Here is a 68,188-nt window from a genome sequence, read left to right on the forward strand (position 1 = left end):
ATAAGATGTTGTATCTTGAACGAAGAAATGTTGCTCCGTCGCAACATCCCCAATCCGAATTTTGACATCTGGACAAGCTCCATATAATTTGCCTCGTGTGTTATTAGCTGCTCGTATTGCCTATCCATGTTCTATATCAATTGGCCATTTTTGCTTCTTATAAAGATCTTTAGACATGAGATTTATTTCAGAACCATGGTCGACCAAAGCAACTATTGGTTCTTCTATATCTCCTACCTTCACCAATACCTCAGTAGTTGCCCTTGCCCAATGCTTTCGAGTATAATGGCTCAAAGTTTCCATTTCCTTGTCACTAGAATCTTCGAAATGTACTCGCTGATTATACCCATTCTTTTCATTTGTTGGTTGCTTGTAACCAATATCAACCTCTTCTTCATCTCTACATATTCTTGCATCAATAGCATGACTCATTCCAGTTTCGCCCATTAATTGCCTCTTTCGCTTAATGCTGTCAATGATAACATCATGAAACTCCTTCTTTGCAATTTCCAAGACTTCTTTCAATGTGAATTCTACCTTAGCATTTAATATATGTTCTTCCAACACCCCTTTCAAATTTGTTGCCGCTTCAATGTCAGAAAGTAGCTTATAAGCAATTGATTTGCCCTTATCTTTTGTCTCCGTTGTTTTTTCTTCCAATGATGATGAGGTATCCTTTACAAGAAATTCTTGTGAAGCTGCCTCCTGAGCCTTGTCTCCTCGAGTTTACCTCTTAAAAGAATTTCCTTCTCTAGTATCATCAAAATTTCCTCGTCTCTTTTCTTCCATCAAAGCTTCATGTTGGCTCTTAGCAATATATGCATGAACTGAAAGAGACTCAACAGGATCCTCCCAACCTGTTCTACCTCGTATTGTAGCTGCAATTCTCAATAATGCTTCTCGAGGTGATTTCCCTTCTTGCGTTGTAGAAATGGCAGAAGCCCAAAACTCACTAGTTTCTGTACTTCCACCAATTTCATCATCTACTCTAGCACCATAACTTGCACTTTCTCGTGCTACTGTTTCATGCTCCTTTAAGTAGACTTGAACCAATGCTCTCATTCCTCCCTTGCCAAAATTGGTTTGAAGAAGATCCTCTCTATTTTTCAATGCTATCTTTCCATCTTTCCAGCAAATAATTCCCTGCCGTATCATATTATTAAATTCATTACAATCTTTTCTAGTGTGTGAAGCATCATCACACCAAATGCATCTTTGTACATATCCTTGTTTTGAAACATTCTTCGAATTGTTTATAGAAGTATTCTCTTCAAGTCTTGCCAATTTGATTTGAAGATCTTGCATTCCTCGTATAATTTCTTCCATACCCATATCTGCTTTCTTTGACAAGGATGTCGAAGGTTGAACTGTAGGCATTGTTGGTGGTGTTGTACGTACTGGAGCTTTGGGTGCTTGTACTGTTTTTGGAATATTGCTCCTATCCTTCCTCCTTTCTTTTTTTGTAAGCAACCCCACCGCATCTTCAATGTTCTTCCACTTCGTTGTCAATCCTTCATCTTCTTCTTTGTCTTCAAGAAGGGGTTCTAATTTCTCTTGCAATTCTCCATCAGTAGCTTGAAGAAATAGATCAACTTTGTTCGGCTTTAATGTCAATTTTTCTACCTTCGATAATTGAGAGTACTGCCTCTCAAATTCCCTTAGTAGCTCTGTTGCTTGCAAATTCTTATTGGGCCGTTCAATCCATCCCAGAAACAGCTTCTTAGTAACGTGATCAGCATCTTCCAAGAAATATTCGTCTTTCAATGCATGTGAAAAATCCTCCCATGAATTCCCATAATGATCCGTAATCGATGTAATGTGGTCTCTTCTCTCTGGTATCAAAAACTCCTCGTCATCGACTTTACGGACTTCTTTAGCCATTACCTATATCAAAACAACCATGGTCTTCTGTTTCTATGGATTTCATCACAGATCTTCCAAGCTCAAGATCTTATGATTCTATATTTGTGATAGTAGATCATTTCACCAAGATGGCACATTTTGTGCCATGTACAAAATCTATCACAGGTGAAGAAATACCTAAGCTTTTCATTGATAATATCTATCGCTATCATGGATTACCTAAAGATATCATATCGGATAGGGGAATTCAATTTGTGTCGAGATTCTGGATGACCCTTTTCAAGATTTTAAAAGTGGACATAAAGCTATCTTTGGCTTTCCATCTTCAAACTGATGGACAAACAGAGCGCGTAAACCAAGTCTTGGAGCAATATTTAAGGTGTACCCTCAACTACCAACAAGATGATTGGACAACCCTTCTGCCATTGGCAGAGTTTGCTTATAATAATACGGTACATTCCTCCACGCAACAAACACCTTTCTTTGCCAATTATGGCTATCATCTACGACTTGATGCTTTTGATTTTTCAAAAGTTGATAATCCTGCAGCAGAAGATATGGCAAATCAGTTGTCAGAGTTACATGCAATAATGAAGGTGCAATTGAAGGAAGCTCAAGAACGACAAAAGATAAACGCAGATGTATATCGTAAGGAACAACCACAACTCAACGTGGGTGATAAAGTATGGCTAATTCGTCGTAATATCAAGACCACTCGTCCTTGCAATAAGTTGGACTATCGAAGGCTGGAACCATTTTTTATTTTTATACAAATCAATCCAGTTGCATATCGTTTACATCTACCGAAGACAATAAAAATCCATCCAGTATTCCACGTGTCTCTTCTTGAACCATACAAGACAATGGACATACCAAGAAGACGACAAGCTCCACCTCCTCCTATAGAAGTGAACAATAATGAAGAGTTTGAAGTAGAAGAAGTCTTAGATTCAAGGCGGCGTCGAAATAAAATAGAATATCTTATCCATTGGCACGGATATGAATGCACATGGGAGCCAATGAAGAATCTTGTAAATGCAGCAAAGGCGGTGGAGGCTTTTCATCGACGACATCCATCAAAAACAAGATGAAAACCTTCTTTATAAAAAAAACAACATCTAGACAAGATAACATTCTACTTTCAATTCTTGTTCGAAGCTTCGTTGTAGTAGTGGCGCTCAGGAGATGGAGAACCAACAACCAGTGGATTCAACTCAAGAGCCTTCATTTGCTGACCTGCCGGACGAGACATTACGATTGTCACAACCTTCAAGACGACGCAATCAAGATGAAGATCTTCAAGAACAACATGTTCTTCCTCGAATAGATGGTGAGATACAACGCGTTTGGTATCACGATTTGGAAAGGGACTCCCGATGTTTGGTGATTTTACTAGAGGTAGGAACAACTCCTGATGGTGTTCCAAATATTCTATTGGAAGGAAGTTACGAAGGCCTCAACAATGATCAAATAACTGGGTGGTCTTTCCGCCATGGTATGGGACACTACCGATGGTTGAGAGGCCCTATCAATCATCTTCAAAGAGAACAGAGATCAGAGTATGTGGCGAATATAATTCGTCGCATCATAGATTTCCTCAACATATGATGACCGCTCCTCGTGGAACTCGTCCCTAGAAGAAGGGGTAATGTCACGGCCATAATCATGTAAGCTAATAATTACATATAGAAATAGGTAGAAGTAAGTAAAAGTAGATAAAAGTAAGTTAATTCTATAATATTTAATATAGAAGCTTCTTAGAAATTTCCTAGATATTGCTTTGACTTCATAGGTATCTTTAATTGACTTTTTGGATTAGAAATGTGGTCAACAAGTTGGCCATGTGCCACACATGTTGTTAGCTTGAAGATCAAGCTAACTATGTAGCCCACAAGTAGAAAAACTTGCCTTGTAAGTCAAGGCATGTGCCCTACAAAGTCAACACATATTGGAGGTCCTATAGAATGTCGCCACATAGCCCCTAGTTAGAGAGTATATATAGAGACAAGAGTGAAGGCTTCTTCACTCTTGTCAACTCCTTTGTTGCTTCTAGTCTAGTTTCAAGGGTCTCTAGTTTTCTTGTCTTTTGGCAATAGCCATTCCAGTTTCTCTTTCAATATATATATTTGTTTATATATATTTTGTTACCTCTCTTGAGTGAATGCTCACTTGTTTGAATTGTTTTTTTATCGAGTTCTTGTCCTTGACAGATACCATATACATGGTGACTGGACTAGAAGCACTTTTTAAATAATGATGCCATTCTTAAAAAGAATCTACAATTGCAAAAAGCTTTTTATTATGGATGTCATAGTTAATCTTGGTTGTTGAAAATTTCTTGAAATGAAAAGCTATTGGATGAAGTTTATCATGTATTTCTATTTGTGATAATATGACACTAAAAAAAAAGTCCAATACATCTGTTTCTATAAATAATGTCTTAGAGAAGTCAATGCAATACAAAATTGGTGCAAAAATAAAGTCTATCTTTAAAGCTTCAAATATTGCTTTTTCTTCTTGATTCCACTAAAGTTTGTCTTTACAAGTCAAACGTATGTAAATACATTCATATATAGAAACCTTGCTTGACTTACTTTTCTTTGAACTTTCATGAAGTTCTTTTTTCTTCTTATCAATCTAGTTTTTTTATAATTTTGAAAAAAAATTCCTACTTTCTTCCTTCTTTTATGGAATTTTGGCTAAATTTTATTTTATCTTTAATCTTAACTTTATCTTTGGTTTAGCCTTAAAAAATTCTTTTATTCTTTTTACTTTCTTTCTAATCTTTGGTTTTAATAGATTCAGAGTTATATTTGTAGATGTAAGAAGAAGTTTGACTTTGAAATTGTATTTAGGTTTTTATTAAGAATAAATGAAAGTTTGAATAGCATTAGTGAGTTGCCATTAATAAAGCTGACTTTGAGGATTAGATTTGGTATTTGTTTAACTTTAAACTATTAGTTTTTAACTTAGATTTTGAAGGCTCTGGTTGTGACTTCTTTCGCTAGCTCGGAAGTAAGGAAGAAGATTCTTTTTTATAAGTTGAAAAGAGGTATTCAAAGGGAGGAGCTTCTTGGCATGAATTTAGATAGAAAAAACATAGGAATTGGAGCTTGGATGAAAGTGATATGCTTATTTAAACTTAGGCTATTAATTTGATATCTAATATCACTTTTCTATGCATATTAGAAATTCTAAGATACTAGCAAGAAATTAAAGAGTTGGATCAAAAACAAGACTTCAAGTTGAACATTTTATGTCTAAAGATTGGTAGAATTGAGTCTAAAATGAGTGAGATATGGCTGATTAAAACCAGCAAATTAAAACTAGGATTTTGAAGAAATTAGAAAAATAAAGGATTTTGGTTTTAAGCTAGAACTTGAGCTTCAAGAAGAATTTGAAGCTCATTTTTTTTATATATTTTACTTATGATATTAAAAGTCTATATCTAAAATATCATATCAATTGAGACTCTAACTTGAGAGAAATGGAAAAATTTGTTCTCAAAAGTTTATAGTTTTGACTTTCAAAAGTACATATTAAGGATTTGGTGCTATCAGATGATTGGTAATAAATTTGCAACTAAAAATTTGTAAAATAATGATCAAAGATGCAAGTTTCGTACTCCTAAATTTTAAGCTTATTTGAATGGCTAGATCTTGGAATATGAATTTTCAAGTTTCCAGTTTGGTTTTGACTTTTAAAAGTACTTATTAAGGATTTGGTGATATCAAACGATTAATAATAAATTTACAACTAAGAATTTGTGTAATAATGATCAAAAATGTAAGTTTTGTACTCCTAAATTTTAAGCTTATTTGAATGGCTAAATCTTAGGATATAAATTTTCAAGCTTCAAGTTTGTTAGTTTATTACAAACATAGTTTGGTAATACTTAAAAGAGAATTTAAGAAGATTTTGTGCATATTAGATCCAACTTGAATGCAAAAAAGGACCATACATCTATAAAAAGCAAACTATTGCTACGACAATAGTCCCTATTGAAGTTGGACAAACTCGTTTTCTGATATATTATCTTCTTTGACATTCCTACTCCTCGTTTTATAATTACGTCACTTCTTTAGACAATGTTGAGTACTATGCTTAGATTCTCCATAATATAAGTACAAACCTTCTTAATGGCGATGAGACTTTTCTTATTCAATAAGAAGTTTTAAACATATCGCATCAATTTGCATATCTTTTACTTTCAAATGTATGTGTTGAGGAAGCATTGGTATTGCCATTGAATTATAATAATGTTGAGGCCCACTTATTTGACTCTCAAATAAAAATTCAAAAATTTCATTATCACACTTCATAGCAAAGTCAATTGCTTGTTTTAATGTTTGGAGATTAGGTAATTTGAGCATCAATTTCTTTACTTCATATTAGAATCCATAGAAAAATTGGCTAATAAATGCAGCATCATCGTACTTGATATTAGTTGCAAGTTGTCAAAATTGTGAAGCATATAATATTACAGATTGATTGCCTTATCACAAAATATAGATCTTATTGGTTGGTACCAGAGTTGTATCATTTTTTCCATACATGGATCAAAACTCCAAATTATCTACTATTGAATCTTGTCGTTCAAAAAAAGATGTAAATCATAATAATGTTGAACCTAAAAGAATTGTACTAATGAATCTAAGTTGTGATTCTGGAGTTAGATAGCTTTGGAATTGAAGTTCAATCATAATTTATACTTGATTGATAAATCTTCAAAACTTAGATCTTATACTATCAAATTTCTCAAGCAAGACAACTCTTAATTCTCTAGTATTGGTGTTGTAAAAATTAGTTAAAATATATTATATGTTAATAAATATAGATATATGTTAGAATGATTAATAGATTAATTTAAAGAAAGTGGATATAAAAAACTTTATTTTAAATTTTATCTATTTTGATTAAAGCATTTAAAAAAATTATAGGACCTAAATGTTTAATATGAAGCCTTGAGAAGAGATTAGAGCCTAAAGAAGAAAATCTCAAGTAGTAGGAGGCTTATTAGGAATTAGGATTTCTTTTTCAAAGTCATTTGAGCTTTGGAGGCTAAGGTTAGTAAGTTTAGGGTTTTAAGTACGGATTAGGTGCAAATTTTGTGTGATTTGGAGTATAAATAAAGGAGTTATTGGTACTCAAAGTTAAGGTATCAATTTCATACTTGCTATCACTCTTTGGAGCATAACATACGTTCACAGAGAGCAACAAAGGATCAGCAACTAGGATTGGAAAAAACACTTCTTTGACTATATTTTTCATATACTGTTTGATGAATTTAGAGTTTAGATGAAGAAGTTATAAAAAGTTAAAGTCAATGCATCCAAATCAAAGGTAGTAAGTAATTGATTTTATTCATAGTAATGGTTGGAGCCATATCTTGAGTTTCTAGGAGAATTTTTGGCTAAAACCTTTTGGAAAAGATAGATAATTGTGTTAAAAAACTAAATATATAAACTTTGTGGCATTTGGATATTTAGTTTGTGAGATATGAAGAAAATTGCACGTAAGTGTATAAAAACTAAGGATTGAAGCTACTGTTAGGATTTTGGTGGTATCTAAAGATTCGTGATGAATTTGCTTTTGAAATTTGTTGTAGAAGTTGATAAGAATATATTGGTACTTTATATAAAATTTGAATAAGTTTGGACAATCGGATTAGGAGATATGAGGTATTGAAGTTTGGAAAATTTTCCACATAAGGGTATACAAGATTTTAGAGGATTTTATCATATTTTGGGCGTTTTTGGGAACTTAAGACTTATATATTTGGTGTAATTTCTCTTAAAATTATTATACATATATACAAAAATTTTCTTCCTTATCTCAAGACTTGATTGAATAATTAGTGGCAACCAGGAGCCTAATGCTTTCTTCAAGCAAACTCTCTCTATCTTGTCACCGGAAGGATGTTCCATCATAGAAGAAGAAACATGATTAGGTGTAGATGTTGAAGTAGCTCCAATCATATCTATATTTTTACTTCTTGCTATTTTTGCTAGTGCATATGGTGGTAAACTAAGTTGATCCATCCAAAGCATTAACTCCTTCAATTGCTCTAGCATTTGTATTATTACACTCTTCATTTCAACAAAGGCTCTCTGCCATGATAATACTTAAAAAATAAATGTCTAATATTACTTAAGACAAGCAAAAGAGGAGACTTAAGAACAAAAAAGATACTAAGAATAAATTTAGTTTACTAAAGGGTAATCCACAACTTCTAATACGCTTATGTCTTATAAAGAAAAAGAGATAATCCACTATTAATCAAGAGAAGACAAAGCTCTAATATTATAATTATATTCTTGTCAATGTATCAAAGACATGAACTAAAAGAAGATGCATAAACCTAAGAAATCTATATCAAAAAAAAAGTGACAAAATAAAAATAAAAAAATATGTATATTAAAAGGAAAGTAGAATGATTATTACCAAAAGAAAAAAAAAACAAGAGACACTTAAATCTAGACTAAAAGTAAGAAAAGAATTGACAAGAGTGAAGAAAGCTTCACTCTTGTCTTTATATATACTATCTTACTAGGAGCTATGTGGTGATGTTTTATAGGTCTTCTAATATGTGTTGACTTTGCATGATACATACCTTAGTTTACAAGGTAAGTTTTCTATATGTAAGCCATATAATTAGGTTGTGTTTCAAGCTACCAATATGTCTGGCACATGGCCAACTTATAGACCACATTTTTAACCTAAAAAGTCAATTATAGACACCTATAAGTCAAAACAATATCTATGAAGCTTTTAAGAAACGTCTATAGAAGTTATTATGGAATTAAGTTACTTTTATCCACTTTTATCTAATCGTAAAGGTAATTATTGATTTACATGTGTATGTATATGACAAATGGTAAGACAACATAGATATATATGCTCCTCATTTAACAACTATAGAATATATAAGATAAAGCAAGTATCTAATTAAAAATATAAAATCAAATTCTAAATTTAAAAGTAGTTTTATCTTTATATTAGAAATTTATATTAAATTCTAAAATTATAAAATAGCTATGCAATATATTAAATGGAAAGAAGAAATAAAATAAGAATTTGAATTGATATAAAAAAATAACACTTGGTCTCTAGTTGACTTACTTGAAGGAAAGGCCCTAATATTATCTGAGTGGATCTTTAAAACCAATTAGGCTCAAGCAATAAAGCTAAAAAATTAATGGCCAAAATTATAGATTGAAAATATGCATACAAAGAAAGAATAGTCTTCTTTGAAACATTTGCACCTATAGTTACGTGGTTAATAATAACACAAATAATGGCATTAGTAGCAAGAAGAAATTAGAAAATATAACACTTGGACATTAAAACAGCCTTTATCAATAGTATACTATATGAAGAAGTCTCTATGATACTATTACTAGGATTTGAAGAGAAGTAAAGTAAGAAAAAAGTTTGTAAATTGGAACATGCATTGTACGGCCTTTATTAGGCTTCCAAAGCGTGGTATAGATAGATAGAGTCATACCTCTAAGATCAAAATATTTAAAAAAACAATAAAGACCTCAACATATATTTTATAATTCAAAATGGAAATTATACAATAGTACTATTCTATATAGATGACATCATTGTCATAAGAGATAATACATTGCACATTCAACAATCTAAGCATAAACTAATGAATATCTATAAGATGACTAACTTAATAGGTGCAAAACTTTAGTTAAGAATTGAGTTGAAACACACCTCTAAACATATATACTTTCATCAACAATGCTACATTCAAATATTGCTAAATAAGTTTGTATAATCTGTTGTAAATATTTTTTTTATATCCATAAATCTAAAAGAAAAATTACATAAGGATACTAAAATTCTTACAATGGATCACAAAAAATACCAAAGTCTAGTTAGTGGGCTACTATATGCAACTACAAGCTATTGAGACATTCAATTTGGAGTGGATAAAGTGTTGAGATATTAGAAAAGTTGTTAACTTGCTCACCTAACTATACCAAAGAAAATATTATATTATTTCAAAGGCACAAAAAATTATGGAATATTTTATTCCTATAGCAACAAAGAAAGATTAGTTACATTTGTTGATGCAAAAATTGACTCTTACGTAATATTGACTCTCAAATTCTATAAACTTGGCTCAACTCTAATTGCATGATCAAGCAAGCTTCAATTAAAAATCATGTTCTCTTCAACAAAAGTCAAATATTATGTTTTATCAGAGACAACAAAAACATCACTTATTTTTGAAGGCTACTCAAAGAACTATGCTTAGATAACAAAAATCCCATGCCATTAATGTGCAATAACATAAGTAGTATCAGATTGGTTTGTAATCTAATCATGCATCAAAGGACCAAGTATATAGAATTGGACTATCATTATGTCAAAGACAAGCATTAAGACAACATGATTGAGGTAAGACATACTCCTACACACTTACAACAAGCAAACATATTTACTAAAACATTAAGCCCAGTAGAATTTATTGAAAACATAGAGTTTGTTAGATTGAAAATAATACCAGAATAGGTTTATATTAAACAAGAAGAATAATATTTAGAGTTAGCTAATACAACTTGGCTTCTATTTTGTAGATATTGTTTTGCATCCTTGAGACTCCAAAACTTCCTAAATTCTGACCCTTTGTAACCATGGACACTTTTGCTACATTCCAACCAAGACAAGTAAATCTGTGTCGTGTAACCTTAATGTATAGCATAAAAAGAAGAGAATCAATACCAATAAAATTTGTAGTTCTTGTCAATTGCAACGCAGATGAGCTCACATTCTTGAGTGAAGAATAACCAACTGTACTCTCTCCTTTAGTGTAGAATACAGACAACCTTAGCAAATACAAAACAAGGTTGACTAGTAAACCACATACATGACAAAAGACAACAATGACGAGCCACAAAATGAAAAGAACAAAATGAAATTGAACATAGCCAACATCAGTACACTATGCAATGACAAAATGAAATGAAGAAATGAAAGAAAAACAACCCAAATACCTACCATGGATAATTCATCAACCATATATAACAATCCATTGCCTTGCTTGAAGAGAAATGCAAAAGTATCATTGTGAGAGTGAGGGATCATGAATGCAAATTGAGGGGAGATGTTGGATATACCCAACCTGCATCTTATTCTCAAAACTATTCCACTTCCAGCTCAAACTGTTGCCACCATGTCGCACCACCTCACTTCCAACTTGCGCATATTGAGCATTGATAAGAACTTGATGGCGTGCCGTTTACATCACATCCCTCCATATCGACAGCGGCAGCAGTGCCCTTGCCGCATTGAACATTAGGATTAGGTAAATGGCTTTTTACTAGTTACCATAGCTAAGGTAAAACTCGTGTATGAAGTATCACCTTATCAAACATACATGCAAGAGATTAGCCTGAGTTTTGCAACATCTTTGCTAATTTGAACTGTTTATGTAACAGGGCTGCACAATCAAATATTCCTCAACAACAGCAACAATAATTGCATCTACCTGAATACCAATTCAGCAGAATCTGCATTCTTGCAAGCAACAAGCGCATCAGGAAAAAGTTTCTGCGAGGGATCCTGACAGAGTGTGGCATTGATTGGGTGTGCCATGGATCTCACCCTACTCGTGGTGGTGGTGGTGGCTGTGGTTGTGATTCTAGAAGAAAGCCGCGGTGGAGTTGCGAGGCGTTGTCGGTCGCTGCAGGTGTGCGTGTGGGTGAGGGAGAGGTGCCGATCACTAGATATTTCTGGTCGTGCTCTCGAAGCTGATGATATTGCAGAGCCAGTGGACAGTCACTGTGTAGCACGACTGGAGCATGATACTATGGGGCAAACTGGGTGCTGCCAGAAAAGTTTTTACCGCACAGGAGGGCTGTGCAGGGAGAGAGAGATATTAACCGGAACGCATCCTTTCTTCCTCCTCCTCTTCCTCATCATCAATCAGATCAGGCTTCTGCGGGTAACTGGTGCCAGGAGGAATCTCAACGGCTAGTGAACAGTGAGCGGCACGAAAGGACCTCTTTTCCAATGGAAAGGTCAAAAGGAGAGAACCAGATTCGGATGCTAAGTGCACTTCTCGGGTAGAGACCCCCATCTGGCTTCTGTCACCCTGTAAGGGTCAATCGCGCTGCTTACCATCGGAATATGCTTCGGTCCTCATCCATTGCCCTGAATAGAAACAATAGCATTCCTGCTCCTCCTCCACCCCTCTTTCACATCCGTGCCTGTTCGATCGCAATACTTACTCGCGGCACCACATCGATGCCGTGAGTTGATGGTCGAAATTCACCGAGTCGCTGGCATTGCTAGAAGCCGTAGTGGGAGAAGGAGAGGGTGAAAAGGGCATGAGGGTCGTGACCGCGTTTGGTGAGAGTCCTTGTCGTATCGTTCTGGCTGGTTCCACGAAACCAGTAGCTTCTCTGGCACGGCAGTCGAACCGTCACTCCAATGGATCACCTGCCGAACATTGCATTGCTCCTCCGCATCGCACTGTGGAGCATCGCCCAGATGCCCAATCGTAGCGTTTCCCGCATCCAGTGCCTGATGCGGCATTACCTCCGATCATGGTTCGGGGCTCTCAGATGAAGTAGCAGGTTGAGGGCACTTCCAAAGTGGGGCGAGAATCACCGTCCGGGTTCGGAGATAGATCAGCGTTACTTCGGAGAAGCATCCTCTTGCTTGTGAATCAGTGGATGCGGGACCCCATCGAGGAATCGCAATGCCGCTGTTGCCATTGCTGTGAGTCCCGATTCTTATCAACAGATTCACAAGGACGGCGAGATCCACGGCACTTAAAAATTAGGGTGTCAGAGATGGTCCCATTCGCCTGTTCCTGATTCGATTACCGACCGCTTGTTGCGCCAGTTTTCTTCATCAAATTGCAAGCTATCTCAATCCTGCAAACACCTTAAAATCTAAATTTACTGTGTGTCTGTGTGTATATACACTATATATATGTATATATATATATATATATATATATAACATTCTCTTTTCTCAAATTCACTGACGAATGGGTACATTTGTTTAAAAAATTTCGATTTTGAAGTGTAACATTTATTTCTATCTTTTTGCTGTAACAAGTTCTACAGATTCCAGTTATAAAATTTGATGTGATTAGTAAATCTTGTAGAAATCATCTTCAAACATCAATGTATGAAGTTCAAATCATAGTTATTCATTTACTTTTCGATTCGACAGAACATGAAGGTTTGGTATTGAGAAAACGCATGTGCTAGTGTGTGTGTGTGCATAATTCAGTTGGATTAAGTTGCTGTGAGATACAGAGGATTCTAAACTCGCATGCATGTCAAATAAGTGGCATTGAAAAATCATAATAAAATTTATTGCCAGCGTTTAGGCAACAATCATGATCCTCCCATTTCGACAACGCACTGGAGCATTGAAACCGACAAGCATCGTGTTGTTTTTTGCAAGAATCCATGCCCCTTTCACACTTCATCTTCACCACGCAACAGCAACGAAGCTTTCAAGCTTGCACCTTCAGCAGCATCTGCAATCGCTCGAGCAGGGTTTGGATTTCAGCGCATGGAAGCAAGCGCATGCACGAGAATGGATTCGGGACCCAACACCCAAACTCCTACCAGTAATTTAAGCCCCAGTGATCTCCACCAAGACCTGCGCATGCTGGCCTGAGTTGATCATGAGACAGGGTAACAGCGCTGCATGGATCGGCATAGGGCAGATACGTCGAGACGAGTAACAGAAACGGAGACTCATCACAAGATTAAACACAAGAATATGCAGGCGTTTCGATGGGAACAGTGAGCAGGATCAAGTTGGAGGACCCAATGATTGATGCCTTTGGACTTTGGTGGCCACGGGCATCTACAAGGAAGCTCCTAGAGCTCTCCAGAAGCTTATCTGAGCCGCAGGCTTCGCGGCCAATTAAGCGTATAAAAGGAGCTCCCTGTGCCAGCATTTCTCGCATCTTCCCGATTAGTTCTCGTCTACTGCCATCTTTCTCCGCAACACACCTTCTGCTCAGATTGCTCGATTGTGTCAACAATCACTCCGATCGTACACCATGTCTGGATGCTCATCTTCCACCTGTTGTTGCGGTTCTAGCTGCCAGTGCGACCCTTCAAGTTGCAAGTGCAGGTCCTTGGCTGAGCCCACCTTCGGTGGCCTTCGCAAGTGTGTCTCTGCTCTCTTCTGCCCTTCGTGTTCCAGATGAAATTGTGTGAACTCTCTCGCGGAATTCTGCAATTCGATATGTTAGATTGTTCTCAGGGGTTTTCCTTTTGCTTGAAGTCTCAGATGGGTAGAATTGTGGAAAAGGGTTGGTCATCGGGACATGGTTCTAACGTGTTGCGATCCTTGACTGTGTGTGTGAATTGTCCAGCTACAACGCAGAGAACGACTGCAAATGTGGACCCGGCTGCAGCTGCGCCGACTGCGACTGCCACAAATGAAGACCTCCGTCGTCTCTCACGACGGTTTGGATCGGGAGGGGCTTAACCTTGGCGTGAGCTTCCTCATCAGTTGTGTGTAAGATTCGTCAGGAAAGACAAAAAAAAAGTATCGAAGCTTCCAAGCTATGGCTACCGCTCTATTAGGAGTAAATCGCCACTCTTTTCGGGGCAGAGAAACCATAGCAATTATCAATAATAATCATCATCATTGTGAGTAGTTGCATCCGAGCGGCAGCTGCCTGTGCTTGTTTTTCGATTTGCAATTGCTCAGTAAAGTTTGCTCTCAATTAAATTCTGAACTTTGCTGCCTCCGATCCATCCCCTGACTGATGTGAAACTGGTCCAACGTTCATCATGTGGTTCATCTGTCTCATACTTTTGTGAATCCCCGATCGTATTAGTCTGCTTCCAGCCGGCGAATTCTGCATCACATCGATCTGCTGTCCGCTCAGTCACGATTTGCTTTCCTGCGCTCAGAACGCTACTGCTAGTCTACAGTGAACACGTGATAGTGTGCTCCGGAAGCAAACGATCCGGATTGTGTGAAAATTCAACTCACATCCATCTCCGTCGTGTATCCGGGAGTCATTCTAGCACAAAATATTCTGCTTTCAATGTAGCGTTTAGGTTTCTGTGTCGTTTGATTCTTGCTGTACTACATATCAAAAGTAAGAGTGAGTTCTTTTTATAATATTTAAGAAGCTGATTATTTTTTGTACTGTTAAGATCCCAATGGTGTAATGAATATGACGATTTTGATAGAAAAACTTAGGTTGAAGCATTTTTGTAAAGTTTGAAGGCAATTAAATAGGATAGTAAAGAGATACAATTGGTGGTCGATTAACATCAAGGTTGAAGAAAGAGGATACCCAACATCCAAACAAATCAAGACCTTTTTCTTCTAATTAGTAAGTTTGATTTTATTTAAAACTTTTCGTGCATATTGCTAACTAGTATATTGTAATGTATACAAATTTAAAATCAATAATTTTATTGATAACTGTAAAGGTTTTAAAATTATAAAAAGGTTGGATTAGAATTGGTTAGGACTCAATTGGGATTTAATTAAGAATTGGTTAGATTATTTTTAGAGCTTTATCGGATTTTCTAGGATTTTAATTGAATTTTATTAAGTTTTTTTAGGATTTAGTTAGGATTTTATTAGAATTTATTAAGGATTTATTAGGTTATTTTTAGTATTTTAAAATTTTTATTTTAAATTTTCTTTTATTAATATTTCTTCATGATTTATTTATAATTTTTTTTAGATTTTTTAATAATTTATTTATAAATTATATAGGATTTTTTTAAAAAATATTAATGTTCTTTATAAATTATTTTAATTATTTTAAAAAAACCTTTAAGATTTTTTAGGATTAAATTAAGGTTTGACGATAATTATTAAGATTCAATTAAGATTTTCTTATAATTTTATTAGGATTGTTAGATTCTTTGTTTGTTGCAGAATACAAGTTATCTCCTATAGCCAAGTACTTCGAATACTCTCAAATAAGATAGCACATAGTTTGATAATGTAGCAACCAAATAAGGTCATGCTTTTGAGTAGATGATGCTCCAAGACTTTGCCTCCATGATTGTGTTGTCAATGCCTTGTTGATCCTACTTTGAAATTACTAAGATTTTTATGCCTTTTGTGGATATGTTTAAGAATGAGTTGATTAATAATAGATGTAAGATTGGTTGAAATCTTTATAAGATGAGACAATCTTGGCAATTTAAAAAATCTATGAAACTTCTTAGAATTAATAATTTTATATATGCTGAGGCAACATCTAATGATCTAAGCAAACTTCTAGGTATCTTTTTGGATTATTTCTTCATACTAACAATATAGACTAGTTCTTTATTGAAAGAATAAAATGCAAATTTGACAATTGGTGTTCTAATAGATTTAATTTGGTTGGTCAAGTTGTTATTTTTAATAATATTTTATTATCATTCTTATATATCTTCCTACTCTTATAGATAGAATTTCTATAAGCAATTTAAAATATTAAAATAATAGTAAAAAAATCTTCTTATATATTAGTATAATATTTCTAATTTGATCCAAAGTTTTTTAGTATCTATATTATTAATCCATAAAAAAATAGAGAGATTGGACTTATCAAATCAAAAGATTTTATTGAAGTATTGCTTGTCTAATGGGCTATAAAAGCCTTATAATTAGATTACAAATATATCCAAAAACTTTTGAAATATAGATTAATGCATACTAAATTGAATACTGTAAATAAGTGATGGCTAAATTGTGCTTAGGCACATTTACATAAAACATAAAGGAAATACACAACGTAAAAATTAGAAGAAAATTTTTTACATATATGGTCTTCTAAAATCTTTTATGATATTTGGGACAAACTTCTTTGGTTGGATCAAAAAAAAAAAATGTTAATAGATATGGGATCTTTAAAAAAGCAATTATGTTCTTTTTACATGGTTTTTAAAGAATAAGACATGTATTTTACAATAGTCAAATCATAATTATAATTCTTATTTTCAGTTATTCACCAAATAGTCAATTATTGAAGAAAAATTTGGATTCAAATTATTTAAATTAACAAAAATAAAACTAGATTTTATAAGTATTTAGTAAAAGTTTTTATTTTATGATAAAATTCTATCTTTCAAATAAGAAAATGTCTACATTAACAACGTAAAAAATCAAGTAGAAGGTTATTTAAAAGTCAAAGAAGAACTCTTAAGACAAAAGAAAAAAACTTAAACAATCAAAACATCAATTTCTTTTGCTAAATTAGAGAATTGAATTTTGATCCAAATACCTTCTCTCTTAGTATAGTAGAGATGAATTACCAACATAAAATGCAAAAATAGATAGGATGTTATTACAAAAAATCTGTTTTTTATACCAAATAAAACTCCACATTAGAAATGATCTTTTAATTCAATTAGCAAGACTTTTGACTTAAATCACATGCACAAAAGAAAGCAATAATAAGCTAAGCTAATCCTCACATAAACACTCATTGCTTCTTATATAATCTTCATACATCAAAAACTATTTTATATAGATTTTTGGAACCTAAACAAGTTTTAAAAAAATTGAAACTAGGCTATAATCAATTATTCATTAATTGACTCCCAATTCTAAGAAATAAGAATTTAAAAAAGATTTTTTTATTGGAAACAAGCTATTGTGCCGCCTAGATTTAAAATACTGAACCCAGTGTGATCACTAATATGATGTTCGATATAAGTTTATTGTTATTTTGTACTCACTTACTATAATCAAAGCATTGGGTATAACAATGTGAAGCACGAACACTCTCTCATGAATGAAATGAGTGATGTAATCGGAACTTCAAATTTCACATTGAACATGTAAAGAAAACGAGGCGAAACTGTCGGTAATGTGTCCGTGTGGAAGTCAACGGCATCCACATTAACATACTTCGACGCCGACCTGACAATAGAATACCTTCCATTTCATTGAAGAAAAAATTGCTAACATTCGATCAGCTTGAAACCAACGCCTTTGCACATCTTATGGCACTGTCTGTGTGAGATCGGATCGATCGCGGTGTGGATTCATGAACCATTCAGAATTTTCACTCTTATCATCGAATCAACGATGTTTCAGCATCGCAGCAATCACCGCCAGATATCTGCGATGATGCAGACATGGAAACGGTTCCGATCCGTAGGAGTTGAAGATGAATTCCCAAAACAAGCTCTTCATGAGAAGAATGAAATTTAGACTTTGAAACTTGTGCTGATTTAGAATGCTTCAATGAGCTTTCAAGCGTTTATGTTTCTCCATTGGCAAGAGCACGAAGATGGAGGACTAGAATTACCTTGAGATGGGTCAAGTGGTGGATCTTCGTCACTTGGGGTGCGTCATTTTGACGAGGTCTCTCATTATCTTCATGGACTTTGCATGGTGTTCCTCTGAAGCAGATCTGGGGTAAGCTTCTCGGCACAGCGATCAACTCATCAATAGCCTTCGTTGCTTAAGTCCGTTTTAGCCTTGGTGGATCGTCTTGCTTCGGCTGCAACAATTCTTCAATTGATTTGGGTCGTGGGGTTCTCGAGTCCGGGCTCGGTGTCCTGCGGATGATGGACCATGGCCCCACGTAAGTTATTTCGCTTTGGTTTCCGAATTGGGTTTGATTTGTGTGCTTTCATAAGAAACTTGTGTGTTTTCTAATGCTTTCTGTTGAAGGATGATTCGGACGTTTCGGTCGTTAGAGTTCATGAATGTCAGCAGATGGGGATTGTAAATATACATTGTTTAATAATAATCTGGGGGAATAGAGGGATGAATAAAGTGCTACTCAGCACCATAATGTAGGATGCAGATGCTGAGGTTCTGGCGTGTATCTTGCTCTCTATAGATTCTATTTAGCTTTCATCACACAGAGGAAGCCAATCTTTACATAGATTCTGACTTGAAGTGGTACTTCCCGTTGCCTCGAACTAGGTCTTCGAAGTTTTGGTTTGATACAGTATTATTCTTTGAGCCCGTCCTTAACGATGGGGACTTCAAGGATCACTAAATTGCTGAAAGCATTTTAGTTTGTAGCATGCCTGAAGTTTTAATCTACTGAAAGTCGAGCACGGTGATGGATTGGAATCAGCTAGCATTGACGTCCACGTCCAGTAGTAGAGGATATTATGCTTGTAAAGCCGTATCTCCAATCTCCTTGCGCAGGAAAGTAGTATACTAGATTCTGCTAGCGTCGAGGAAAATGGAACCGACAGCAGTCGAAATTCTAATGTGTTACAGCTATTGCAAGCAAAGGAGCGTAGCAGTGGTACGAACAAAGCCTCGTCCAGCGATCGAAGTTTTCGACGATGATTATTGAAAGAACAAGCTGCTCATCCTTCAATGGATGCACCGAGGAACTGAGAATAGAGGGAGATGGTTTCCACCCCAGATTCATAGCATAAAGCTCCACCTCCTCATTTCCTTTCAGATTCCTCAACTTGTGTGATGATTGTGTCACAGGTTTAGGATAGATAGTTGCGCTCACGGTGCGAATCAGTTGCGTGTGACCTGTCAAACGCTGCCGGGTGGAAAGTAAATTGATTTTGTAGTACTCGGAGGTAGCAACGGCTGTTTTGAGAATGAATTTTATCTGGAAAATCCTTTGTTCATTAAGAGCACAATGGACATGCAAGATTAGGATCTACCAGTGAAACTAGGATCATTTCAGCGTGCTTATTGTGTCTTAAGTTTCATCTAATTTTGTGTTCCATGATATCTGGCAATTTCTACTTGCAAAGTTCGAGGAGATTCCTCGAGTCTTGGTTTTTAGATCATGTGAAATTCCACTTTAGAATGGATCATAGGCGCCCCCAGCAGACATCGTATACATCTTAGACGATTTGTTCCTGCAGAATCCAAAGTCCAAGATGCCTTTGAGAGGGAGTCGCTACAGCCATTGTTTATGAAAAATTTCCCGGTTTCCATGTCGCGTTACAGCATGGCATCATTCGAAAACAGCGCCCATCCTCACCGAAATGGTTTGTGGACCCTTTCGCTGCAGTGTTCTATGAGATAGGTCCTCTGAGCCCATGTCACTTGGCTATGCCAAAGCAGCAGTGATGTTTTCCAACAACATTCGATAATGAGGCGCCATCATTTTGATTAGATTTCGTCTTTAGTGTTCTTTGCCTGTGAAATCTATATTCAGTAGTACAAAATGTGCAATTTGTCAGATTGTCAAGGTATTAATTATTCAACTTGAATTTATGATTTCAATCTTTTCCGGGTGGTGACCTTTCCTGTGGTTTCCTAAGTCATGTAATATCAAAAATTGATCCAATACAGTGTGCACCTTTTTTCAATTCAATCTTAGCCATCACTATTATGTATGTAAATATATACTGACACATACTGTGGTTTTAACTTTGCTTAGAATTTAAGATACTTTTAAGGGTAACGTCATATTCTGAAGGCAAACTGCAGCCTAAACGCATCAATGACAGTTTGGGTGCAGAGTAAACAGAACAACCAACACACGGTAAACCATTACTTTTGCAGGTTCGCGAACATTATGCGAATGCGTTCAGCAATCTGCTGGTGAACCATGTGCTGTAAACCATTAAGTAACGTCAGAAGTCGTTTACCAAGAACTCCACGTTTCATGGTGCCAGGTGATATTGAAAGAAAGGTACTGTGGAGGATGGGCTGGTTTTTAGTGACATATCCCAAGTAGTTTCGGTTTTATACTTAGTGCACCTGAAGCTGTATGTGGTAGTTTGATGTGTGTATATAGGTGGGAGTACAGAATCATGTGGAGTCTATCGTGGAGTCTCGATTCATGACGTTGGTTACGCACAAATATGGTAAAACAATTTCATAATACGGTGTTGGAGCTGGCATAGTTTATCTAGATTCTGAGATTTTCCAGTGAAAACCGACGTTTTTAATCTGCATCATAGTGAGTACAAGGATAGGAATAAATACCATAGTTTAAAATGCAGAATTAGTGCCTGAGTCAAAGTTAACTCGTTTGTTGTTTTTGTCCAAGACAGCTTGTGGAAGTTGACTGCAGGATCACCCCAGTTTAAACAGTAGTGGTAGCAGCATCAGGGACTGAAGGACACACTCTAAGATCGATTGTGGTATTGACACAGTTGTATCCAGTCGACAACGTTGTGGTGAGCACTTGTTATCTCACCTAAACCGAATTCCTATTCTGATGTTACTTCAAAATTAGTGTGGATTTCCAACGCCCTTCAAGTCATCTAGCCGAGTTTCATCAAGCTGATGGTTCTCTCCACTTATTGTAACCTCCTACACGTTGCGCATCTACCCAACAACTTCAATGTGTATTCGACATCTACAACCACTTTCGATTCCCCTTCATCCAAAGACCATCAACACACAGCGGATCGCTGTCTGTGTGAACTGTAAGTCCACAACCTGGAAGGCGCAAACCACGTTGAGGCGGCTGCCACATGATACACCTCAGAACAGTCATATTTTTCGAAGGATTCTATCTCCATATGACTTAAGGTTGCGAATTGAGGACAGCATTGAGCGGCTGGTCGCTATCAACAAATGCCACTTCGCACAGGAAGATGAAATCATGCGTCAACCACAGTACGATGATCTCCTCCACTTGTGTGATCCACTTGTGACCAAAACTTTGAAGTTTTCCGCAATAGTTGTGAACTGTTTACTCTTTTGGAACTGAGTAGACTGGAATGTGGACACTACCTTCACCTTACCCGACACGACGACCTGGACAAGAGTGGATGAGCTTTACCTTGGAGTTTCCATCACTAGTGAGAAACCAACGCTATCAACTAGATGATATTTTGACTTCGGTACCTGCATATTGGTGGGGGGGGGGGGGGTGAAATAACACCGAGCACCCTTTTGCCTGGCACGCAAGAACTGTAGTACGAACTTCAGATCGGATGGCGACTCGAGGAGGAATCACTTCCAATGAAACATGGAACTCCACCCTGCAATGGCAGTTTGGAGTCCCAGCATTAGACCCTGGTGGCGTTTTCGGACTAGGAATAGGACTGCTGGTGTTGGTGGCTCGTGTGTTTTGCATGGTCAGCTAACGATGGCTGCTTGTAATGCTTGTCCTTCGCAATTGAAGTATTTGCTGTGGAACATTCTCCCCAAATATACACGTTGGGAGCACCGAAAGTAATGCATGAGAACTTGATTGTTTTGCAGAAAAATAAGACTTTGTGCCAAAGGTCATGGCTGATGTGACTACAATCAGGCATCGAAACCCAATGGGGTTTTCGTAGTTGATATGAATTTGGTAGATCTAATAGCAGTAGATTCGTTCTAGGTCGAAGTACCTGAAAAACAAACAGTTGATTATTGAACCTTAATAATAATGATAGTAATACAAAAAGAAAAAAGAAAAAAGAAAAACATTTAAGTGACGTTTAGCTTCGAGGTAGGTCTTGAACTACTTGGTTCTAACTTTCAAACAGTAAAGAGAAGCGGAATCGTGCTTTAAACTCCTTTAGTCGCTCAACTAATATCCATTGTACAGTTTTACGAGGTATTTATTCTTCTCCTTGTGCTTGTCTGTTCACGGCTGAGAAAAGTACGCTTTTAGTTTTTTATTACTGACGTATACAACCATCACCATGAATTCTCAAGTACAAGAAAAACTATTTTTTAAAACTGTCATTACGCTTGTTGTAGCTTGCACCCACTGTCGAGCTTGCACTCAGACAACGGAGATAGAAAAATATGTTGATTGTCACGATCTGCACTAATAATGTGCCCAGCTTGCGGAAAAGCGCTCACATTGGTTTCGCAAGCCCCCGCAATATTGGCTCACTTCATTGTTGACTTGGGGAACGGGAAAAGCAGCCACACAGCCTCACGAAACAAGCTCCTGATAGTAGTCGCCGTTGCTGCGGGGCTTTCATGGGCACCAACCTGCTGATCTGGCCAAAGCAGCACATGGAAAATTTCTCCGTGCGCCGCGGCTTGTGGAAACACGATGCGTCGGCATAGATCAGAAGAATGGTTGAATCTACTTTCAGAGAAATCAGTGCTGTCGAAGTAACACAGGAGGAACGGTAAAATGCTGTGAATTATGAATCCAAATGCCTTTTTTTAATGGAAGATGTGCATTGCTCTTGTAGGAAACACAATTTTTGCCAGGTTATTAACCATAGTTAAATTCATTGATGCTTGGTTGTTGTGGATAGATATTTTACCTGTGATTCACTTCTCCTTCTTCTTCTTCTCCAGGCACGAGTGTGTTGTTTTGAAATTAATGAATGAAGATGTTCCTGTATCATTCGACAGTTTCGTGATCATTCGAATCATCTCTTCACATATATTTTTCGCCAATGCACAGCAAGGTTCAGAACAATGAACAAACTGCTGACTAATTTCGGTACCGCCACCACTACGTTACAAAATTTTCCACCTACTCATCTACAATCACAACCACCGAATACTAACTAAAACCATTATGAGATATTCATCATTGAATAATGAGAGTTTCTCTTGGGAGTAAGTGAAAATGTGAAGAGCCGACGATGAATGTCGATACACAGAGAGGAGTTCCGAATTAATGCGGGACCGGAAGGTGGTGTCGGGTAAGAGCGATAAAGCACAGCTCCCATTTTCAGGCCCCATGAAAACCCTGCAAGAAATGGCATTGGGTGACGACACAAGTGGAGCCTGTGCGTGGACAATCAAAACAGAGCTCAATCAGTCTTCAGAACATAGGGCTGCGGCGAAAATGTGGGTCCGGAGCCAAGCTAAAGCTCCCACATGGATGCACTTTGTGACGCATCACGGAATCCTCCGAAACGCCATCCAACCGGCCTCCATCAAAGTTAGTTACGATTGGTGATTACTTCACAGCAGGGAAACACGGCATTCAGAGTTGAACGATGGGTTTCAATAGCGGACCTGTCGCGAGCGTTGCGATGGAAGTTGCAGACCTCGCATTAGGTGGTGTGAGAGCTAAAAGCAACTAAGAAGTAGTTGCATCGAAGGTTTCTGACACGCCTCCATAAAGTGTCATCTACCTGCAGATACAGGCATGGAGCTAACAACAGTCCTTGCCTCTAGGTGAAGAAAGAGACCGGGAAAGCGCCTTGGAAACCGAAACGGTGGTAAGAGCGATGCCGATAACAGGGAGCTCAGAGTGTGGCAATAAAGTGATTGAGTTTGCAGGCGCGTGCCAGCCGCAGCCTGCCGCTGACAGAAGGTCTGTGTAACCACTGCGGGATGTTTAATGAACACTATCATTCAAACTGGGAACTTCAGTTTCGGGAGGGAGGGGGTACTGCAAGTCCACATGGTTGCGTTAAGGCACGGCAGGGATACTACACGCTGTTGCTGAGCAGAAATCGAGGACCAGATTGGAAGCTTTTTGAAAGGTCTTAACTTGCCAACGCTTCTCGCGAAACACGACCTTTCAAAATGAAAAGAGTAGGAAAAAAAATCTCAAAAGAATTCCGTCGCGAGCTGATGTAAACTACTTTGAATTGTCATTCAAGAAACCCAATCTCAATTAACTCAAAGTGGGGGTCAGTGAATGCAACGCCGGCGGGCTCCAATTCATCACGCTTTCAGTGAAAGACACAGACATAGCTTTCGGTGAATGAAGATGGTCAATATCCTCTGATGAATTGTTAAATGTATTACATCATACAAACCACAAGTCCTTGCGTTCAATGCAACCCAGCAGCGGAACTAGCTAGAGCCCTACAGTATGGGTATAGTCGGCAATAAGGTTAATCCAGTGATGAGCCGAAGTTACAAGTAATCTCTAAAAAGCAGTCAGTGTTCTGATACCGCCGCGGGTAGAGCAACCTCCATCTATATTGATCTATTCGTATAGTTAGCAATACGCTCCAATTGCTAGAAAGGAGTTGTCTGATTCAACTTCCGAATTGTAAAACGATGCCTATACTCGTAAAATTGGACCAATGGTTTTCTAGCCCTTGTCAATCAATCGATCAATCGCATAAACTCAACTCAATTCAGGTCGGGTCAGATGCATGCAATGCAAGCCAGCAGAAATGGGTGATAGCGGGGGACCGGATCTTTCTCTCCAAACTCGTCACAATTCGAGGAAAACAAATTGGTCTTCTGCAGCCTTGAGTCCCTCCAACTGCCGCTGCGACTCGCCCCCTGGAGCATTCCAAACGAACCCTAAAATCGCTACAAGCCGAACATTCTGCCAGCTCGCTGCCGCAGAGTGTGATCCGGCACAATCCCATCGTTCCCGGCCAATACAGTATACTTGTCCTTGCGCGTGAGATTGGTGCACTGAAATCCAAGAGAGTTCGCTAACACGCGCTGAATGTAGTTCGCCACCTCGTGGCTGGTCTTTCCGCCATTGCATGTCAGCTGATGCGGGAGTTGGTCCAGAAATGTTACCTCATACTTAGGGCAAGGGTTCATGAAGAAGAAGAAGGGGTCCATGCCTTTCCAGCCTCGAGCGCTCGTCCCATGAAACATGGTAATTTTGATATTCATCGTCACGGGGACAATTTGATCCGTCAGCTCAGCGAACAAGGAACTGAACCGCAACAGATAAGGCTCCCGGCAAGTGGTGCCCTCGGGGCACACCACAAGGTCACCTTCCTCCAATAGACTTGCCATGGTGTTGGCGTCCGTGTTCCTGTCCCTCGTGAGGCGCACAGTGCGGATTGGGGACAGCACTTCGGAGAGCCGACTGATGCTGTATGTTACTGCAGTGACTTTCCTTCGAACGGCAATGGACAAGAAAATAGGGTCAAGAAGAGTGCGATGAGAGCACACGAAGAGCACACCCCGCTTCTTGTTTCGGAGGGGGCACGTCGGGGGAATTCCTTTCACACGGACGGTGACGCCGAGCATTGCCTCAAGAGGAAGCGCCCACCACATTGGCAACGCAATGCCGATGAGCATCCGAACAACGGCAAGGACAAAGCCAATAGGACACCATAGCATGACGATAAGCGACATCAGCGGCGTAGGACGGCACACCAGTCTACCGTCGTGGAAGATAAGAGGTTTTAAGAAGTCTTCCTTCGACACGGCGGGCACATCCTTGTCGCTGTGTACAATGTAAGATTCCTTGCAGAGATCCATGAATAAGAAGTCGCTCTGCCTGTCTCCTAGGCCGACGTCCGGAGGGTCGGGTCCAAAGTATTTCTTCACAGCTCGCTCTTTGACAGCACCAACGAGTACACCGGGGCCCGTTACAAAACCGGTGACATATCCCCCGCTCGAGATTTGTAGTTCAGTGCCCATTACAGCTTCTACGTCAAGATACTCTTTCAGAAACGGCTCCACTATGATCCTTGGATTCGCCGTCACGACGTAGCGCTTCCCGCAGGAGGTGAAGACTCGGTAGCTGATGGAGTGCATGTCTTCCAAGTAGAATTTGGGCAGAACACCCCGCGCCACTGACTCGACGGCGGACACTTTGAGTCCCGCCAGCGAGACGAAAATGAGCATCTTAATCCCAGCTGCCTCGGAGACGAAGTTGTAGACAAGCCATACTACGGGAGAAATAAGCAGAAGAACGACAGACCGGAGTGGGCTCCCTGCTTCGAAAGCGAGCAACATAAAGTAGGGAAAAGAGCTTCTTGACCGCAGAAGCGTTCCGTCCAAATCTGAAACAATGCTCTGGTTCGCACGCCCTTCCACTCTGCAGGTCTCCACTCCTTCGAAGCTTTCACTGCAGTGAAAACTAGTCAATGGGTCGAGTTGCTGCATTTCCATGGTGGCAGCTGGCTTCCAGAACCTAGAGGCCCAGGTCTGGAATTGCTCTGCCACAAATCGAACTGCTGAAAAGTCCTCCAGCTTGTTCGACAGTCGTGGCACCAACTGATATCACCTTCAAACTGCCTTGCATGCGAACCTCTACTTTCGCCACTTCCCGCAGCTCAAGTCAAAATAGACTCTAAGTCGTACAAAATCACCCTCCACTTGTTGGTGAGGACACCCACTCGCTGACGCACCTCCAAGCAGCAATCGCCTGCGAGCAGCTTCTACAATAATGCAGTGGACGTAGCTAGAATGACCAATGTTTCCCGGTCTAGAAACTTAATATCACGCCCAACACAAAGTGAATCCTTTCTTGACGACGGAGCTGCCAATTGCGAAACCTGAACTATCGGATTGGATGGATACGGGTGTCGACGATCCCCAATCGAAGATGCCTGGCGCTAATCAATCATGCTGCTGCAGCCGCACAAAAGCCAGCTGGATCACCACGACACCGGCATGTGAAACGTTCTTCAAAACTCGGCTACTGATTCGATCTTGTCCTCGCACAGCATTCAACTGTGTCAACTCTAAGGCTGGCACCGAAGTGCTGGATGTGGTAAAACTCGTGCAGCAAACGAAGACAGAAATTGCTACACTGCCCAGCTCCGATAGAGTGAAGGCATTGAGGGGCGCTTGACCATGAATATATGGGCTCGGTTAATTGACGTGGAGGAGGGGGGCAGCTGGGCAGGGCCGCCAAGGTCGGCGAGCTGGGGCGGGTCCTTTGGCGCCCTGCGTTCTGGGTCAAGCCGGCTGTCGCCCCAATTCAGCATTGAATGAGGTGGATATTTACTTATGAGGAAGAGTTAATGCTCCACTAGTTCCTGCCATCTGCAGTGTCCCAGAGACATTTGAGAAGAGGAATTCCCATGACACGTTCAAACAAACCGGAAACTGTCATGGAGAGGGTGACCGCCTCCCCTCCTTCCTATGCAAATTCTCATACCCCTTATTCATTCATTCGTTCGTTCGTTCGTTCGTTCGTTAACTCACTGACATACATTTATTTATGATTTCATTTGCAGCAGTTCATCTCCACCTGCTCCGACACCGATTAAGGAGCCCTGCCTACAGTTTTCCCCTGGGTAATGGATGATTCTACTTCCCTGACAAGTGGACCAGTAAAATTCTGTTTTTTATTCGATAGTTCTACTAATGCTATTCATCGCTTTCCCATCTGTGGGCGAGAGCGCACTAGTTCAAAAGTCAGACCCCAACTTGAGATTCCGCTTGCTCTCAACAATCCCACTTCGACACAGTTTTAAACAGCATCCCAGACTCTTCTTTTGCCCTTCGTCTTTAAATACCCGCTATATTTGTAAGGCGAATCAAGAGTTTATGTTGCCTAAGCGGTAGATAATCCTCGAGGTTGCGGCATTAGATGCAGCCATGGAGAAAATAATTCCCGCTGCTGTATGTTTTGTCCGTATTTTTCTTCTTCTTCTTCTTCTTCTTCCTCTTGACGCGTCAAAAAGGGTTTTGCAGTAAGACTGAGCTTGATGTGAAGACTGCTAATGTCGATACGGTGCGCACCTTTCAAGTCATTCAATTATGAATTGAGCGATGGCGTGACGAATGTACGCGACACCAATCAAGTTCACTTGTACCGGGAGCTTTTTCGTCTCTAGGCTCCTCCACTCTCCCTCAGGCCTTCATTCATCACCCGAGCCGATCTGTGAACCTACTAACTCCATCACAAAAACAGGCAGTTAATGAGACTGCAAGCAAGACGAGGTGAGCATACCCTTCCCGCCGCGGCCAACGCTGCCACGCCCTTAATCTCCCACGATCCTCCGCCCCACCCCCAATGCAACAACACCGCAACGCCCTTGAAATGAGCTGCCACAGCAATCCTCCCGGAAACATCTGGAAATGTCTTCAGTGTGAAAGGGGAGGAGGCTGTCCACTGTTGAGGACCAATGGGATCACGAAGAGGCTCCACGTCATTACGCGGTAAGCCGACGTACGATGCAGTGTGAACGGGATCCTCAGATTTAGCAAAGTCGTGGCGGGGGGTCGACCTACCTCATCTTATCCCCACCCACCGAATCGGCGGGCGAACAGAAAACCACATCCTCATCCATTGTACCCACTCGAGACCCCCTCCAACGTGCAGACCCAGAACGAGAAAGGACGAGTCCGTCTGTCAGTGCGCGCGAGCGTTCGTCCGTCCATTGTTCCGTCCGTCCGTCCGTTCACCACCACCACCGATTTGTTAGGTCTGCCAATAAGTTCCACAACCAAGCTCATCGTCATCATCATATGAAGTCAAATGAAGAAGCTTGAGTTTATGGCAATTTATCATTGTGGGTGTTTCTCATAGAACAAGGGCTTGACTCCATTCCCAAGACGTGTGCCTCATTTTAAGGCCGTGAGGGAAAGTCAAAATCAGGTCCCAGCCACACACCCCACCCACCCAATTTGCTTACTCTTTAGATTTCTGCACTAAATTTATTGTAATTGTTTGTTGTTTCAAGTATTGTTGGGTTAATGGAATTGAGTTATGAGTTGGAGGATTGAAATGCTTTGTGTAGTGATTCTAAGATTTGTTGATAATCCAACGGGGTTGTAATGTGAATTGTTGGAATGAAATATACATAATGTCTATACAGTAAAATGTTGTACTTATTGATAAAATATTTATTAAATTTTTTATATAAGAGCATCTTTTATAAATCTCAAATATGAAATTTCACTTAAAATAAAATTCATATCAATTGAAAATTCTTAAAATATCAAAGTTAATACTTCTAATACATTTTTTAAAATATATTAAGAAATCATAAATCACTTTATACAAAATCAATGAAATTAATATTTTATATATATTAGTTTTATCTGAATTAAAGAAGATAAATTACTTTTTTAGGTAAATTTTACTCTAAAATATTAAAAATTACTTAAAATAGTCATTAATATGATAATTTTTTGTTATATTAATTTAAGACCAAGGTCTATATATATATATATATATATATATATATACACTACAAATTATACACAAATATTATACAAATTGTAACTACTCTATGTCAACTTGTTTTAAAAATTGTGGCCTCACTTATTAAAAAGCAACAATATCATATTCCTATTTTAATATTAAAATTTTATAACGCAAAAGAAATATGTGTATGTTTATATATGTATATATATATATATATATATATATATATATTTCATTCCAACCTATGCATTAATTCAGGCAAACAATTTTGGACATCCTCGTTTTTTGTGGGACACTCTTTTGGTAGATGTAACAATATTTTTTTGTAAACCATGTGGTGGATCGATTTAAGATTTAGGTAAATAAATTTTATATTCCTCTCTCTAGTTATATTAAATAACAACAGTCAACTCCACACCAGCAACAATTCTTCCTTTCTACTTTGTTCTCCACCTGTCTTTTCTTTCACTCTTCTCTTGATTTGCTTTGCCGCAGACTGCTTTGTTGCTTGCTTTTGTTTGTGTGTGTGTCTCGCTAGGTCTGTCTGTTTGTCTGTTTGCAAAAATAGATAGACAGAGACAGATGTGTGGAACTACATTTTGCAAGGACAGACAGAAAGTGGGCGTGAGAGTGAACTTAGGGTGTAAATCTCGGTGGGATACCACAACTCAAACTGGCGCTCACAGAAAACACTAAATTACACTAGAACAATAATAAAATAAATTAGGGCAAACATATCACTGTAAACATGCAATTATGAATAATATGATTACGATCCAACACGATTTTGTGTTCTTCCTTATTATTTTCTCTTTGTTTCAGAAGATGTGATTGTAGATATAACTGCGGTGGGGTTTTGGCGGAAACTAACAGAAGTAAGAAGCAATGGCATTCTGTGTGTCGAATCTGAATGTTGTATCTTCATATTGCTAGAAGTGGGCTGTTTCGACGCAGGATTCGGAGTAACATTGCAGTACCTGAAGCTCGCACGGCGTTGTGATGCGGCGATGTCATCCACTTCTTAGGGTTTGGAAGCCCTGCAACTGGTAGGCAAGATAAAAGCAGAGCAAATGCATCGTCAGGGATCCTCTGAAACCTACGTGATCTTTGACCAGAGTGTGCATGCAACATCTGCAGACAAGCTTTCATTGGCCCCCGCTGACGATTGCTTGCGCAGAGCTTTCATTCTCGAAATGTCAGGAAAATTTGCGGAGCTGAGTATAATGATGGTGCAAACCAGGATGAATTTATATGATCCACAGGCTCCGAGACTTGGAGCCTTGAATCCCTAACCAGGCTGCTGCTTCTGTACTCATTCAGGTACCCACTTGGACGCTGCACCACGAATCGCATGCCACACTTAACTGTGGTGGGTAAGTGTGATATTTAAGAACGTGTGTTACGCACAAGCTTTTTGGCCTCTGTTGCCAGGGGCTTGTATTCATCGGGAAACCTGAAACTCCTGACTCAATCCTGATAAATCTGGAAGGGGTTACAGCAGCTGAGGACATTGGTCAGCAATGGCTGAATGCACCGCTTCTTTTCTTCGACGATAACATGGATTAGTGCTGGAGTCAAGCATAGATTCCAGCCGCTTGGATTGGTAAGTCAGAAGATCGCTCGTGTGTTGTCACTCCGGTGAGCGAAGTTGCGATGAGCGTAAATTGGTGCCGATCATGATGCGCTGCCAAGGCCATGCGGGGGTCCGAGCACAGTTTTGCGTCATTTGCTGCAGCTGGGCTGAGAATTTCAGAAAGGGCATCTAAGCAGAGCCGATGCAGCACGAGCTCCGCGGCATCGGACCAAAGAAAGGGATATCGTCCTCCACTTCGCTTTCCTCCGGCAAACTTACAGGAGGATCTCTGTGGCTGATTCAAGACCCCCAGTCGAGACGTGCATCATTTGCTGATCTTACTGAAGGAAATCGCTACTTCTGTGTTGCATCCTGCAGATGCAATCTTCTGCAGCAAAGAAGCAAGTTCAATTCTACGGGGTTGAAGCGTCGGTGAGTATGACAGATCTCAAAGGGTTGTAGCTTTGGACGCGGCCATGTCACTCCGCCCGATCGCGTCGGTGGCCTCCACCGCCGAACCCCCGTGTCTGCCTGTCCATGGCCGCTTCGGCGATGACCTGTTCGTCCACCTCGGAGGGGGCACCGAGCCACCGACACACCGACATACCGACAGAATGTGGAACTCATGAATCCCTGCATTAATTTGATAGTGGATTTCTATATTAGGGAGGAAATGTCACCAAGACTTGTTGTTTGCAGATGGCATTGTTTACCAAAATCATGTAGTTTGAGACAAACATTTCAAGGATGATTCATGTATACATACATACATACATACATACATACAATGAAACATACATTCATTAAGGATTATATGAGGAGTTTCACATGTTTTCAGAAATGTGTGCAGAAAAGAATTGGAAGGAAGGCTAGTAAGCAAACAAGAAAAATTGTTATTTGAGTAAAACTTCCAGGTGAAGGCAACCCATACATATTTTCAACTACATGGCACACAATCTCGTCTAAAAAGATAATTGAAGGTTTTACTTGTAGTATTTTTTTTGGTTTATTGATATGGATTACACAAGCAGATATTTACTCTTGAAACCATTTTCATAATTGGTTTTGAGTCAAACTACTATATTCTTGCTGATATTGAATAGTAATGTATATAAAATCACTTAAAGTTGGTGGTTGGTTAAGCTTGATTTCACTTGCAATCTTAGTTTGAATTTCAGGGATTTGATTACAGCACAAAGAAATGTAATCCTTGACCTGTAAACCACCACAAAGCTGATGGGAGAAATATCATTGATTGGCATCGAAATAAAATTGTCAAATTTTCATAGTATATAGAGAAATTGCAAACATAAAAATTATAGATATTCACATTCAATGCTGAAAAGATCCTAGCTTGTTAAAAGTAACATCTCTACAAATTTTTGTAGTAATAAGCGGACAACTGCACATTATTTGCTACAAACAAATAAAAACACATTGTACCAGAATAGATATTTTATGTCAAATACATTTTTGCATCAAGAAACTCAAGTAACATCTTACTTGCATGACATTAATTTATATAATTGTATATATAATTTTCTACAAGCCGGTCCTGGAAACGGTGACCGTCTCCCATGAGATCATCCCCAGAGGACTGGCGATAACAAATTTCCTTGACACCAAAGAAGCCCATTTCTCGTACGCGTACTGGAGGAGTTGGATGTAGACTGAGAGCGGAAGAGGTTAATTCCGAGGGAAGTCATGACCAATGTTCTGTGCAAGTACTGAAGACTTCTCCACTGACGGACAATCAAGAAGGGAATGCAGTGCAAAGAATGGTATACTGACAGATTCAGCCAGAATAATACGAGCGGGGCGACCCAATCAGTGATCTACAATATCACCCGGGGAGATGTAGCTGGTCAAAATCTTATCCTCAAAAGCCTCAACTTACGAGGTCAGACTTCATTCACTAGCCTCCTCTTGTAGAGAGTATCCACACAACAGTAGATATAGGTGTGGAACAGACTTGGAACAGTTACATCCGCTTGTGAATTGTTTTAGTTGATTGGTGGTTACCTGGTTTTACAATGACTCAATCCATCAACTGGTGTGGATCCCTTGAGAAGCAAAATCAGCACTCAAGATCAGGTAAGTTTCACATGAAGTCCAGTGCGGGAAACCTTACTATGTAACGATCACCACCCATCACTGTCCCGTGCTTGCTGGAAACAACAAAGATGCAGCCACTCACCAAACGGAATGATGCAGAAAGCTAATCTCGACCTACATTGCTTGCTGAGAAGTTGCAGTTATGCAAACCATCCAAGGAAATACAAAGGAGAAGGACTTGAGCCTACTGGGTAATCCATAACAGGAATCATTGATTGAAGAATTTTGGCGACATTCAATTCGATATTTGGAACTCTGCCATCCCATTTCAGAAAATCGTAAGCTAAAAACTCATGGTCTTTCATAAAACCCAAACACCATTAGACAAGTACTTGGGCATTTTAATTACAAAGAGAACAGACAAATGCACTTGTCTTTCGAAGCGTTGATGACCACAGGCAACATGGTCTGGCGAGTGGCAACATGGTCTGACAAGCAGTCATACCATACAAATAATGAAGGTTGCTATACTTATCCATTACGTGTAGCACCCACCAGGTCGTCACAACCCATTCACACCTTCATGTTCGAAAGTCAAATACAACCAACTTTCCGTCCACAGTTTGAAATCTTGCAAGTTCACGAGGCTACAACTGGATTCCCACGCTAGATACAAGATCAAACCTCACGCAAACCAGGTACATAGATACCTGCGGAACAATGTGTTTTAGTGTCCATTCGGGATCAAACTCTTCTGCAAGGAGACCAAGGTTTGGCGGCTGCCTTCCGAATAGAGTAAACCTGTGCAAATTAATTGTTATTGAGGATGAATAAAATAGTTTCAACGACACATACATGTGATCTTATAAGCTGGTAGACAACGTTGCCTACAAAAGTCACCAATATATTTGCCAAGGTAAAGCTGCAGGATCCTATTACTTCGAAAGAAACATATTCCATACAGCAATGCTGTAAAAACTTGATTAAATGTTAATGTCTCAACCTGATCTTCAAGCCACTGCATGCAAATAGCTCCCAATTTTTCGCCAGCGCCTAATGGACTGGCCAATAAGGATACATCCTCAATTATGGCTAGAAGGACGCACCAACGACGGTCCTCTGCTAGTTCAACAATGTCTGGCAGAAGTGACTCAGACAGCAAGTCAATGCCAATTACCTGCGAACGAAAAGCCCATACTTTAGACTTCTACTGCTCTTCCCAGTTGTCAGCGACCTTCAGTGTCGGAATAGAGAACCACACTCAGGAAAACAAAGAAAGGTGATAAAATTCAGAAAGACATAGTCAACCAGCCAAACAGAACGAAAGAATCTGGATATGTGTCATCATGTCCTTAGCTGATGGAATCAATCCCTTACTTGACTTCGTCTAGTTTGCCAATCCTATTGAGTCGCTCATCCAATAACTCATCCTTCAGGAGAGTTAGAAAAATGAGAAGCAAAGGGAACAGAGTATCGGCAGTTGAATGGTCAAGTTAATTAGAACAGAAAAAAGCTATCAGTGCGTAACATTTCCAAAGAAGTGTTACTTTGAAAAACGTGAATATTAATAAGAGAGTTCATATACGAGCAAATTGAAACAGCCAGGCTAAATAAGAAATACCAAGGAAAATTATCTGACCTTTCCTAATTAAGGAGCCACTCCCTCAATAACCGATACAATTACAGCTCGTAAATGTTGAGACGGACCAGTTGACAACTACTGATATATCATTCGCGATGTGTGTGTATCGATCTATCTAGCTATCTCTCTCTCTCTCTCTCTCTCTCTCTCTCTCTCTCTATATATATATATATATCAACAGAACCGAAACAAAGCTTGTAATCCGTGTGCAACTACATTACGTATTTCCCAACTCCAGACTGGGCAAGCAATTTGAAAGTAATGCACAGAAAAGAAAATGATAATAGCAGATAATTGGCAGAAAAAATAACCTACCTGTAAAAAGCTCACTATGACGGGGAAAACATTTCCAACACAATCAATCGGTTCCAGAAGTTTGCCTGATGCAGCACAATTCTCCACTACTAAGTGTCTCACTGAGTCATGATCTACAACCAAGATTTCTCTACATTAATAGCTTTCCTGCTGTATTCAACAGCAATCTGTCCTCACCTAACAAGTGAACTGAATACAATTATGAACGCATAGCTGATTGATTCCCTACCGTAACCACTCGTCATTCTCGATGTTCAGCACCGGGCTAGCTTCTATGAAGGGAACGAGATCCTCTCGAAAATGCATATGCACCATATTGCGTGAGATCTCTAAATGTCATAATATCAAACTCCAAGTACATGGCTTCAACAAGTGGCCCCACACTTTACCATATTCAACAAAGCTGACAGTCGCAGAGTGGGCATGTCATTCTGACAGCTGATTGAAAATCAAGCGCAGCTCAGCCCGAAGAAGATCCGGGGCACTAGAATAGACAATATGGAAAATACCACAGGCCGACACTCTTACGGTGAACCATTCACCAGCACCAAGTCTCTGTTGTCTTTCACATGAAAAGTCAAACAAAAGCAGGAAAAGAAAACAAATTTAATTTCGATTTAAAAACACTCCAGAAAAAACGACAAATGCCATAAATTTCCCGCTTGCAGCAACCAGTCCTCAACCGAATCGATCTCGCTGGTTGCGAAACATTTCACCAGCTACATGATGAGATGGAAAGTTCATCGACAATATCATGACAGAAACACACTATCAAAGCAGGAAACATTGAAATGCCTTCTAAGATATGATTCCTCCAACAGAATGACAAGATCCTAGAACTTTCATCAGAAATCAAACGCAGGTATTAATTTTTTCTCCTCCAAGCGTTCCAAGCGGAGCCTACACGCTCCTACAATTAAAATTCTCGCAAAAACATAGGGAGACACGACACAGAGAGACCGATGATGTCGACCGTAACAAAAGGGATGAACCATTCAACAACGTCGCGCTCCTTCATTTGCACTCCAATCTTACACAAGCTGGCCACGACCTTGTCCTGCACAACTGTCTCCACAATGATGCAAAGGCTTTCAAGCGGCGGTAGCAGGACGTACGCGAAAACAATCTCGGCCACGAGCCCGATGAAGGCCGCAGGCTCACAGGCCATGGCCAACAAAACTTCGTCGTCGTCATCATTGATCTCACTACAAAAACGAGATAAGCTCCTGCCGCGTACGATCCTCGCTGAGCGCAAGCGCGATCGTGGATATGTGCCGGATCGAGTTCAACCGCACCTGTGTATCATCGTTTTTTAAGCTTGTCAATCAGAATGCACCATCACTGAAATCGCCATCCCTGCCACTCCTCCCCCCGGATTTCCACCCGTAATGTCGCCATTGCTCAATTCTTTCTTCGCATCCTCTGGCCTGCGGCGACGATGCGACGTTTTACTTATTTGAAACAGCTTCACGGTAGAATTCGACGCCGAACTGACTGGGCTGCTGTGCATCGCATTCACAACAACTCTCGTCTGTTCATAAACAAGCTCCCTACTCTCGGCGCCCGAAATGAGGAGGACCGGGGTGCGCATCCTCTTGTCCCGGCCCGGCCCGGCCCGTTCCATTCCCTTGTGAATGTTTCCATATGACGGCAAAGGCAAGGAGGGAACTGACTTGGGGTTCGCTGACGTGGCTGTCTTTGTCCAGCGTGGCTTTTTCTGTTTCCCGCCCTGCCACCTCATCCCTCAGGAGATCCTGACCAGTCACGCTGCTTGTTTAGGTGTGTAGGAATACGGGTAACCGTATGTATTTATTTGTTCTCTCAAACCCATCAGCGGGTTTATATACTGTTATAAATGTTGCAAGATTTGAGGATATGATAAAAATTAATTAATTAATTAATATCTTTATAATTCTCAATAGTCTACGAAATCGAAAAATCGATGTTTTGTATATGTATGTTGGTTCTTGTAAAATTTATTCAAAACTGTAAGATCATAAAAGAATTACACTTTTAAGATGACAAATTGTATAGACCTTCGTGAAATGTATGTATATCTTATCAAGAATTATCAAGGTTTTCAATTTATATGTGTACACATATATCCATATCCATATCAATCAAGAAAAATAAACAATGAAAAATCTTTGTTTTGATGATACAAAAAACTCAGTGCATATACTATAGTAACTATTGTAATTTGATTAGATGAAAATATTTAAATTGACTTTGAAAAGATTTTTTATTGAATAGAATAGAAAGTTGTAAAATTTATATGAAATAAGATGATTTTTATTTTCTTGTTTTTTAAAAAAAAATCGAAGTTTTAGTTATAAATAAACACAAGAAAAAAATATGAAAAAAAGAAAGGTTGAAATAGTTTTGTTATTTATACAAGAATGAATGATACAAAATGTATACATATAGTACGGTAGTACTTTTTGGTTTGCACGTCCTAAAAATGAAGGAAAAAATTTCTTAAAGTAATTAATTATATTTTAAAGTCAGTTACATCTATGGTCTCAAACAATTATAGATTTATAAATTTAACATTTTGGTGAAAACACATTAACAATAAATGCAAATCACTGGGACAAAAAGTTCAAACAAAAAAATTATAAATGAACTCATCATTCAATTGTAGAAGGAATATGGAAAACTGTATGCTTGGAGATAACCTCTATTTATAAAAAAAAATTATGTTACAACTTTATAGCCTAAAATGAGGACTTGATTTAGTTTAGTTTTTTAATTATAATCTCCTTCACGGTTAAACATTTTTTTAAGGTATAAAAAACTTAAATATATTTATCTAGTTAACCAACATGATGGTTTCACTTGCCACTGCAATTGTTTGATAACATCACCGACTGATTTGGGTTACAAGTTGCCAACCACAACTAATGTGGTGCAAACCACCCACACACTACACAAACCTTCAATGCTTATCAGAGGGCAACTTAGTGTATGCCTAGATCAGTGAAACAAACTTGGTGAAAGCCAGAATGTCGTTTCACATTGCATGTGTGAAAAGAATTGTTTAATGCAAGATGCAAGGAAGATCAGTGAAATACTGGGACATAAAAAAAAAAAAAAACACAGAAAAAGGGGCATGTTGTAGAATGATTTGGCACTTGGACCATTGCTTGGCCATTTCACAAATTCTCCTTCCTCCATCCACCAGTTTTTCACCACCAATTTTGCAAAAATAAATTACATGCTAACTGATTCACCAGTTGAGGATGTGACCATTAGAGTTTCTTCACCTCCAGTCCCATGACCCAACCACAGGCTGTAACGCCTACTAATAAATCGCACATTCATTTTATTCATCCACACACGCTTCACCCATTATCTACCATACATTTTCAACTCTAAAAGACTATCTTTACAGGCTTGTAAGAGATTTTATCCTTAAATTGCACGAAGACAGCTCTCATGCAGCGTATTTCTGACTGCTTGAAAGCATTTCTGAAGCGTGTAAACTCCATTACAGAAACGTTTTGCAAGTTTATCCACAATAACAGAAAATACTTGAGTACCCAGACGACCAGGTGGAACATGCAAAATGTAAAACCAAGCATGAAAAGCCGTGCATATATGACCCCGTCTATAACGGATGAGCTGGATCAAGAACCATGTGCAGGGAAACATACAAGCACGAATATCAATCATTAGGGTCTGATAAACGGAACATATCAGCAATTGAGTCAATTATCAAATGTAAAGCACATTCTTGAATGAACAAAACTTGACTCTACAAGGACGTCTCAAGCAAATTCCAGCTAGTTCACAGAGTTGGTTTATTAATCAGCATCCATATCTTCTTCCTGTGCTTCCTTTGCGGCAGTCTTGGCTTCAGCCAATAAATCCGCCGGAACCTGCTTTGGCATTCAGACAACTTACATCAATATCTATGAAAGTCATACCATATCTCTGAGTTATGCTCACATGTTCTGGGCCCTAATCCTACGTAAGAGGAGTGTGAAATGATGATGAAGTGGTTACTTCGGGCAGTTACAAAGTAGGAGACGTACAAGCTAGTTAATATTGCTGAATAGGTAACACAAGAGACCAGAGAAGGGGAAAATGTAGGATGGAATATTTACTCGTTGATGCTCACGGTTTGACTCGTCACAAATCCAGCTCATCTCCAGCTCAAAGGCCTTGTCCTTGGCCTCATCATGCACACCATAAATACTGAAATGTTCCAAATGCATAAAAAATACAACCATTGGTAACAAACATAAATAACAAAGTGACAAAAGCACAACAGGATCTCATAAGCAAAACTAAATCTAAGGTTGGCTTCAAGAGCCTCATTATAAAGGTTATAAGTCGCATCACATGCAACTCAGAACCTGGTTTCCAGAAACTTAAGTGTTTAAGTACAAGTGTTTGGCTTACATCTTCGCAATTGCAATCACTCCTTGCCTGCAGGTCATCTCTGACAAATTAAGCTTTTCGATTTCACTGCAAAACACCCGGTCCCATTGCTACGGTTACTAAAATTATTAGAAAACTACAATTGTGACGACCACCACGAAGACAATGACGATTTCATGAAATTAAGTCTTAAGATATTTTTCAACAACTTGAGTATTCAAAACACAACTGACACGATAATAAAGCTGAACTACTCAGAGAGATGCATACGTCTTTGCGGCTTGACGACCCTTTCCAACCGCAGCTCCGAAATAGCGCTACATCCACAACAATGTAACGTACCGTAAATACCAGATCAACAAACAAGCAATTCCCCTCTGAAGGAACAGGAAAAGAATGTCACGTTGGGGGTGGAGGAAAACAATAACTTACATAGGCAACACCCGAAGGCTCAATCATGTAAAGTTGAGGACCATCACGATCGTAACCTCCAAGGATAGCTGAAGAACCAAAAGGTCTGAACAAGAAAAAAAAAGAAAAAAGAAAAAAGAAAAAAGAAAAAAACATATTTAGCACGACTACTGCAAAAGTTCAAAAGTCATGGTGTGCGTATACTGCTGAGCTTGCAGAGATTAAACAGAAACGGTGTGAACGTGTATAACTTATGTAAATACGTCGCTAAATTAGTACATTATTAACCGTGTCATAAAAGGTACCTCAGCCACCAGTAGAGCGTGCACAGATGAACATAATGTGCAACACGTTCACAAAGTTCTCCGATAGGAACCTCCTCACCATAAAAGCTGTGACAAGAGATTCATGACAGGGAGGTTAGAAAGCACTTCGCATCCATTTAGATCATTGTGTGAAAGATCTAGATGAAGCGAGGGTATGAACATCAACAATACCTTCGGTAACTTGAGGCTTCACTGCGAGCTTTAGTTACTATCTGTCTTCCATCAGATGCTAAACCTGCCATTGCCTGCAAGTGTGCAGAAGACCAGATGTATAACTTTAGATCTTCAGAAACTCAAAATGCACAGGTGGGAGTAATAGACAGGATTTTCATCGTCGCCCTATAAAAGAAAAGGTCCAACTCTGTGCGTGTCCAAGAGCACCTACGCAGGAGCTATCTTGGCACATAACTTGGGACTGAACGAGTGTAGATATTGAATTAAAGACTACCTATTTGCAAATGAGTATTGTAACTTAACGAACTTACCATGCCAGCATGTCGATCCACAGCATGAATTCTCCTATTGGAGCCCTCCAACAACATTTTGGAGGAAATAAGCTTCTCTACTCCCTGTGACGAGAAAATCCGCATATTGATCTCAGTGACAGGAATGTTCACATGGAAACGGGTTTCACAATTAACATACTCGAACTAAATGTGTTGAAAAAAAATGAAACATGTTTTAGCATGAGAGGAATTAATAATCTCACAACCAAAAACAAGGTCAATAATTAAGTTATAAGCATATAGTACCAGGACAACACCATCCTTACACTTGATGCCAACCACAGTCCTGCACATCCAGAAAGACAATACTTGATCTTAATTTACAACATTCTAGACTCAGAATTCACTCATGTTCCACCTTTTAAAGCCCTTCAAACATGCTGTGAATTTGAACTATCTTGTTGTAAGAGATGTACTGGAGTATAAGAGTACAACCTAATCCTCGCCCCTGCCAATCCTAAATCTATAGATAGAAATGTGGTACACGTAATCAGTAAATCTGAGTCGAACTTTGCAGAGGAGATGAATGCTGTATTGAAAACCAGCTACTGCAGATGTTGAGACGAAAGAGCAATTCGATGTACAAGCTGAAAGACTCGATCTAAGAATATGCCGCAAGCTACCGCGATTAATATTTCACATGTGGCACTACAGTCACAGCTCAAAACACTTTTTCACACTGCCAAAACCCTAATTTGAGCAAGATCAAGGAGTTGAAGAAGACCATAAAGGAGAGAAAGAAAATTTGATTTCCTCAGAGGATAGTTTCGAAGGACATACCCGCTGTTGTCCACCGCCTTGGAGGCGTACTCGACTTGGAATACTCGCCCATCCGGAGAGAAAGTAGTAACCGACAAATCGTACTGCCATCCTCAAACCCTACTTTTCTCAGGTTTTCTTCCTCCCAACATTTGGAAACCCACAAACAAATCGAATGACCTTTTACGACGAAACAGGACTCAATAATCAACCGAGGAGAATACATCGAAGCTGATTGTATGATGGTATCCAAAATTCCCGCACACTCATATCCAAACATCGCTGCGACGGGACGCACGAATGAGTCGAACTAAAGTAGGGATTGCAAAACCTACCCCTGTTCCAATGCTAGTCATGGTTGCTACCTTCCTTGCCTTGCCGCGACAGACCCACCTCCTTCCGTTTCAATACGAGCAACAAAATCTGAATGCACGCATATTAATTTTAGCGAAAATTCCAGAGCAGAGAAACTCAAGTCGCTGCCTGAACAAAAGACCTCAATACCACGTTGCCGGCAAGATCCAAGTAAGACGTCAAGTTTCCACAAACAAAAGCGTAATTCGCCCACAGCAAACAGCAATCGAAAGTTACTCCATCCAAAACGGGCACCACATGCAAACTCGCTAAACCTAGCAGGTGCATAAACACCGACAAACTGTTCTGAAAACTAAGAAAAACCTATCAACCTATCACGCAAATGGAAAGACGGCGCATACTCACGAGTGCATCCACATAAGCCAAGAGACACACAACGTCAAAATACACAGGGGATACAGTTTGAAGTCTCCCAAGTACCCACAAGCTTGCCAAGTGCAATCGGGCTTGGCAAAGAAGCAACAGGATTCGGACAACAGAGTTTGTAACTAACTGAAGTTATATTAGAGTTAAGGGCAGCGTTAGTCCAACACAGCACACGCCGGCGGCTTTGTGGATGGATGTAAAATTAGTGCTTGGTTGGTCAGCAGTGTGGACAGTGTTGCGTCCGATGTTGCAACCGATGTTGTGTCTGGCCTTCCCGCTTTTTTGTAAAGAGCTTGGGCTTGCCAACTCTAACCTTACCCGTTCTGGGAAGTGTGGTGTGCTTCTTTACAGGTTTCTTCGATCATCGGCAGACGTAGTATCGATATTTTTGAGAATTTAATGCATGTGTTCGAGTGTACTCATACGAAAATTGGGGAGAAAGTTTAGGAGGTGCCGATTCTGCGTTGATTACAGGTCTGAAGGAGAAAAGGGGAAGTATGGATGACAGTTTGTAAACTACGGTGGGCCGGAGGTAGACACGAACGAGGAGAACTCTGAGCAGGAGGAAGAGGAAGAAGGGAGACGTGATGAGTCTCTAGAGGACGGGTTTGATGACGATGAGGACGATGTCATGGATGCCCGGCGAGGGGGGGGGGGGTGATTGTGCTGGCGGAGGAAAAGAAGTATTATTCCCACTGCCATGGAAGTGTATGGCGAGGGTGTGTAGACGTTTGTTACTTCTTTATAATCCTTCCGAAGAGCCCATCATCAAACCTAGAAACCTGAAGAAATTTGAGGTGGTAGCGAAGGAGGTGTAGAGGTATGTGTCGACGGATCTTTTATTAGGGTTGATGGCTAATCCTACGTTGATCAGGAATGTGGCATCGACAGGACACTTGTATCATGGAAAGACGCTGATAATGGACATGTTATTTTAACAGACACACGCCGTGAGCACATCAGCCTCTAACAAGGAAAAGCACTTGCGGTTCACGGACACTAGGATTGACGAGCAAGAGCGGCAAATGTCAATCAGGAGCGTAATCTATGTCTCTTTTGTCAGAAAACTGTGCAGGAAAATCTCATTTGTGCAACACAATGGACACACCATTCCACATGAACTACGCAGATGGTAAGTAACCCGTCTTGTGTAGTACAGAAACCTGAATTTGTTTGTTTGACATGAACAAGCTGCTTGATGAAATGAAAACCGTTCACAGATTTAGATCCAGTAGCATTATTGTGTGCCTCTTACATCTTTGCAACATAAGTGGTTAACCTCTTGAAGCTATAAACATTGTTTCCATCCGCCAGCTCCCATCACATTCTAAGTATGAATTTCACATCTTCCATGAGTCATAATAGGATATCTTTGTCAATGATTGTAATATAAAAATGGCTAAGCTGGTTTAGTTGCACATATTTTGTACATATTTAGTTGCACATATCTTGGTCATGACAATAGTGGGAGTTATTTTGTTGATTGTTGATTATTATCTGCAACAAAGCTGAAGTTTTAACCATGATTAAGGTTGAAGTCTTAAACCATGCTTAGTATATGGTAGAAATGGAAATGTATATAGTATCATAAATCAAATCAAAGGCCTTTAGTTTATTTTTGTATAATATAAGTCTTGTGTTTTCAATTTTTGTGTACAAATTGTTGAATTTTTTAAAGAACTCATTAATATGGAGAGATTAATTAGGTATGTTATGCAACAAAGGCATGCTTTTGTATTTGTTTTCAACAAATTATATAATTGTTTTAAGTTCTTGTATTTTTAATCAAATATTTAAATTCATTTTTTTAACGTTTATATTAGATGATGCATATTATATGTACTTTTGAATCAACATCTGTCACAAATATATATATATATATATATATATTAGTAGATAAAAATAAATTAATTTTATAATATCTTTTAAAAAAGTTTTATAAATGTTGTTTTGATTTTATATGTGTTTGTAGTTGGTTGGTAGGTTAGAAGTTTGGTTAACAAATTAATCATATATTAATAGCTTGCGAAATAAGTTAATTATGTGGCATACATGTAAAAAATTTGACTTGCAAGTTAAAATACTTGTCTTGCACAGTCAACACCTTTTGAAGGTCCTGTAAGACATTATCATGTACTTCTTAGTTAAGAATATGTATAGAGGCAAGAGTATATTGAGGATTCCTTCATTCTTGTCAATGCTTTTCTAGTCCTTAATCTTGTTTTAAGACTTTTTAGTCTTCTTGTTTTTGATAATAGCCATTCTAATTCAATATTATATCATCTTTGAAGTGACATTCTAATTCTTTTCAATGATACAAGTGTATATTGAAAATTTCTTTCTTTAAGATTTACATCCTTAATAGTTTGATAAGAGTGCTAACTTATTATTTTTATCTTATTTTAGAAATGAGTAGATTTTTCTCCTCTATTGTTGTATTTTTAAAGATTGTACATTACCCATCTTTAAATAAATAATTTTATTTATTAATATTGATCTTTTCCTAAAAGAGAGTGGATTATCTTTCTTTTTGGAAATTTTTATTTGATATTAGAGATTGTGGATTATCTTCTTCTAATTTAATTTTTTAAATTTGTCTAAATTATTTATAAGAAAGATTATGGATGCTACTCTTAGCAAAAATAAAAATAGATTTATAACTTTTGCAGATCTTTATGAACTTATCAAAACTCTAAGAATAGAACTTCCATGTATTTTTAACATGAATTATAGAAATACTATTCCTACGCCTATGGAAGAAGTTCAGAATCTGCAATAAGAAGTTGTGTAGTTGAAGAAAGCAAGTAAATCAACATCACAACCAAATCCAAGGAATTTTGCTTCTATGTATATGACAAGGACAAGGATTAGTATGCTTAAGAAGTTTGATGGAATAAGATCAAAATTTTGAGGATTTTTAGAACACGTTGTCGTGATGTAACACGATTAATAGGTGAAAGAGTGTGGAGATTATTATAATTTAAGAGATCTTAGTTCAAAGTATTAGAACAAATTATCTTAGAAATATAGTTAATAGCCAAAGGGGTAGAAAAATTAAAAGGTATCAATGCTGTCTTTTAGAAAGGTAACTTCTACTTACTTTGTAGTACCATAAGTAAGGCAAATCAAAGTATATTGGGAAAATAAATGATATAGGAATCTTTAGAAGAAAGTTAAGAGTAAATCTAGAAAAAAGTTACTTAGAAAAATTAGATATTGATACCCAAAGAGGGCCGGTTATGAACCAGGGTCAAAATCAGACCCTGAGACACAAAACCGAGTCTCGACGACGACTCTAGGACTCTTTGGCAGATAAGAGAGTGGAGTTGGAGAGAAGGTTGGATAGGGTTTCTATAGGCATTGATTTTGGGTGATTTGGAGTTGATATGAATTTGTAAGAGCTTTGCAAAGTTGAGTTTTTTTTTGGATGACTTGGGTTTTATGAAATAAAATAGGGTTTATGTTTTGAGTGATTTCGAGAGTTTTGTTTCAGATCTATAGGTGAATTTTTTTGGGTTCATGGTTATAGTTGTGTTGAATACATGTTGTGAATTTGAGATTGATCTAACAGTTGAACTGAGAGATATTGAGGTTTAAATGAGTCAAGGTCTCAGAAAGTAGAATTTTAGGTCCAGTGAGGGTTTTTAAGATTTCATGCAATCTACTAGTTGGATTGGAGTAAAACTTATGTGAGAGGATATTAGACTTATTTTCCTATGTCCATGAGAAATTTGAAACCAATCGAACGGCGCAAAGAAGAGAAATTGGCTCTGGAAGGTTGGCAATAAGATTGGAGAAGGAGGCCGGCTAACACCCGAACACATTTTTGAGGATTTCGTCAATTTGATAACTGCGATCATTTTCAAATTTTTTTTACTTGTTTTGAACTTGATTTTTAAGAAGTGTGCAAGTTTTGAATTGAGATCAACGGTTTATTCATTAGATATTGAGGTTTAAATCTGTCATAGGAATTACTAGGATTTGGATTAGGGTTTGGCTAGGGTTCGGTTTAGGATTTGGATTAGGGTTTGGATTAGAATTTGGATTAGAGTTTAGGATTGGATTAGGATTTGGATTAAGATTTGGATTAGGATTTGGATTAGGGTTTAGGATTTGGTTAGGGTTTGATTTAGGGTTTGGATTAGAGTTTGGTTAAGGTTTGATTTAAGGTTTGGTTTAGGGTTTAGGATTTGGATTAAAGTTTAGGATTGGATTAGGATTTGGATTAGGGTTTGGATTAGGATTTAAGATTTGGTTATGATTTTATTTTGGGTTTGGATTAGGATTTGATTAGAATTTGATTTAAGGTTTGGTTTAGGGTTTAGGGTTGGATTAGGGTTTGGTTTAGGATTTGATTTAGAGTTTGGTTTAGGGTTTAGGGTTTGGAATAGGGTTTAATTTAAGATTTTTTAAGGATTTGACTTAGGATTTAGGAATTATTAGGGTTTAAGATTTAATTAGGTTTGGTCTAAAGTTTAGTGAAATTCAATAGGGTTTTAACTAGAATTAAATTAAGGTTGAATTGACATATATTTGAGTAAAATTTGTGATCATTCTAATATTTCTTTAAGAATTTTATTGTTTGTTTGAAATTTCTTTGAGTTATTTTGAATTTGATTACGTTTGTTTACCATTATTATAGTCTAATTAGAGCATTGTTAGTATTCTATTTAGGATTTTGTTATCACAATTTCTATTCTTTCTTCTACAGCCAGGTGCCCGGAGCATTCTTAAGCAAGACTTCACACATTACGACAACATCAAGCTCTATCTAAGGTTACATCCCTTCTAATACCTTGATGGATTTACTCAAGTTAGATTTATAGGAATACTTTTATGAAGAAGTGTTTTTTTTTGGTTTGTACCTTTAATAGAAAAGAATTCACAATTCCTTCATAATTTTAATTCATTCCTAGAAGTATTTAAGGCCACATTTAGAAAAAGTGATCTAGAAAGATTAGTAGAAACCAAGTCCTTATCTTTACGACAAGGATCATGGTCAGCCACCATATATGTTACAAAATTCTAAAACCTTACTTGCGTTGTAGACTAGAATATCAAAGGCCTTATCAATCAATTTCGACATGGATTGAAGGATAATGTCAAAGATTTGTTATTGGCAATGTCAAAGGCAAAATCTTTCCATCAATTTATTACTCAAGCTATTATATGCGATAATTGATTATTTGAAAGACATCAAGAATAAAGACTTGGTTGAAGAGGAACAAATCAAATAATGACTGCAACTCCTAAGTTTTTAGAAACTTATTTATCAAAGCCAGAATTAATGTAAATTAATATGGTACATTTTAAATCTCTCATAGAATAAAAAAAGACTTGACAACATCAAGAAGGCTTATGCTTATATTGTGGAGAAACCAAATATACTGCTTAACATTATTCAAAGAAACATTGCAATCACAAAATGAAAAGCATGGTTGCCAAAGAATACAATGTATTAGAAAATAGATTTTTCCAACTACAATAGAGACCATGCAACTGAAATCTTGCATAACTACTAATAAAGGTTATATTCTCTCTTCACACCTTTCACTTTGTTTTACAATAGAAGTTTATTAAAGACCAAAAAATCACAAAGTCTTAGCTTTGTTAGATTCAAGAGCTTTAGGTTTTTTTATAGATAAAGATTTTATCAAAAAATAAGAGATATCATTAGTCAAGAAAATTAAACTTGTACATGTAGAAATTATAGATGGTTGTTTATTAACTTTTGGAGATGTTATATATGAAAATATTTCTTTAAATGTAGCAATGAAAGATTATAATAACATAATAATATTTAATATAATAACATCTCGATCAAATCTAATTATTTTATGATTATCTTAGTTAAAAAAGTATATTCTTTAAATAGATTAGATTTCTTGTAACTTTAATTTTTTTGATAGTTTAATTCAAAATCTTATTAGTCAAGTAGAAATATATAAGTCTAATATATTTACACCTTTATTAGTAGATGCGAGAGCTTTTACACATGCTACAGAAGAAAGGTTATCTTTTGCTATACATACAAAGCCCAATTCTGATGGTGGAAAGATGTCAAGTAGTATTCTTGGCTAATATAAATATTTTTAGAATATTTTATAAAAAAAAATACAAATGTTCTTTCAAAGCATCATCTTTATGATTGTTCCATTAATCTTCACGAAAGAATTCAACCACTATTTAAATTAATCTATAGCCTATCACAAAATGAGTTGGCTGCACTGAAGGAATATATTAATGAAAACTTGGCTAAGAATTTCATATGCCATTTTAAATCTCCAACTGAGGTTCCTATCTTATTTGTGAAGAAAAAAGATAGATCTCTATAGATGTGTGTAGACTATTGATGATTGAATAAAATCACCATCAAGAATAGATATCTTTTATCTTTGATTTTAGGACTTTTTGATCAACTCAATTAAGCAAAGATATATACAAAAATAGATCTATAAGGAGCATATAATTTGATACATATTAAAGGAAGAGATGAATAAAAAATTATATTTTGAATCAGACATGGACATTTTGAATATAATGTCATACTTTTTGGAGTCACGAATGTACCAGTTGTTTTTTAACATCTAATAAATAATGTCTTTTGTGAGTTTCTTGATGATTTTTTCATCTATTATTTGGACGACATCTTAATCTACTTTAAAAACATAAAAGATCATGAAGTTCATCTTTATTGTGTGTTACAAAAACTTAGAGATGCAAGATTATATGCCAACTTAAAAAAGTGTGTATTCTACACTAGTCAAGTTGATTTCTTAGGATACATTATTTTCAAGAAAGGACTAGTAATGGATCCAAAGAAGGTCTAGAATTTTATGGATTGGAAGATTTCAAGAATAGTAAAAAATGTACAAAGCTTTTTGAGCTTTGTTAATTATTATTGGATCTTCATCAAGATTTTTTTTTAAATTGTAACTCTATTTAGACGTTGTCGTGTTGTGATTTGGCTACCATGTGAAAATAATGTGTTTACATATTTAATACACAATATACTAGACAACATGTTGAGAGCCATGTTAGTAGATTTTGTTGGTTATAGGATGAGAATAGATTACTATCCCAAAAAGAAATTCTTTAAAAGGGCTTCTATTAGAATTTATATAACTTTATTTTTTTTTGATAGTAACTTTTGAATTTGGTTTTATTGATGGTAACTTTTATACATTTAGAATCACCCTAATTAGACATTGTTGATTCTTGAAGTTTTATTTTGATTCTTTTATTTGGTGTTTAGGATATATATTATATAAATCTTATTAAAAAAAGGATTGGAGAGGAATCTTGGAAGAAAAAAGAAAAGGTGGGACATCCATATGGATGATTGAAAATAGATGATGAAAATCTCTATTCTTATTTGCTAAAAATCATGCCCAATGGACTTTAAGGAGGCTGCCTAAGGCCTTATTAGGTATTAAGATTATACTTTTGAATAATTTGAGCTTTAAAGACTAAGATCAGTAAATTTAGATTTTTTTCTATGGTTTTGGTGAAACTTTTATATAATTTGGAGTTTATATGAAAAAGATATGGCCGCTCAAAGTTAAGGTGTTGATTTTGTACCTCTTGTCACTCTTTTGAATATAACACGCTTACACATAAAGCAATAAAGGATCAACAACCAAGGTTGGAAAGACCGTATTTTTGGCTATACTTTTGGTATACTATTTAATAGATTCTAAATTGAAATGAAGGAGATATTGGAAGTTGAAGTCAATGCTTCAAATCTAAGGGTAGTAAGTGACCTAATTTACTAGTAGTTGTGTTTTGAATTATATCTTGAGCAATTTGATAAGATTTTGGCTCAAATTTATTTAAATTGTGTATAATCATATTAATAAATTTTATATATAAATTTTATAAAATTTGGATTTTGGATTTTTGAGATATCAAAAAAATAGTTTTTATGTGCTTGTAGATTAGGGTTTAGAGCACCTTCTAGGATTTCTAAGATGCCAAAATATTATTAATAGATTTATGGTTTATTTTTTTGTAATAAATCTTAAGAATAGAATCTATATTATATAGAAATTTGAAAAAAACTTAATAGTTGGATGAAGAGATATGAATTTTCAAAGTTCAAGGTAAAAATATTTTTTGTAGGAAGAAAATATTTTGAAGGATTTTATTATAATTTGAGCTTTTGTGCAAAATAAATGAATTTTTGGAAGCTAAGATATTATATATAAGGCAAAGTTAAATTCTCTACAGCTAGGTACTTAGTATATTTTTATATTGCAAATTACGCCATATAACAACGTTTGACTTATAAAGACAAACTTGAGTGGAGTAAAGAAGCTAAAGCATTGTTTGATGCTTTAAAAAAGGAGTTTACTTGTGTATTAATTTTATATCATGTTGACTTTTCTAAGGCATTTTTTTATAAAAACACATGCATCAAACTTTGTCTTAAGTGCAGTATTATCACAAATAGGAGTAGATGACAAATTCCATTTAGTAACTTTTTATTCTAGAATTTTTTTAGCAACTAAGATTAATTATAAGATCTATAATAAAGAGCTATTTACAACCATAGATTTACTTTAAAAATAGCATCATTATTTAGAAGGCTACTTGAATAAGAACCTTGAATATTTCAAGGTAACACATATTTTGAATCATCGCCAAGCATGTTGAAGCATGTCTTTATCAATATTTCATTTTAAGATCATTTATCAATCCAAAAATTAACAAGGTTTATTGAATGTTCTTTCTAGATGTTCTTATCTTGCACCAAAAGAAAGAGACGTATCTTTTGATTAACAAAGAATGATTCTTTTGAAGCCAAAGCATTTTCACTTTTGAACAATAAAATCAACATTGAATGTTGATTCAACTTTTATTAAGCAAATTCAATCAAGTATGTCATGTGATGCTCTTGTCCATGATATTAAGAATAATTTTTTTAAGTCTCATGATACTTCTAAATTCAAGTTCAAACACAATATATTCTATTTCAAGTTATGATTATATATTTCAAAAAGTAGAGCACAATTATGAGTTTTTCAAACTTATCATGACTTTTTAGCAATCAAATATTTTGGATATAATAAGACTTTGGAGCTAATATCAAGAGATTTATAGTAGCCTCAAATGTGAAAGACAATCAAAGATTTTGTACAATCATGTGATATTTGTTCAAGATCCAAAATTCTTTACCATCCATCTTATTGACTTTTTCAGCGATTATCTATTCCAAAACAACCATGGTCTCCCGATTCTATGGATTTTATTACAAATCTTTCAGTCTCAAGTTTGTATGATTTTATATTCATAATAGTAGATCATTTTAACAAGATGGCATATTTTGTACCATGTATAAAATCTATAACAGGTAAAAAAATAGCTAATTTTTTTTTAATTATATGTATTGCTATTATGAATTATCTAAAGACTATTATATTATATATTATATATTATATTATATATTATATTAGATAAGAAGACTCAATTTATATTAAGATTTTGAAGAATCCTTTTAAAGTTTTTGAAAGTAGATATAAAGTTCTTTTAAGCTTTTCATTCTCAAACTGATGGACAAATGAAATAGATGAATTAAGTTCTGGAGTAGTACTTGAGGTATGCCATCAATTATCATTAAGATGATTAGACAAATCTTTTTTCATTGACGTAGTTTGTGTACAATAATTCGGTACATTCTTCCACTCAACAAATAATTTTTTTTGCGAATTGAGGTTATTATTTATGATTTGATACTTTTGACTTTTCAAAAGTTGATAATCCTATAGCAAAAGATTTAGCAAATTTTTTGTCAGAGTTACATGCAACAATAAAGATGCAGTTAAAGAAAGCTCAAGAACAACAAAAGATTAATTCAAATGCATATTGCAAGAAACAACCATGATTCAATTTGGGTGATAAGGTATAGTAACTTTGTTGCAATATCAAGACTACTTATCCTTGTGATAAGTTGGACTATTGTAGGCTTGGACCTTTTCTTATTAGTAAATAAGCCAATCTTATTGCTTATTGATTATTTCTATCAAAGTCTATGAAGATCTATGCCATATTTTATATGTCTCTTTTTATGCCATATAAAATAGTGAATATCTTGGAAAGAAGACAAATGCCACCTCTTTCTATAGAAGTGCATAATAATCAAGAATTTGAAATAGAAAAAGTCTTAGATTCAAGGTAGCATGGAAATAGGTTAAAATATCTTGTTTATTGGCATAGATATGATATTAATGAACACACATGGGAGTCAACAAAGAATCTTACAAATTTAGTAAAGAAAGTTGAGACTTTTTATTAATGACATCCATCAAAATCAAGATAAAGAATAATAAATCTTTATTATAAAAGAAATAAGATTCAAAGAAGATAGCATTCTATCTTCTATCCTTCTTTATAGCTTCTATGTATTTGTGATGCTAAGAAGATGGAGAACCAACAACCAGTAGATTCGACCTAAAAGCTTTCACTTATTAGCTTATTAGGTGAGACATTGCAATTGTCACAACCTTCAAAATGACATAATTGAGATGAAGTTCCTCAAGAATGATATGTCTTTCCTCAAAGAGATGGTGAGATATATATTTGATATCATGACTTTGGAATGACTCTCAATGTTTGATGATTTTATTAAAAATAAAAACAACTCTTAATGCTATTCTAAATGTTTTATTTGAAAAAAGTTATAAAGGCCTCAACAACGACCAAATAATAGAGTAGTCTTCTCGCTTTGGTATGAGATATTATTGATGGCTGAGAAGACCTATTAACTATATTTAAAGAGAAAAAAAATCAAAATATGTGGCAAATACAATTTGCTACATCTTAGATTTCATCAACATATGAATTCAAATCCTAAGTAGATTATAAATAATAATTTAGTTTTATTTCATTAAACATTTCAATTCAAAAATAAAGAGAGTTGCAACAACACCTTACATCTTGTGAGCTATGGCACTTGGGTGAAATCTTTCATGCACTATTTTCTCAAAATTCTATGCTCAACTCTATCTCGACGTAGTTAATAACTAAACTAAACACTAAGATTCATCCTTGTTTTTTATGGCTTTGGCCTACCATATCATGCACTATATAAAGATCTAAAGAAAATGAGTACAATATATCAAGAAAAGATCCACAAAATCCTTGTTGCTCATAAAGAAGTGGATTTTTTTTAAGTATAGAAAATTTGAAGCTCCACATCCCAATTCACATACTCCAATTTCAGACCAAATTTAAACTAGATACTAAGTAATGCTAGGAGGTTTCATAATACCAACACTATTATTAAGTTGCTAGGGAGTGGCATGGTTGTTCAAAAAGGAGCCGATTGATTATTGGATTAGAAAACATCATCTAAAAGAATAGTGAGTAGGAGAAGAGAGAAAGCCCATTTTGTGAATCAACTCAGCTCGTTGGATAGTTTTAGCAACTTACTCGTCTCACAACACCTAAGCAACTGCTCTCATCTCTACAGCCATCTTAGCTACAAAAGCGAATTCGTCTTTCATCTTCTCATTGGCTTCTACCAAAATCTTCTCAACCTTTACTTACATGGAGTATGATTTCATCAATTAGGTCTTCTTCAAGCTTTTTTTTTCAACTTTTATCAAAAACATCTAACTTTGTTGATGAATACAAGCTAAACTTATTCATAGCTGGCTTCTTCCACATAATGAATAAGTGAAACACATACCTTAATCTTCTTCATGTTAATTTTAGACTGGACTTTTTGGAGCTCTTTATATTCCTTAATCTTTGCTTCTTTATTCTTGTACATTCAACACCATGATTTGTACCATAATTGAAATATTAAAAAAGATGCTTTTGAAACTTGCATCCAAAATTTATCCTTACCACAAATTTTAAAAAACATCATAATGTGAGTTACATTGAACGTCATAGTAATAAAATAAATAAATAAATAAATAAATAAACAAAGATTGATAGCAATTCTGCTATTGATTTTGCTTGCTCAAGCTTTATCCACGTTGAAATCTTTGCAGATATTTGACATTTTTCATGATCTTTTAAATGCTCTTCTTGTAGACTTGTAGAACTTTCCATCTCTTCTTCCTCACAAGTAGTCCAGAATATATTTCAATCCAAAGTAGACTTTTCTGTGCGAGAATTCTTCAAACTTTTAACTTGAATTATCTAAGTTTCCATATCCTTGAAGCTTATTGCTGAAGATTGGAATCTAGATGTTGCTACATCATATTAGGTTAGGACTAATGGATTTACAAACCATAGTCATAGCAATGTAATTGTGCATGGAGAAGTTTCATATACCTCTACAAACTGAATAACATGCAAATCTTGTATTAAAACCAACCAACTTCTTCCCTCAAAATATTTTACAAATTTTGAATTATTTAGTGATTTTACAATCATCTGATAAGACATGTACATGGAATCTGTGAAACTTGCAATTTAGATCGACAACTGTGGTAAGGTGGATACAAATTCAAAGAATCAAAGGCAAAAAGAAGACTAGATCTAATAGCAACTAGGTTTGATAACTGCTTGCGTAAATTCAATCTTTTGTCAAAAATGTCAACGTAGTAGTCTATACATGAGGAGGCCCATTCTGCCTAAGAAGATCCACGACATGCATGTTGGGTTGAATTGGGCTTAAAAAAGAAGAATAATTGTGATAGATTGAAGGATAGATTTAATATTATTACAAAAGTGAAAGATAGATTTGCTATTATAAAAAATATAGGGATATTCTTAATATTTCAATACATTTGAAGGATATTAAAATTTATAATACATTTGAAGGATATTTCAACACATTTGAATATTAAAATGTATTGAAATATTAAGAATACCCTTGTATTTTTTACAACACTCTTTGGCAATATGGAGTAATATTTGTATAGTTGAATAAACCTTAGAGAAGTTATAAATATAACTTTTTAGAAAGAATTGATGTTTTTTAACCATTATGAGTTTAATGAGGCTTACAATCAAGCACTCTTAAATAGAAAAGGTAAGCCTAATACTCATACCAACAACTAGTTCAAAAAAAGAAGAAAAAATATCAAAATATTAAAAAAATTGATTAATTTTTATAATTATTGAGAAAAAAGGTATTGGTTGTAGGAATACAAAAAGAAAAGAAAAGAAAAAAATAATGTCTTTAAAAAGCACAAAGAAAAAAATCAAAGAAAATAGAGATACAAATTGCATCAAATTTGCACTATACTTACATTTTAGCATTTGTTGGAGTCAACAACAAGAAAATAAAAAAACATATTTTGTTCTTTGATGGTAGTAATATTGTATTATATGTTGTCTTACTTGAGAATATATAAGGCACTTGGGTATAAAAGAAAATTTTAAATTTGTAACAAATAAAAATATAATAAATTTAATACAATTCTAAATAAATTCCAATTGAGTCTTATCAATTCTATTAAAATCTTAATCAAATCTTAAAGAAAATTTCAAAAAATCATAAAAAATATTAAAGATTTTTTTTTTTAAATTCTAAAAATATTATAAAAATATCAAAAAGAAACTCTAAATAAATTCTAAATAATTCCTAATCAAAATCTAATGAAATACTATACAAATCCTATTCAAATCCTAAGTAAATCTTGATTAAATTATTATAAAATTCTAAGCAAATCTGAAAAATCTTGATTTAAATGAAATTCAATTATCTTTAAGATCTAAGACCCTTCCAATCCATAGTAATATAAATTCCATCACAATATAAAATATTTTGAAATATTAAGAATATGAAGATATTTTTAATATTTTTAATATTTTAATATAATATTATATAAGGATATTCTTAATATTGAACAAATATATTGAAATAACCTTCAAAGAATTCATTTGAAATATTTCAATACATTTGAAGGATATTAAAATCATATTTTAAAAGTAAGTAATAGAAAAAAAGATATTAAAATTAAAAGTTACTATCACTGTCTTTTTACAAAATAAGCTTCTATTTACTTGGTAGTACTATAAATAAGGCAAAACAAAGTATATTGGAAAATAAAATAATATAGACATGTGTAGGAAGGAGTTAAGAGTAGATTTTAGCAAAAATTACCTCAAGAAGTCAAGAATTAATACTCAAAGAAGATCAGTTGTCAACTTGGGTCGAAATCAGATCTTGAAGTACAAAACCATATACTTGTGGTGACATTGAGGTTCTTTAGTAGATCAAAGAGTGGGAATTGAAAGTAGTCTTAATAGAATTTCTATAAGTATTAGTTTTGGATGATTTGGATTTATAATGACTTTGTAAGAGTCTTACAAAATTAAGGTTATTTTTGATGATTTGGATTTTTGTGAAATAAAGTAGGATTAAAGTTTTGGACAATTTCAAAAGTTTGTAGTAGACTTATAAGTGAAATTTCGTGGATTGGTGGATATAATTGTGCTTGATGTGTATTATAAATTTAAGGTCAATCAAACAATTGGATCAAAGTTTGTAAAAGTTTTTGTAGGTTGAGGTCTTTGAAATTAAAGTTTAAGAGTTAGTAAGTATTTTTTAAGATCTTTAGTAATCTAATAATTGGATTGAAGTAAAATATTTTTGTATTTAAAATAGACCTGATTTCCAATAATTCGAGTAAATTTTGAAAGAAAATCAACAGTTCAAATGAGAGATATTGGCACTAGAAGTTCAACATTTAGATTGGAGTAGGAGGCCAACTAACATCTAAGTGGATTTTAGGATTTTTCTTCTATGAAGTATGTGCAATTATCTTCAAATTTATTATACTTATTTTTAACCAAGAGGTTGAGAGGTGTTTAAATTTTTAAGTAAGATTAATAGTTTAATCAATAGATATTGGGATTTTAATCTACTTTAGGATTGGTTTGAATTGATTAGGGTTTGTCTTAGATTTGGTTTAGGATTTAAGGTTTGTCAAGGATTTGATTGAAAATCTAGAATTTTTCTAGGATTTGGTTTAAAATTTAGTTAGGATTTGACCTAGAATTTAGTTAAGATCCATTAGGATTTCAATTAGAATTAAAGTAAGATTTTATTAAGATTTATTTAAATTTTATTTTTAGATTTTTTTGATATTTTTTTAGGATTTTATCAGATTTTATTTGTAATTTTTTAAAGATTTCTTTGGATTTGATTAAAGCTCAATTAGAATTATTAAGGTTTAATTGAAATTTATTTAAGATTCTATTAAAATTATTAAAATCTTATTGTTGCAATTTTTTTCTACCTTCTATAGCCATGTGCCCGATGCATTTTTAAGTAAGACTTCACATAATACAACGTTCAAATTATCTTGAAATTAATATCTCAATGTGTAGCTTCCTTCCATTCTACTCTTTGGTTAGATTTGAAATAACACTATTAATGGTAGCAACTTCTGCTTTGTCTTTTTATTTGAATTTCAAGTTTGATTTGTGCAATAAGATGTCTGACACAATAAAATGTCATCTTTGTTTGTATTCAAGCTGAATATCAAAGAACTCCTATTGTTCTTTCCAACAATAATATCATGATTTTACATTTTGTAGATGCAAATTATGTAACAAGAGTCAATGGTTAGTCCAAATAGTCATTGGCTTCTCCAACAAATAGTATCGCTACACATTTGTAGCATATACAATTACTAATTGCTCTCGATCACGTGTAGATTAATTGTGTTCTATTCTTCTAAGCTTGTATGATTCATATGCTATAAATTAAAGATTTCTATCAAAATCTTATTAAAAAATTGTACCAATAGCAAAATTAAAAGCATCAATGTCAAGTATATAAAAAAGGTTGGAATTGTACCATTGTAATATTGGAGCAGTAATAAATGCCTTCTTCAACTTATCAAAGGCCTTTTTTTAATCCAATTTCCATTGAAATAGAGCACCTTTCTCTAATAGGCTAGTTAGTGAAATAGCAATGTGTGCAAACTACTGAATAAAATGGGAATAATATCCAACAAGGCCTTAAAATGAATGGATGTCAAAAGCATCTTTGAAGATTGGCTAATCCTCTACCATTTTCACCTTATCTTACTTCATGCATATGCCTTCATAAGATATAATATGTTCCAAAAAAGATGATCTCTAGCTCTAAAATTTATACTTTGATTGCTTATAATAAAAGTAACTATTTTGTAGTTGATACAATACTTTTTATAGATGTTGCTTATGCTCTTTAGGAGTTTTATTATAGATTAGGATATTATTGATGAAATTAATTATATATTTGTCTAAAAGGTTCGAAAAAAATCTGTTCATGTGATTCATGAAGGAAGCTACAACATTGATAAGGCCAAAAGATAATACAAGCCATTCAAAATGTCCATAGTGTATATAAAAGGCCATCTTTTTTATATCTTCTTTTTACAATAGGTATTTGCTAATAGCCATTTTAAAGATCTAATGAGCTAAAGATAGTTGCACCTTAAAGTTGGTTAAAAAGATCATCTACATATAAAAGTAGATATGCATGATTGACAATTTCGAGCAACCTTTTGAGCAACCTTTGATTTGATCGACAATAATGCAGTACTCAACATAGATGTCTTCTAAGTCAACTAGTTAGACATACTAGTTGACTCTTTTGATAGTTGTCCAAGGCCATGTTATTTTTCTATGACAAATAGCAACTATCTATAATATTGGCCCTTAGTGCCTTTAATGAGGAGCCTCTTTTTTTTGCTCCATTTTATTGTTGACTTGATGAATTTCAAAATTATGAATTCACCTTGATTTGTTGGGCCTAAATTTTGACATTTTGAGCAACCTTTGATTTGGTGGCATGGCTCTCGATAATAAAAATATAATTCTTTCTATGCCAATATTTATTATCTTTATGTTATGAATAATCCTTGCAAAGTATTAATATCCATCAATATTAATTATTATACCAAAGTGTTGTATAACGACATAGAACTTTGTCCTATAAGTTATGTTCTATAATTTTTGAAATCTATAGTATTGATCCTATTTGCAATCCTAATTGCCTCTTCAAATGTTTGTGGATTCTTTAATTCCACTTCTTGTTGGATGACATGCTTCAACCTTTGTACAAATCAATCCATCATCTTTGCCTCTAAAACATTATTAATTTAAAGATATAAGAACTTGAATTAGAAGACATAATCTTATATTGACTTGTATTGTATAAGATTAGCCAACTAATTACATACTATCTTCTTTGCATTGATGGCCTAAAATTGACTCTTAAACTTGGTCTCAAATTCCTCCTAGTCACAAAATCTATCTTGAGCTCCATAGCTTTGAGCTTGATATTGCTACCAAATAGCAACGGGACTTTTCAAATAGTTGCTTGTATACATAATTCCTTTGATGGTATTTGTCCCAGATAGTTGGAGGTATTGTTGCATGCTAAAGAGCCATTGGCATACATCTTCTTGCTTTAAAGTCCTGAAGTATGTACCAAGCTTATTCAATTTCAACCTAGCAGATGTCGACTCCTTTATCCTAAAGGCTACTATTTTTCCTTGCAGAGTAACTATCTAGCTTAAGATGTGTTGTATCTGAGTCTCTATTTGGGATTGCTTTGCCATATCTTTCATGCTACAATTTTCTTACTGAACTCTGCTAATGTAATGCTTTCTCTTCTTCCAATTGCTTTTTTGAAAGTAACTCATGTTATCTTTAAAATAATATTTGATGTGACTATAACAACTAATTTGCAATTAAAAGGTGGCTAGCAATACACTACAAAAGAATAAATTAACACTCGCTTTGATATCAATGAAACATGACTAGACTATATTTAAGATTTAAGTTCTTTTCAATCTATAGCAATATAAATCTTGTCACAATGTAAGTTAACATAGAACAAAATAAAACTAAACAAAATTAAATAAAATATAACATGAAAGATAAAACAAAGCTAAAGAGAGTAAAATAAAATTGAATAAAAAGATGCAAAACCAAATTTCACTAAGAGAAAGGGACCAAAGCTATATCTAACCAAATATCCAAATTCCCTTAGCCAGTCCTATTTATACTTTATCCAACCATCCTAGAATTTTCTAGAATGTTCATAATAGTGGATCCTACATGAATAACCATCCTAAGTCTTTTCTAGAATATTCCTAATAGTGGATCCTACATGAATAACCGTCCTAAGCCTTTTCTAGAATGTTCCATGGTAGGTCCTATATAAACCAACAATTTAGCCTCAATTCTAAAAACTTCTTAAACATGGCTCCAACTACCTATATCTAAGTATCAGCAATACAAATATTTTATCCATACTCCATTACACTAATAAATCCTAAACAAAACTTAACAAACTTAATAAAACTTAAATTAAATTTCAATCAATTTTAATAAATTTCTATAGCAAATTTAAAATCTCAGTAATTATTAATTAAATTATCAATATTATTCAAAAATTTGCACACCTTTCAATGTAGAAGTTAACAAAAAGTATACAATATTTTAAAAAAAATCAAATTTATCAATTGGAATTAAAATCTCCTAATTTCTTTGAATTTTGGCTGTCTTTCTTCTTTGATCTTAATATCAATCTACTAATAGTAATGATTCTTTATTAAATCCTTTACTTACTCTCAAAATTGATAATAATTTTATAATCAATGTCTATTATGTGCTTATAAAATTTGTTTTAATCTAACAAGGACATTACTTGATATCAAAAAAATTCTTCATTAACCCTTAAAATTATACTTCTAAAACCTTCATTCAATTAAATTTTATTAATCATTGATCTAATTGTTTGATTGAATTCAAATTTATAAAATATATTTAAAATAAATAGATTTATAAATTCTTATATTTTCATCCATTAATTTGATACTATGCTTATAATTTTTTAAAATATTAATCTTTTTTATTTCAATAAATAAAATAAATTCTCAAATAAAAAATTAAATATCCTTTCTAAAATTTACACTCTAATCTTAATTTCTAATCAATAATGAAACCATACTATTTCCGTAGGTGTGCAATTTTATGCCTCAAAGATTAAATTTTTTCAAGTTTATAATTGATCCTCTTTGGATAGTAATATTTAATTTTTCTTGGTAATTTTTACTAAAATATATCATTTGATCTACTTAAATATTCTCATAGAATTATTTTTTTTAATCCACTTTATTTTGTCTTATCTATGGTCTTACAAAGAAAATAAAAACTATTTTTTATTAAAAAAAATAGAATTAATACTAAATATTTTTATTATCTCCCTATCTTTTATATTTGTTTTGTTACTATAGTTTTCAACAAAGTTTTTCTATAATATGGTATATTTTTTTTAACCAATAATTATATTAAAATACAACAATGCTTCAAAATTTATAACCAATTACAAAGAAGGATTTCAAAACTTAAAACATGTAGATGAAGGAACCTACATAGTGTGTATATTGCACATAATATATAATTACCAAAAGAATAATCTATGTCTTCAAGCAGACTTTACAAAGACCTTATAAGATGAGACACCTTTGAAAATATGGAATAGTTAGACATATATTGTAGCATGTTTCAATGTTTGAAATTTTCATTCTCATGCAATAATTCTGAAGAAGTTTTGTTCAAAGTTAGATCCAAAGAATGAGAAGTGTTAATTTATGGCTCATTGTCATAGTTTGAATACTAACAAACTTTGAGATCTTTCAAAGCAAATCATAAAAAATATAAAAAAAGTTTATCTTTTATAAATCTTATCTATTGTGATATTTATAGTTATTCATATTTATAAAACTACTAAGGATGATAAATGTAAAATTACTAATTATTTGAATTAGTAAGTAGAAAGCATGATGGTTGGCTATAAAAAAAAAGTTGATAAAAAAGATGTGAGTGGCACAATCATTTTAATACTTGAAGATTCAATAAATGCACAAGTATCTTTGAAAGTAGAAAAAAGCCAAAAAACTACCATGGAGGAGATAGAGACAACACTTTTATCAAATCTAAAGATTAAAACTTTCAAGAAGGTGATTTATAACTTAGAATCACAATTATTATATATAAAGAGACTTAAAAAACTTTAAAATAAGTTTAAGGAGTTAAATTATAGCAATAAATAGTCTCAAGTATAAATTATAAAGTATTGAAGTATATAAATATAAAAAATAAATATAAAAGAGTAAATAATTTTTATTATAAAAAATTAGTTATAATAAAAAGCTAAATAAACATAAAATTATATATGATATAATGGATTAGATTTTATGATAAATAAGAGTGTTAAATTTGGAAGTGTGAATAAAAAGACATCATATTGTGGTAGTGACAAGGACATGAACTCAAAGGAGATACGTAAACAAATGAGATATGTATCAAAGAGATAACAAAAGAGAAATAAGAAAATATGTAAATTTAAGAAAAAATTGAAAAGGCGATTACAAAAGATTAGAAAATTTAAAGAGATTTAAAACTAGACTATAAGAAAAAAATAAAAAATAAAAATAAAAAAATAAATTATTCTTACCTCTATATATACAATCTAATTAGAAACTATATTGCAATATTCCATAGGATCTCCAACATGTATCTAACTTACAAGACATATGTCTAACTTGCAAGATAAGTTTTCTATATGTGTACCATATGTCTAACTTATATCACAAATATCTATCATGTGTGACATGTAGCCAACTTATTAGCCAAGTTTTCAACCTAATAATTAACTATGGATACTTGTAAAAGAAAAGTTATGTCTATGAAGCTTCTAAAAAGTGTATCTGTAAGATATTATCAAATTTATTTACTTTTACATATTTCTATATACTTATATTATAAAAATAATTATTAAAATAAATATGTATATTTATAACATATAGATAGATTTGAAATATGGAATAAAGACAAAAAAATAAAAGATCTTATTGTAGTAGTTAGATTTGGTGTCTTTTAATAATAATAGGTCAATCCAAAAACAACCATTTGTTGATAAAGGACATCTTATATAGACCAATTACAAGATGATTAACTTATCAAGATAAAATCTTATGAAGACTAATGATAAGGAACTTTAATTTATATCCATTATATACTAATAATAAGTTGTAGGAGTGAGATACATCTTATTTTATATACTTTCTTACATATGCATTTTTATATTTTGGTAGAATTTATAATTTTAACTTTGTATATTTTTTAATACAAAGGCCATAAAGTTAGCTATGAGATTTCTATTAGAACTTAGAAATTACAAAGATGTAGTAAATAGTATTATTTGGAAGTTAGCAATGGATAAAGAATTTAAATACTTTTTCCAAAATGGAACTTTAAAGTTGGTGTAATCATCTCCTAATTGAAAATTTAAGTATTTTATGATCTTCTTCATTATTTGCTAATGAAGTGTACTAAGATTCAAATAATATTTTATATACAAGTAATTATAACTTGTATTTTAAATTAAACTCAAAAAACATCATTAACAACTTTTTAAATTTAAATTATAAAATTAATCTTAATACTAATAAGTCAAGAAATAGATGTATTTTTTTATTGAATAGAGATCTAACGATGTTGTGATGTAACGTGACTAATAGGTGAAAAGGGTGAAAAAATTATTATATTATAGAAGATCTAACTTCAAATATTATAGCAAATTATCTTAAAAAATAGACAATAGTTCAAAAAAAAAAAAAAACTAAACGTATAAATGCTATCTTTTTACAAAATAGGCTTCTACTTACTTTTTAAGGCCATAAATAAGAAAAAATAAGGTAGATTAAAAAAATAAAGAATATGAGCATATGTAAGAAGAAGTTAGGAGTTGATTCTAGTAAAAATTAACTCAAAAGGGCAAAATTTGATATCTGGAGAGGATTGATTATTAAATTGGGTCAAAATCAGATCCCAAGGTACAAAATCGAGCACCTATAGCAATTTGGAGGTTCTTTTGAAGATCAAAGAGTGGAATTAGAGAAAAAACTTAAAAAAAAAATCTTTAAGCATTGATTTTGAGTGATTTCAATATGTAATGACTTTGCAAGAGCTTTGCAAAGTCATAGTTGTTTTGGATGACTTTGGAATTTGTGAAATAAAAAGGGTATTATATTTTAGAGAATTTTGTGAGTTTAGTAGTTGATATCTAGTTCAAATTATGACAATCTATGAGAATAGTTGTCTGAAGTATATACTATAAGTTTGAGCTTGATCAAACAATTGAATTGAAGGTTATTGAATTTTAAGTAGGTTGAGGTCTCGGAAATTAGACTTTGAGAGGTAGTTAGGATTTCTAAGAGCTTCAGCAATCTATTAGTTAAATTGAAGTAAAATTTATGTTTAAGAGTAATAGACTTGATTTTTTATACATATGTGAAATTTAAGAATAATTGAATAGTTTAAAAAGAAGATATTGGCATTGAAAATTCAACATTTAGATTAAAGTAGGAGGCTTGCTAATATCCAAGCAGATTTTTGGATTTTTCATGCATTTGATAAATGCAATTATCTTCAAATTTCATATGCTTATTATTAACTTAGTTGTTGAAAAGTATGCAAATTTTTAAGTAAGATCAATAGTTCAATTGATTGATATTGAGGTTTTAAACAGTACTAGGGTTCAATATCAATTGAGTTACTTAAGATTTAATTAGGATTTGGTTTAGGATTAGAATTTGGTTTAAGATTTAAGATTTTTTTAGGATTTGATTTAGGATTTAGGATTTTGAATTTATCTAGGATTTGGTTTAGGATTTAAAGCTTAATTTAGGATTTAAGATTTAGAATTTTTCTAAGATTTGATTTAAGGTTTAGGATTTTTTTAGGATTTGATTTAGGATTTAAGATTTTTTTAGGGCTTGGTTAAGGATTTAGGATTTTTTTTAGGATTTGATTTAGGATTTAGGATTTTTCTAGGATTTGACTTAGGATTTAAGATTTATCTATGATTTGGTTCACGGTTTAGGATTTTTTTAGGATTTGATTTAGGATTTAGGATTTGTCTAAGGTTTGATTGAAATCTATTGGAATTTCAATAAGAATTAAATTAAAACTTAGTTGAGATTAATTTAAAATATATTTTTGATTATTCTAATATTTTTTAGAATTTCTTAAGGATTCTTTTAAGGTTTATTGTAGATTTTCTTTCAATTCCTTTAAGTTTTTTTATTGTTTCTCTTGTAATTTCTTTAAGATTTTTTTTGAATTTGATTAAAGCTTGTTTAATATTGTTTAATATCTATTTAATTAGAGTTTATTTAATATTCTATTAGAGTTAGCATTTTGTTGTAGCAATTTCCATTCTACCTTCCACAGCTAGGTGCTTGGTGCATTCTCAGACAAAATTTTACACAATACAACAATGATTTAGCTAAGCCAACAACAAGATTTAATAGCTTCATCAATCATAGATACTAAGTATAAACTTGCTTACATTGCTTCTAAGAAAGTAATATGGTTACAACTTGTCATGAGAAGATTTGACTTTTTTTAATTTAAGGCAATTAAATTCAAAATTTTAAAAAAATAATAATAGTAATAATGTAATTTTTTTTTAAAGAACCTTGAGTTTTACAAAAAGACAAACCATTTTGGAACTTTGAATACACTAAACCTTAAATTCCAATATATGTTATCAAAGTAAAATTCAACCTTTAAATGTAATTATTATAATAATTACTTATCAATTGGATTATATTTAATTATGAATATATTTTATTAAAAAAAATTAAGTATATTTTTTTATAAAATGGTTGTCTTATCATTTTTAAATGTTAAATTTGTGGCACTAAAATTTATATCCAATCAATTTTTAGATGATATTTTAAATTTTACTATTTTAAATATAATAGATTATTTATTTTCAAAATCTAAAGATATTTTTTAAAAACATATAATTAATAGTGTTGCTTTATTGGTATTTTTACCAACTACATTGTTGGTTTTTAAGCTAATGAGTTGTATAGTATACAAGAATAAGTTTTGTATACATTATTTTTCCACTTCTAGTCTAATATAATCAATGATCTTTTTGACAAATAATTATATCTCAACTTTCAAAGATATTTTAATTGCAACATCTAGTTGATAAATTTATGGTTAGATTTTGACATAAAAGATAATCATATCCATAATTTCTTTTGCTACTACTAAACTCCAAAATGATATGATAAATCTCAAAGGAATAATTCACTTTTGCCTCCATTAGAAAACCTGGTGTAATTGGCCTACTTTTGATGCAGATTGCAATGGTTTAATAATTTTCCAGCTTTAAACTGCATGCAAATTGTTTAATTTGAAATCTTATTTTGCTTACAGTGAGAAAAAAAAACTATGAAACTGTACAAATCCATCAATTCCAACCCCCAAAAGTTCTGAACATGTGCAATAGACACAAACGACACTCCCATGACACAACCACCGTAGCAAACACCCAGACATGATATGAAGTTGTAATCCAATGTAGTTGGTTGGCTGTGGTGGCTTTAAACAATCACGTGTATTCATTCGAGTACATGTTGAGTAATAATTTTCCAGCTTTAAACTGCAAGAATACCTCATGTGGAAATAAACAATGCTGAGGTAGACTCTATCAACCTGGGTGTGTCAATATCTTATAGAGGGTGAGAATACTTCACAGCTCGCTCAGTCTTTGCTGCTGCTGATGTTGCTGATGATCCGAGCCAGTGTTGTCGATGATGAAAGGAAGACTCACACCGAAGCAGCTCTCGGAGGATATTTGGCATCGAGGATGGCAACTCGTTTGTGGTCTTCACCCCATGTTACGAGATTCTTGGCTGTTGCGATCTAAGTGGCCACGGCGGCGGCCTTGAACTGAGGCCAGTTGGGTGGATGCGCAAGTTCGAACGGGACCATCTCCTTTAAGCCTCCACACGCGGTGGGAAGTTCCTCCTTCGCTATATCTGCCAGCAGCGTTTCTTCGATCTTGGCGTTGTCAACGAACACGATCTGCACATCATATGACGACATCGAAGTTGATTAAGATATTCGTGATCGTTCTGAGGGTATCCATCTTAATACACGCACGCACCGGGCACTGATTCGACTTCGAAGAAGGCCTGTCAGTAGTACCTTTTTCTTGATGACGGGGTCTAGGAAGGGAACCACCAATTTCCATGAGGCCCAGAAGATCATTGGAGGGTGCAGAATGTACACCCTTCCCAGTCTTTCTGGGTAATAAGCCTGCACAGCCCCATGACGACGTGAGGAAAGCTACGCAGAATGCGATAGGAAAAGGAAAATGCATTCCTAAATTAGCGAAATCGAAGAGATCCTCTCTTTACTCGGCAGGCGCAGTGCCATATTCTAGTGCCAGATTCGTTACCAGACCCGGGTGTCCGATTCAGCAATTTCGGTGGACCTAAGGTTGAACCCAAATATGCATCTGACTGTAGAAGGAGCTACGGCGTTGAAGGGTGTTAAAACGAGGGCCTTTTTCAGGACACTGTGCTTGCCCCGAGTTTTGGAAAGGGTTGAGGAAGAGTCCAGGGGAATCGATAAGTTACTTGCACGAAGTCGTACGCACCGAGCCATCCTCGCACGTCCAGGTTCTTGTAACCCACGCCTTTGAGGTCGGCGATGATCACGAACTTTTCCTGTCCGGGTGGTAAACTGCATCAACAAGAATCGTGGGAAATCGTAGATAAGACTTCCATTCAGGTAGAACGAAGGACAATGCTGATAAATTCACTGAGGGCAATGTAGAGAGATTTACCTAGAAATGAGTTTGTCCAAACAATAAGTGATACCTCCTGCAACTTGTTTCGAAACATGAAATTTAATGAGCAATACTGTAAAATGGCACAAGTCTGTCAACTCCGTAGAGTTTCAAAACTCTGCACATCAGTATCCGAGAAATATGTCTAGACCCAGTAGAGTAGCGCTGAATCTGTTCGTAGGAAAAGAGCAAGCCACACTGGCAATTTCATCGGCGGAGGTAAAAGAAGGAGATTGTAGAAAGTAGAAAGAAACACAGTAGATTTCAGCTGTGGACACGAATGAATTTAACTTACTTTTGTATTGCTCGAGGTTGCCTCCGCCGAAATGCCTAGCCCCATA

The 68,188-nt window shown here is 35.1% G+C and overlaps 5 protein-coding genes and 4 long non-coding RNA genes across 28 annotated transcripts in view; 4 read left to right on the forward strand and 5 right to left on the reverse strand.

The window, feature by feature from the left end:
- Window positions 1–13,520: 13,520 nt before the first annotated feature.
- On the forward strand, window positions 13,521–14,602 carry LOC112282006 (uncharacterized). The gene is made up of 2 exons (XM_024519096.2): window positions 13,521–14,025; window positions 14,234–14,602. The coding sequence occupies exons 1-2, from the start codon at window positions 13,644–13,646 to the stop codon at window positions 14,347–14,349; spliced, it is 498 nt and encodes a 165-aa protein (XP_024374864.1). The 5' UTR covers window positions 13,521–13,643; the 3' UTR covers window positions 14,350–14,602.
- A 5,624-nt stretch (window positions 14,603–20,226) lies between these two features.
- On the forward strand, window positions 20,227–21,088 carry LOC149989216 (uncharacterized). Its single transcript, XR_016502813.1, has 2 exons — window positions 20,227–20,636; window positions 20,826–21,088. It is a non-coding gene; the product is annotated as an uncharacterized LOC149989216 (long non-coding RNA).
- An 893-nt stretch (window positions 21,089–21,981) lies between these two features.
- LOC149989217 (uncharacterized) lies at window positions 21,982–23,966 on the reverse strand. 3 transcript variants are annotated; one of them, XR_016502811.1, is made up of 4 exons: window positions 23,704–23,966; window positions 22,998–23,469; window positions 22,579–22,831; window positions 21,982–22,118 (listed from the first exon to the last, which is right to left on the reverse strand). It is a non-coding gene; the product is annotated as an uncharacterized LOC149989217 (long non-coding RNA). The 3 variants fall into 3 exon arrangements; XR_016502812.1 differs by lacking the exon at window positions 21,982–22,118 and having other exon boundaries at window positions 22,183–22,763; XR_016502810.1 differs by lacking the exon at window positions 21,982–22,118 and having other exon boundaries at window positions 22,183–22,831.
- A 425-nt stretch (window positions 23,967–24,391) lies between these two features.
- On the reverse strand, window positions 24,392–28,380 carry LOC112282683 (glycerol-3-phosphate acyltransferase RAM2). The gene has a single exon (XM_024520635.3). It carries the CDS (start codon window positions 26,512–26,514, stop codon window positions 24,964–24,966), a length of 1,551 nt encoding a protein of 516 aa, XP_024376403.1. The 5' UTR covers window positions 26,515–28,380; the 3' UTR covers window positions 24,392–24,963.
- Window positions 28,381–28,788: 408 nt separating this feature from the next.
- On the forward strand, window positions 28,789–32,574 carry LOC149989218 (uncharacterized). 12 transcript variants are annotated; one of them, XR_016502803.1, is made up of 5 exons: window positions 28,789–28,954; window positions 29,765–29,864; window positions 30,461–31,511; window positions 31,918–31,993; window positions 32,258–32,574. It is a non-coding gene; the product is annotated as an uncharacterized LOC149989218 (long non-coding RNA). The 12 variants fall into 12 exon arrangements; XR_016502809.1 differs by having other exon boundaries at window positions 31,930–31,993; XR_016502804.1 differs by having other exon boundaries at window positions 30,461–30,826; window positions 30,938–31,511; window positions 31,918–32,574.
- Window positions 32,575–33,473: 899 nt separating this feature from the next.
- LOC112282459 (protein phosphatase PP2A regulatory subunit A-like) lies at window positions 33,474–38,415 on the reverse strand. Its single transcript, XM_090250856.1, is given in 11 exon segments — window positions 33,474–33,908; window positions 33,910–33,935; window positions 34,138–34,311; window positions 35,092–35,224; window positions 35,358–35,461; window positions 35,463–35,529; window positions 35,531–35,646; window positions 36,065–36,298; window positions 36,300–36,416; window positions 36,587–36,820; window positions 38,317–38,415. Coding segments are annotated over 11 exon segments (1,431 nt in total). The 3' UTR covers window positions 33,474–33,781.
- Window positions 38,416–38,787: 372 nt separating this feature from the next.
- On the reverse strand, window positions 38,788–42,317 carry LOC112282007 (proteasome subunit alpha type-3). 4 transcript variants are annotated; one of them, XM_024519099.3, is made up of 12 exons: window positions 42,279–42,317; window positions 41,815–41,902; window positions 41,501–41,583; window positions 40,967–41,006; window positions 40,700–40,783; window positions 40,386–40,459; window positions 40,194–40,280; window positions 39,910–39,994; window positions 39,748–39,794; window positions 39,499–39,564; window positions 39,201–39,291; window positions 38,788–38,972 (listed from the first exon to the last, which is right to left on the reverse strand). In XM_024519099.3, exons 2-12 carry the CDS (start codon window positions 41,833–41,835, stop codon window positions 38,898–38,900), a joined length of 753 nt encoding a protein of 250 aa, XP_024374867.1. In that variant the 5' UTR covers window positions 41,836–41,902; window positions 42,279–42,317; the 3' UTR covers window positions 38,788–38,897. The 4 variants fall into 4 exon arrangements, with proteins under 4 accessions (XP_024374867.1, XP_024374866.1, XP_024374865.1 ...); XM_024519098.3 differs by having other exon boundaries at window positions 42,275–42,317; XM_024519097.3 differs by having other exon boundaries at window positions 42,200–42,317.
- Window positions 42,318–42,493: 176 nt separating this feature from the next.
- On the forward strand, window positions 42,494–43,746 carry LOC112282009 (uncharacterized). Its single transcript, XR_002969735.3, has 2 exons — window positions 42,494–43,040; window positions 43,162–43,746. It is a non-coding gene; the product is annotated as an uncharacterized LOC112282009 (long non-coding RNA).
- A 22,843-nt stretch (window positions 43,747–66,589) lies between these two features.
- The window catches only part of LOC112282090 (uncharacterized), a 2,485-nt gene continuing 886 nt past the window's right edge, over window positions 66,590–68,188 (reverse strand). For 2 of the 4 annotated variants that reach the window (XM_090250205.1, XM_024519292.3), the window contains 5 exons: window positions 68,143–68,188; window positions 67,845–67,881; window positions 67,636–67,741; window positions 67,202–67,312; window positions 66,590–67,078 (listed from right to left, as the gene is read on the reverse strand). The exon at window positions 68,143–68,188 is cut by the window's right edge. In XM_090250205.1, the coding sequence (XP_090106331.1) occupies window positions 66,917–67,078; window positions 67,202–67,312; window positions 67,636–67,741; window positions 67,845–67,881; window positions 68,143–68,188 (462 nt within the window). In that variant the 3' untranslated portion in view covers window positions 66,590–66,916. Of the gene's footprint in view, window positions 67,079–67,201; window positions 67,313–67,635; window positions 67,742–67,844; window positions 67,888–68,142 lie in introns of all 4 variants that reach the window. The other 2 variants (XM_024519290.3, XM_024519291.3) reach the window with 1 other exon arrangement.

Source organism: Physcomitrium patens, chromosome 5, assembly GCF_059467195.1.
Source record: "Physcomitrium patens ecotype Gransden chromosome 5, ASM5946719v1, whole genome shotgun sequence".
Lineage (NCBI taxonomy): Eukaryota > Viridiplantae > Streptophyta > Bryopsida > Funariales > Funariaceae > Physcomitrium > Physcomitrium patens.

What these genes read in the sequence shown, in the direction of transcription:
- LOC112282006 (XM_024519096.2), top strand. Translation starts at nt 13,644, where the DNA reads ATGGGAACAGTGAGCAGGATCAAGTTGGAGGACCCAATGATTGATGCC. An exon ending in ACCTTCGGTGGCCTTCGCAA is followed by an intron (nt 14,026 to 14,233) that starts GTGTGTCTCTGC and finishes TGAATTGTCCAG; the next exon opens with CTACAACGCAGAGAACGACT.
- LOC112282007 (XM_024519099.3), bottom strand. Translation starts at nt 41,835, where the DNA reads ATGACTAGCATTGGAACAGGG. An exon ending in AGCCTTCGGGTGTTGCCTAT is followed by an intron (nt 39,795 to 39,909) that starts GTAAGTTATTGT and finishes TTGTGGATGTAG; the next exon opens with CGCTATTTCGGAGCTGCGGT. An exon ending in GTGATTGCAATTGCGAAGAT is followed by an intron (nt 39,292 to 39,498) that starts GTAAGCCAAACA and finishes GGAACATTTCAG; the next exon opens with TATTTATGGTGTGCATGATG.
- LOC112282683 (XM_024520635.3), bottom strand. Translation starts at nt 26,514, where the DNA reads ATGGAAATGCAGCAACTCGACCCATTGACTAGTTTTCACTGCAGTGAA.